General features: G+C 45.5%; 3 protein-coding genes and 1 pseudogene across 3 annotated transcripts; all 4 read left to right on the top strand.

Moving 5' to 3' along the window:
* The first annotated feature begins 18,903 nt into the window (after positions 1-18,903).
* On the top strand, positions 18,904-24,161 carry LOC143776995 (E3 ubiquitin/ISG15 ligase TRIM25-like; annotated as a pseudogene).
* A 6,615-nt stretch (positions 24,162-30,776) lies between these two features.
* Positions 30,777-33,848, top strand: LOC143777017 (E3 ubiquitin/ISG15 ligase TRIM25-like). Its single transcript, XM_077266908.1, has one exon. The coding sequence runs from the start codon at positions 30,801-30,803 to the stop codon at positions 32,421-32,423; it is 1,623 nt and encodes a 540-aa protein (XP_077123023.1). The 5' UTR covers positions 30,777-30,800; the 3' UTR covers positions 32,424-33,848.
* Positions 33,849-50,561: 16,713 nt separating this feature from the next.
* LOC143777015 (E3 ubiquitin/ISG15 ligase TRIM25-like) lies at positions 50,562-54,865 on the top strand. The gene has a single exon (XM_077266906.1). It carries the CDS (start codon positions 50,737-50,739, stop codon positions 51,961-51,963), a length of 1,227 nt encoding a protein of 408 aa, XP_077123021.1. The 5' UTR covers positions 50,562-50,736; the 3' UTR covers positions 51,964-54,865.
* Positions 54,866-59,563: 4,698 nt separating this feature from the next.
* On the top strand, positions 59,564-64,754 carry LOC143777010 (E3 ubiquitin-protein ligase TRIM39-like). The gene has a single exon (XM_077266898.1). It carries the CDS (start codon positions 59,822-59,824, stop codon positions 61,433-61,435), a length of 1,614 nt encoding a protein of 537 aa, XP_077123013.1. The 5' UTR covers positions 59,564-59,821; the 3' UTR covers positions 61,436-64,754.
* Positions 64,755-72,089: the final 7,335 nt, after the last annotated feature.

The following is a 72,089-nucleotide window of genomic DNA, read 5'->3' as shown; positions in this document are numbered from 1 at the left end:
TGGGTGTTCAATCGGCCTCTATAAACGATTCATGGTGGCAGCTAGTAGTTCATTTTGTTATTGTGGAGTTGGCAGTGTCCATACCGGGGTATGTATATACAGTATATTCCATGCGTTGGAGTCAGAGGTGTATATACCATACGCTCAATAAACAGCCATGTAGTGGAAGCAGCCGCGGCCTCAACCATCACTAGTTAGCAAATTGTGTAATAATCCTGGTGATTGGAGGCAGTGGTGTTGCATTTCCCTGACAAACTGAGGGTAGTGGTGGGATCTGTGTAATCTATCTGCTGCACATTCCTGACATATATAGAAAAATAAGTCACCTATAGGGATCAAAACATACCATATATGTACTAATAAAGTGCATGTGCAAATTAATTCCTGCCATGAAGAAATAAAAAAATACATTTGCACTGGGAGCAAAACAAATACAAAAGCAACATGGCTGACATACACTGTCTGAGGAAGAAGGGAGGAGTTACTGACATCAGAGCTGGGCTACAGGGAGAGAGACAGGACAACCTCCTAAAAGGCAAACCTGATTACAAGGCAGTATGAAAACAACAGTACAATGATAACAATTCTCTATAATTCCCAAGTCGTCGGACATGACATCGAACTATGAACTGTTTGTTACATCTTTTTACTAGACTTTTTAATTAAACCAGTGATGAACAGCGAAATTCATCCCTGACATCCGATCTTTTACGTCTCAAACTCGGGTAGAAATGGAAATTATTATCACTGTAATTCAAAGTACGCAACTTCCTCACAACATGGCAGAAGTTGTATCTTACACCAATGGTGCATCGAGGGATTATTCTCTTGATAAAGATTGCAGGAAATATTGGGGCAGAAGTTGGGGATGTTGGTTTTATTATGTATTTCTGAACATATCTGGATCATGGGAATCGCTGCACTTTGTATCAGGATTTTTGATAGTAGACACAGTTATAAAGGCGTATGTGCAAAATAGATCTACCAGGTGGCCTCCTAAGGATTCATTGCTAAGAACGTAACTTACAGGAGCGGGAGGGGAACAAACTTAATCAGATGTGATCATTTCAGCTTCCACATTTAATGTACATATCTCAGTGTTAGCGATTGCTCACAAATAATGTATAACACGGCTCTCCAATATTTTATCAGATAGCACTCAGACCAATGTTATGCTATGGCGCTGTCCAGATCTGTGCTTTTTTCAAATCGGATGACACTCACCCATACAAGTCTGTGGATGAGTGTGAAACATTGGACTGCACTCAGATGACATCCGAGTGCAGTCTAGTGTCCGTGGACTCAAACAATGGAGAAGATGGAGAAATTATGTTTTCCATCTTCTCACCTGTGCTGTGATTCTCACATCGAAGATAATCAGATCACAATAAGGTGACACTCGGCTCAAACTCGGAGCAAAGTTTGATTAAGGTGTCATTACCACAATCGATCCCAACACTCATGTGGCCTTATACGAATACCTTCCCGCTACATGTTTGCCGTTTAATAACCTGTTTAATCAGGACGATCTGGCTTTAAATGTCACTCATGATCTGTAATCCGTTGTTCAGTCCACATTGGCTGCCATTGTTCTTGGCAGAGTAAGATATATTTACACAGGAGGATGTGCTGCTGAGACCCGTGATCTTTTGTGCAGCACTTTGTGCATTCATGGAATGATACTTCGCCTGTTTACACTGCAAGATTATTGTGAAACATTTGTTCTCTATAATCACCCTGGATTTAACCCTTCATGTGTAACACTATCTGCCAGCGTATCTAAGGCTGGTTTCACAACGAAGAAAGGAGCTATGAAAATGAGACTGTGCCACTGATGATAGAAAATGGTGTCAGATGGATCCACTAACTACAATGGTGTACATTTGGACTCAGATAAAGTGTCAAATACTTTCATGCTGCTCTAATTTATTCACTAAAATGACAAAAAGTCTTATGGAAACCAAAAAGACCAGATTATAGTAAATGGCGTCCGTCTGACACTATTTGTATTTGTTGGGGGAAGATTCTGCAGCGCCCCAGAGTCCTGGTCGTTGCAGTACTGTGGCTCCGCCACTAAGGGGAGCCATGGTGCGTTCGATGGCACTGAAGGAGTTCCTCTGAACAGGTATCACAGACACCAATATGTTTCACAGCAGGGCCTCCGGGGGGAGCTAAGGGTGCTATTCATTAGGCCACTCCCCACCATAGTGGGTAAACTGGGGGTCAGGCAGGAAGTTAGACAGAACGCTGACTGGATTGAACGAAGCAACACCTAGTGAGAGAGGGTGTTGTGGAGGAAGAGACAGTAGGGTCTCTGCCAGGGGTGGGATCCTGGCAGAGGCTTGGCATTGGAAAGAACGTAACGGGACCTGCTCAGCATAGCGGCGGTGCCCAAGAAAGGACTAGAAGCGAGATAGATTGTGCTGAGTGAGAAACGAGATCAAGCAGAAGGAGAATACCAGCAGGGGTTTTGTTGAAAGAGGCAGCACCTTGCTGAGGCGCATTACCGGTGGCCGGAACGCCGAGGGAGTGGAATATTATACAGCTTTAAGCCATACTCCAAACAGCGGCAGGACAGTCAGTCTCAGGCGGGCTGTCTACCACATATCACCTATGAAGTCTTGGGGGGCAATTGCGGGAGAGGGGCGTCTCTAGGGTCCCGGAAGAACTCCAGGCCTACCTGACAAACGGGTGCCGTTCTTACTGTAACATCAGGAAGGGACGGAAGATTAGCAGAAGACCAGTTAATCGAGTTGTGAGGGAACTTAAGAAACAGACACAACAGTTGTGGGGTACTTTCCGTGAGCACAGCAGGGAAGGACTACAACACACAGCGCTAAGAAGGAAGGCACTGATTTCCACCTGTGAAGAGAACTCTGGAGGTGCCATTGGACCGGCCGGACTTGCGCAGCCTGGTGAACCGTGTTCTGGACTGAGGACTCAGAGATCTCCAGTAAAGAGGTAAAGAGACTGCAACCTGGTGTCCTCGTTATTTACCGCAACCTGCACCCCACGACTGCACCGCTACCCCACCATTATCACCACTTATTTCACCGGACGTCCCCCACTGACGGACAGGGCCACGGACCGGGTCTAGCCACCGTGACAACCCCAGGACTGAGACCTAGAGGCCCGGCTCCGGGTACCCCTCGGCCCTGCGGCGGTGTGGGGGCGCTCCAAACTTGGCGTCACGAACAGGATCTACTTAAGCCTGAAGAATCAGGTCATGTGTGCCTTGGAACTGTAATTTGTTGTGTTTGAACTGTACTTTATTGAAAAGACTGTGCTGCGCCAGTTGCCGCCAAAATCCGCCGCCATTGCAGCGCTGAGGAGAGCGCAGGGAGAGAAGAGGGGCGTGAAGTGGGCGTAGGCAAGCTGGAGAGCGCGAACAGCAATGGCCGCCCAGTCTAAGTATTTCTGTGCCCTGAGGACGTGCCCGTCAACAGCCGAGGTCCGCCTCCTGATCCTGGTTGGAGGGTGGAGACCATGGGGACGGGGCCGCCCACAAAAGAGACCGCGAAAAGAGGACATTGGAGGACAAATAAAGATGGCGACACCAGGAGTACCACGCGGAGCTGACCCGGCCCGGCTTGAGGCTGCACAACCCGGGACAGCCTCAGAAACACCAACGCTGCAGGGTCTGACCCTCGCAGGGCCACCGATGGGTCGGCCCCCTTTGCCGCTGTCTGCGGAATGTGCGGCTGCAGCCGAGGCTCGACAGCTAGCCCGCCGGCTGAGGGCCGATGCCCGCGTACTTTCACGGCTGGGCCAGCCCACGGAGATCCATCTGGCCCCCGTGTCCCCTGTCACTACCCACCCGACCGTGGTTGGAGGTACGTCACAGACGCCGGACTTAAAGATTCTACCCGATGCTGAACATCTGCGGCGGTTGATGGCCGCATGGAGGAGCCGACCCCAGCCTGCGGAACAGATTGATGTGATTAGCGCTCCGGAAATCCCGCCCTCACACTGGGGTGTAGTAGTGGCCTTTAACCCCCAGTGTGGAAGGGGAGTGATCCAAGAGATCGGGGAACCGGTGCAAGTCCGCGTAGACCGGGAGGAGGTAGAACCTTGCTGCGGGAGGTTCGATCGCGACCTGGAACCAGGCGATGCGGTGACATATACCCGATGGAGGAGGGCTACGGGAGAAGCTGGCTGGATGGCACGAGGCGTGCAGCGGTGCACTGCCTTCCAGGCTGCTGCTGAAGCACCGGGAAAAGGTGACCCCGAGGGGAAGACAGCGGAGCCCGGCCCTGCGGAACCGCAAGCAGTCCAATCTCACCGTGCCCCGGAGGGACGTGTACACCTGCCGACAAGAAGGATCTCCCGGCGAGGGATTTTATCACTGTTGGGACCGGAACGGCGTCCTGGCTCACCAGTGCGATCTGTTGGCCTGGTGAGGCCGGACAGGAGACCACCTTCCGCTTCACAACAGTAAAGTATCACTGCTCTTTTATGAAAAATGTAAATAGTTACTGTTTGTTCTTTTGTTCCTGTTGCTGCTAAACCCGTCCAGGGTAAACTTTAAAAGGTGACCCCTTTGTTGACCCGGGGTCACTATTGTTGTTTTTCTTGAAGTTTTGCACAGAGTTACACAAACTGCGAAATCATGGACTGTGCATGATTCAAACTTTCCTGTAAATAGTTTGCACCTTCTTAAAGGTGCTTCCTACTGGTTTTAGTTAAAGACACTTTGCGAAGATGCCATTCCGGAACCTTTGCATGAACTGGTAGGCTGAGAAGACGAGCTACCTCAGAAAGACTTGATCCCCTCTTAAAGGGGATGTGTGGAATTGAACTTGAAAAGTGATACTGTTTCCGAACAGTAATGTTATGATGATGCTCTGAAAGAAATGTAACCGTTTTACATGAAAAGTTATATGTGTTTAATATGTTTGAAATGTGAAACTTGAATAATGTTCTTCAAAAGGAAAGATGCAGAAAGCCTGTTGAGGTAGACTAGAGTTCTGCATAGCTAGAAACGTAAGAAAGTAATGATGAAGGTGAGGATAGAAGGTAAACCCTGCGTCCCCATAGAAAGGTACTTGTTACTAAGGACAGAAAGTGAACCCGTAGGGGTTAGAGAGTGAGTCCTTATAGGAGCCAAGCCGAGTGGGCTCCATGTTCTCAAACTGAAAGGAATGTTATGTCTATACTATGTATAGTAGCGAAAGGCAGTAGGCCCTGGCTGAACGGGGCGGTCCTGTAAAAGAAAGGAGAGGCAGTAGGTCTGGTGCCATAGGGACAGGCGGTCCTGCAGGTTCAAAAGTAGGAGAATGTGAAGTTACCTTGCCCTGTAATGTGATTATAGGAAGGCCTTTGGTAAACTAAGAGTGTATGTTTCTTAAAGGCAATGTTAATTTATTGGTCCAGAGTTTGCACTAAGTAGAATACCCGGTTGGGTAGCAGGAGTTATGTATAGCCTGTAATTTACAATGTTGACTATGTTTGTAACGTTAAAGTGTCCTCACCTCCCATAAAGGGAAGCCTGTTCAAGTATACTTATTGTTTTGCACTCAACAAAATTGTATGTCTTTTTGCTAATCTGTATTGTTGTTTTTCTTCCCAGTCCCGGAGTACTGTGTTTAACCAGGGGGGAGTGCAGCGCCCCAGAGTCCTGGTCGTTGCAGTACTGTGGCTCCGCCACTAAGGGGAGCCATGGTGCGTTCGATGGCACTGAAGGAGTTCCTCTGAACAGGTATCACAGACACCAATATGTTTCACAGCAGGGCCTCCGGGGGGAGCTAAGGGTGCTATTCATTAGGCCACTCCCCACCATAGTGGGTAAACTGGGGGTCAGGCAGGAAGTTAGACAGAACGCTGACTGGATTGAACGAAGCAACACCTAGTGAGAGAGGGTGTTGTGGAGGAAGAGACAGTAGGGTCTCTGCCAGGGGTGGGATCCTGGCAGAGGCTTGGCATTGGAAAGAACGTAACGGGACCGTGCCTGCTCAGCATAGCGGCGGTGCCCAAGAAAGGACTAGAAGCGAGATAGATTGTGCTGAGTGAGAAACGAGATCAAGCAGAAGGAGAATACCAGCAGGGGTTTTGTTGAAAGAGGCAGCACCTTGCTGAGGCGCATTACCGGTGGCCGGAACGCCGAGGGAGTGGAATATTATACAGCTTTAAGCCATACTCCAAACAGCGGCAGGACAGTCAGTCTCAGGCGGGCTGTCTACCACATATCACCTATGAAGTCTTGGGGGGCAATTGCGGGAGAGGGGCGTCTCTAGGGTCCCGGAAGAACTCCAGGCCTACCTGACAAACGGGTGCCGTTCTTACTGTAACATCAGGAAGGGACGGAAGATTAGCAGAAGACCAGTTAATCGAGTTGTGAGGGAACTTAAGAAACAGACACAACAGTTGTGGGGTACTTTCCGTGAGCACAGCAGGGAAGGACTACAACACACAGCGCTGTTGTGAAATTGGATTTTGGGCTCCCCCGGTGGCCACTGGTGGAATTGAACTGGTGTGCATCATCCCCTCTGTTCACCTGCTTCCATCTGGATGTGGGAGTCGCTATTTAACCTTGCTCCTCTGTCACTTCCATGCCGGTCAACATTGTAATCAGAAGCCTTTCTGTGCATGTTCCTGCTGCTAGACAACTCCCAGATAAGTTGGACTTTAGTCCTCGTTTGTTTTTGCATTTTGTTCCAGTTCACAGCTGTAGTTTCGTTTCTGTGTCTGGAAAGCTCTTGTGATCTGAAATTGCCACTCTGATGTTATGAGTTAATACTAGAGTCTTAAAGTAATTTCAGGATGGTATTTTGATAGGGTTTTCAGCTGACCATGAAAGTGCCCTTTCTGTCTTCCTGCTATCTAGTAAGCGGACCTCAATTTTGCTAAACCTATTTTCATACTACGTTTGTCATTTCATCTAAAATCACCGCCAATATATGTGGGGGCCTCTGTCTGCCTATCGGGGAAATTTCTCTAGAGGTGAGCCAGGACTATATTTTCCTCTGCCAGGATTAGTTAGTCCTCCGGCCGGCGCTGGGCGTCTAGGCAACGCTACCCGGCTACTGTTAGTTGTGCGGCAGGTTTAGTTCATGGTCAGTTTAGTTTCCATCCTTCCAAGAGCTAGTACTTATGTTTGCTGGGCTATGTTCTCTTGCCATTGAGAACCATAACAGTTTGACCGGCCCAAAAAGGGTTAAATTAATTGACAGAGAAAGGAGAGAAAAGAGAAGTCTGCTGAAGATTTTTTTTTTTTTTTTTTTTCCCTTCCCTTCAGTTCTGAGTGTGCTTGTAATTGAATCTCTTGCAAGTCTGCCTATATTGCAGCCTTTCTCTCTCTCTCTCTCCTTCTAATCCTGGAATGGCTCTGTGTTCACCTGTTTAAAATGGATATTCAGAGTTTAGCTGCAGGTTTGAATAATCTCACCACGAAAGTTCAAAATTTACAAGATTTTGTTGTTCATGTTCCTATATCTGAACCTAGAATTCCTTTGCCTGAATTTTTCTCGGGGAATAGATCTTGCTTTCAAAATTTCAAAAATAATTGCAAGTTGTTTTTGTCCCTGAAATCTCGCTCTGCTGGAGATCCTGCTCAGCAGGTCAGGATTGTGATTTCCTTGCTCCGGGGCGACCCTCAGGATTGGGCTTTTGCATTGGCTCCAGGGGATCCTGCGTTGCTCAATGTGGATGCGTTTTTTCTGGCCTTGGGGTTGCTTTATGAGGAACCTCAGTTAGAGCTTCAGGCGGAAAAGGCCTTGATGTCCCTATCTCAGGGGCAAGACGAAGCTGAAATATACTGCCAGAAATTCCGTAAATGGGCTGTGCTTACTCAGTGGAATGAGTGCGCCCTGGCGGCGAATTTCAGAGAGGGTCTCTCTGATGCCATTAAGGATGTTATGGTGGGGTTCCCTGTGCCTGCGGGTCTGAATGAGTCCATGACAATGGCTATCCAGATCGATAGGCGTCTGCGGGAGCGCAAACCTGTGCACCATTTGGCGGTGTCTACTGAGAAGACGCCAGAGAATATGCAATGTGATAGAATTCTGTCCAGAAGTGAACGGCAGAATTTAAAGGGAACCTGTCACCACGTTTTTGGAAGATGGGATAAAAATAGCGTTAAATAGGGGCAGAGGTGGGCGTTACATTAGTGTGTGTGTTATGCGTTTATTACCCACCTAAGTTGCCGAAATAACTTTGCAAAGTCTCCGTTTTCGCCTGTCAATCAGGCTGGTCAGGTCACATGGGCGTGGTGTCTTCACCCAGATTTGGCGTAGTTTTCCGTTGGTGGCGTAGTGGTGTGCGCATGCCCAAAGTCCGGAATCCTCTTCCAGGGGATTTAAAATAGCGCGCTGTTCGTTATTGCATTGGTGATCGGTGGGCGCGGCCATCTTCCTTTGGCCGCGCGTGCGCAGAAGCGGCGCTCTGCTGGCCGCGGCTTCAGGAAAATGGCCGCGGGATGCCGCGCGTGCGCAGATGGATATCGCGGCGGCCATTTTCCTGAAGCCGCGGCCAGCAGAGCGCCGCTTCTGCGCACGCGCGGCCAAAGGAAGATGGCCGCGCCCACCGATCACCAATGCAATAACGAACACCGCGCTATTTTAAATCCCCTGGAAGAGGATTCCGGACTTTGGGCATGCGCACACCACTACGCCACCAACGGAAAACTACGCCAAATCTGGGGGAAGACAACGCCCATGCGACCTGACCAGCCTGATTGACAGGCGAAAACGGAGACTTTGCAAAGTTATTTCGGCAACTTAGGTGGGTAATAAACGCATAACACACACACTAATGTAACGCCCACCTCTGCCCCTATTTAACGCTATTTTTATCCCATCTTCCAAAAACGTGGTGACAGGTTCCCTTTAAGACGAAAAAATGGGTTGTGCTTCTATTGCGGTGATTCAACTCATGTTATATCAGCATGCTCTAAGCGTACTAAGAAGCTTGATAAGTCTGTTTCAATTGGCACTTTACAGTCTAAGTTTATTCTATCTGTGACCCTGATTTGTTCTTTATCATCTATTACCGCGGATGCCTATGTCGACTCTGGCGCCGCTTTGAGTCTTATGGATTGGTCCTTTGCCAAACGCTGTGGGTATGATTTGGAGCCTCTTGAAACTCCTATACCCCTGAAGGGGATTGACTCCACCCTATTGGCTAGTAATAAACCACAATACTGGACACAAGTAACTATGCGGATTAATCCGGATCATCAGGAGATTATTCGCTTTCTTGTGCTGTATAACCTACATGATGTGTTGGTGCTTGGATTGCCATGGCTGCAATCTCATAACCCAGTCCTTGACTGGAAAGCTATGTCTGTGTTAAGCTGGGGATGTAAGGGGACGCATGGGGACGTACCTGTGGTTTCCATTTCATCATCTATTCCCTCTGAGATTCCTGAATTCTTGACTGAATATCGTGACGTTTTTGAAGAACCTAAGCTTGGTTCATTACCTCCGCACCGGGAGTGCGATTGTGCCATAGATTTGATTCCGGGTAGTAAATACCCTAAGGGTCGTTTATTTAATCTGTCTGTGCCTGAACATGCTGCTATGCGAGAATATATAAAGGAGTCCTTGGAAAAGGGACATATTCGTCCTTCGTCATCTCCCTTAGGAGCCGGTTTTTTCTTTGTGGCTAAGAAAGATGGCTCTTTGAGACCGTGTATTGATTATCGGCTTTTGAATAAAATCACGGTTAAATATCAATATCCGTTGCCACTGCTGACTGATTTGTTTGCTCGCATAAAGGGGGCCAAGTGGTTCTCTAAGATAGATCTCCGTGGGGCGTATAATTTGGTGCGAATTAAGCAGGGGGATGAGTGGAAGACCGCATTTAATACGCCCGAGGGCCACTTTGAGTATTTGGTGATGCCTTTTGGTCTTTCAAATGCCCCTTCAGTCTTTCAGTCCTTTATGCATGACATTTTCCGTGATTATTTGGATAAATTTATGATTGTGTATCTGGATGATATTTTGATTTTTTCGGATGACTGGGACTCTCATGTCCAGCAGGTCAGGAGGGTTTTTCAGGTTTTGCGGTCTAATTCCTTGTGTGTGAAGGGTTCTAAGTGCATTTTTGGGGTTCAAAAGATTTCCTTTTTGGGATATATTTTTTCCCCCTCTTCCATCGAGATGGATCCTGTCAAGGTTCAGGCTATTTGTGATTGGACGCAACCCTCTTCTCTTAAGAGTCTTCAGAAATTTTTGGGCTTTGCTAACTTTTATCGTCGATTTATTGCTGGTTTTTCTGATGTTGTTAAACCATTGACTGATTTGACTAAGAAGGGTGCTGATGTTGCTGATTGGTCCCCTGCTTCTGTGGAGGCCTTTCGGGAGCTTAAGCGCCGCTTTTCTTCCGCCCCTGTGTTGCGTCAGCCTGATGTTGCTCTTCCTTTTCAGGTTGAGGTCGACGCTTCTGAAATCGGAGCTGGGGCAGTTTTGTCGCAGAGAAGTTCCGATTGTTCCGTGATGAGACCTTGTGCCTTTTTCTCGCATAAATTTTCGCCCGCCGAGCGGAATTATGATGTTGGGAATCGGGAGCTTTTGGCCATGAAGTGGGCTTTTGAGGAGTGGCGTCATTGGCTTGAGGGGGCTAGACATCAGGTGGTGGTATTGACTGACCACAAAAATCTAATTTATCTTGAGTCCGCCAGACGCCTGAATCCTAGACAGGCGCGCTGGTCGTTGTTTTTCTCTCGGTTTAATTTTGTGGTGTCCTACCTGCCGGGTTCTAAGAATGTTAAGGCGGATGCCCTTTCTAGGAGTTTTGAGCCTGACTCCCCTGGTAACTCTGAACCTACAGGTATCCTTAAGGATGGAGTGATATTGTCTGCCGTTTCTCCAGACCTGCGGCGGGCCTTGCAGGAGTTTCAGGCGGATAGACCTGATCGTTGCCCACCTGGTAGACTGTTTGTTCCTGATGATTGGACCAGTAAAGTCATTTCTGAGGTTCATTCTTCTGCGTTGACAGGTCATCCTGGAATCTTTGGTACCAGGGATTTGGTGGCAAGGTCCTTCTGGTGGCCTTCCCTGTCTCGAGATGTGCGAGGCTTTGTGCAGTCTTGTGACGTTTGTGCTCGGGCCAAGCCTTGTTGTTCTCGGGCTAGTGGATTGTTGTTGCCCTTGCCTATCCCGAAGAGGCCCTGGACGCACATCTCGATGGATTTTATTTCGGATCTTCCTGTTTCTCAGAAGATGTCTGTCATCTGGGTGGTGTGTGACCGTTTCTCTAAGATGGTCCATTTGGTTCCCCTGCCTAAGTTGCCTTCTTCTTCTGAGTTGGTTCCTCTGTTTTTTCAAAATGTGGTCCGTTTGCATGGTATTCCGGAGAATATCGTTTCTGACAGAGGATCCCAATTCGTGTCTAGATTTTGGCGAGCATTCTGTGCTAGGATGGGCATAGATTTGTCTTTCTCGTCTGCTTTCCATCCTCAGACTAATGGCCAGACCGAGCGGACGAATCAGACCTTGGAGACATATTTGAGGTGTTTTGTGTCTGCAGATCAGGATGATTGGGTTGCTTTTTTGCCTTTAGCGGAGTTTGCCCTCAATAATCGGGCCAGCTCTGCCACCTTGGTGTCTCCTTTTTTCTGTAATTCGGGGTTTCATCCTCGATTTTCTTCTGGTCAGGTGGAATCTTCGGATTGTCCTGGAGTGGATGCTGTGGTGGAGAGGTTGCATCAGATTTGGGGGCAGGTAGTGGACAATTTGAAGTTGTCCCAGGAGAAGACTCAGCTTTTTGCCAACCGCCGGCGTCGGGTTGGTCCTCGGCTTTGTGTTGGGGACTTGGTGTGGTTGTCTTCTCGTTTTGTCCCTATGAGGGTTTCTTCTCCTAAGTTTAAGCCTCGGTTCATCGGCACGTACAAGATATTGGAGATTCTTAACCCTGTGTCCTTCCGTTTGGACCTCCCTGCATCTTTTTCTATTCATAATGTTTTTCATCGGTCATTGTTGCGCAGGTATGAGGTACCGGTTGTGCCTTCCGTTGAGCCTCCTGCTCCGGTGTTGGTTGAGGGCGAGTTGGAGTACGTGGTGGAAAAAATCTTGGACTCCCGTGTTTCCAGACGGAAACTCCAGTATCTGGTCAAATGGAAGGGATACGGTCAGGAGGATAATTCTTGGGTGACTGCCTCTGATGTTCATGCCTCCGATCTGGTCCGTGCCTTTCATAGGGCTCATCCTGATCGCCCTGGTGGTTCTGGTGAGGGTTCGGTGCCCCCTCCTTGAGGGGGGGGTACTGTTGTGAAATTGGATTTTGGGCTCCCCCGGTGGCCACTGGTGGAATTGAACTGGTGTGCATCATCCCCTCTGTTCACCTGCTTCCATCTGGATGTGGGAGTCGCTATTTAACCTTGCTCCTCTGTCACTTCCATGCCGGTCAACATTGTAATCAGAAGCCTTTCTGTGCATGTTCCTGCTGCTAGACAACTCCCAGATAAGTTGGACTTTAGTCCTCGTTTGTTTTTGCATTTTGTTCCAGTTCACAGCTGTAGTTTCGTTTCTGTGTCTGGAAAGCTCTTGTGATCTGAAATTGCCACTCTGATGTTATGAGTTAATACTAGAGTCTTAAAGTAATTTCAGGATGGTATTTTGATAGGGTTTTCAGCTGACCATGAAAGTGCCCTTTCTGTCTTCCTGCTATCTAGTAAGCGGACCTCAATTTTGCTAAACCTATTTTCATACTACGTTTGTCATTTCATCTAAAATCACCGCCAATATATGTGGGGGCCTCTGTCTGCCTATCGGGGAAATTTCTCTAGAGGTGAGCCAGGACTATATTTTCCTCTGCCAGGATTAGTTAGTCCTCCGGCCGGCGCTGGGCGTCTAGGGATAAAAAACGTAGGCAACGCTACCCGGCTACTGTTAGTTGTGCGGCAGGTTTAGTTCATGGTCAGTTTAGTTTCCATCCTTCCAAGAGCTAGTACTTATGTTTGCTGGGCTATGTTCTCTTGCCATTGAGAACCATAACACAGCGCTAAGAAGGAAGGCACTGATTTCCACCTGTGAAGAGAACTCTGGAGGTGCCATTGGACCGGCCGGACTTGCGCAGCCTGGTGAACCGTGTTCTGGACTGAGGACTCAGAGATCTCCAGTAAAGAGGTAAAGAGACTGCAACCTGGTGTCCTCGTTATTTACCGCGACCTGCACCCCACGACTGCACCGCTACCCCACCATTATCACCACTTATTTCACCGGACGTCCCCCACTGACGGAGAGGGCCACGGACCGGGTCTAGCCACCGTGACAACCCCAGGACTGAGACCTAGAGGTCCGGCTCCGGGTACCCCTCGGCCCTGCGGCGGTGTGGGGGCGCTCCAATTCCATCTTGCAACTGAGGATCAAACTTAAGTGTGAATCTAGTAAAACCTGTAATTTGTAAGGTATCCAGGGTTCTGCTGTCCTCACTAGCTCTCATGTATCAGCACAGCTTCATTCCTGGACTGATTTCTCCTTCAGCACTCTAATCTTAGCATCATTAACAATGTAAATCTACGATAATTCAGCCTGTCCTTCGGAAGCCCAGAAGAGTCTCCAAAACGTCCTTGTTTGAACTTGATATTACTGAGTCTCCCTATTGTGATCCAGTTGCCGTATTATCAGCAAGTATGGCATTGAAGGGGGTTCATACCGAGAAATAGTGAGAGCAGAGCTTGGTTTGGAGGCAGCCAGGAGGATTTTCATGCTAAACTAATGTAATTCTGTAGTTCATAGGATGTTCTCAACAACAGAGGAGACCGACATCTTGGCCACACAGGGAAACGTATGGAATTGGTGGTCAGACTGGATCACATGAACAAGCTGCAAGTAATGTATGGATATAACTGAGCTGGGATGAAATAGATTACATAGCGTTATATGTCTATGTATAAATTGCTGGTGGGATTCTTTAAGGATGCAGCGATATTTTGGGTACATTGTGTTGTGGCTGTACTTGGGTTCTCATTGAAGTAAATGTAATCTAAGCCGGAGGACCAGGAACCGATCATTACTCACTATATGGAGCTCTACTGTCCCAGCTCTGAATACTGTGACCTTCCAGAGTCCTTAGCTCCAGGTATCACCTATACAGTAGAGGAGCTTTGTGTCACCCACTGACTGATCCAATTTTCTTGACCTCATGGACATCCCCTTCAATTTATCCTGCAGGTCTGCTGCCCAAAGTTTCTGCTTTACAAATTCGCTCCATTGGAAAAATTCTGTGGTAGCACTATAGGAACAAAGGGGAATCAATAGGACATACCTCCCAACTTTTGAAGATGGGAAAGAGGGACAAAGTTTGCGGTGCGCTTTGCGCGCCGCGGCAAATTTTAGGCCACGCCTCTGACCACACCCATTCATAATTAGTCACACCCATATCCACATCCCAACCACACCCATTTAGCACTGCCGATCACAGTTTCATATACAATAATTATAAACAAAAAAATATGGCCACACAGTGCCCCATACTGTATAATGGCCACACATGATGCTCCATACTGTACGATGACCACACATGACGCTCCATAATATATAATGACCACACATGACGCTCCATAATATATAATGAACACACATGACGCTCCATACTGTATAATGAACACACATGATGCTCCATACTGTATGACCGCACATGATGCTCCATAGTGTATAATGACCGCACATGATGCTCCAGACTGTATAATGACCGCACATGATGCTCCATACTGTATAATGAACACACATGATGCTCCATACTGTATGACCGCACATGATGCTCCATAGTGTATAATGACCGCACATGATGCTCCATACTGTATGACCGCACATGATGCTCCATACTGTATAATGACCGCACATGATGCTCCATACTGTATGACCGCAAATGATGCTCCATACTGTATAATGACCGCACATGATGCTCCAGACTGTATAATGACCGCACATGATGCTCCAGACTGTATAATGACCGCACATGATGCTCCAGACTGTATAATGACCGCACATGATGCTCCAGACTGTATAATGACCGCACATGATGCTCCAGACTGTATAATGACCGCACATGATGCTCCATACTGTATGACCGCAAATGATGCTCCAGACTGTATAATGACCGCACATGATGCTCCAGACTGTATAATGACCGCACATGATGCTCCAGACTGTATAATGACCGCACATGATGCTCCAGACTGTATAATGACCGCACATGATGCTCCAGACTGTATAATGACCGCACATGATGCTCCAGACTGTATAATGACCGCACATGATGCTCCATACTGTATAATGACCGCACATGATGCTCCAGACTGTATAATGACCGCACATGATGCTCCAGACTGTATAATGACCGCACATGATGCTCCATACTGTATAATGGCCGCACATGATGCTCCATACTGTATAATGGCCGCACATGATGCTCCATACTGTATAATGACCGCACATGATGCTCCATACTGTATAATGGCCACACATGATGCTCCATACTGTATAATGACCGCACATGATGCTCCATACTGTATAATGACCGCACATGATGCTCCATACTGTCTAATGGCCGCACATGATGCTCCATACTGTCTAATGACCGCACATGATGCTCCATACTGTATAATGACCGCACATGATGCTCCATATTGTATAATGACCACACATGATGCTCCATACTGTATAATGACCGCACATGATGCTCCATACTGTATAATGGCCACACATGATGCTCCATACTGTATAATGACCGCACATGATGCTCCATACTGTATAATGACCGCACATGATGCTCCATACTGTATAATGGCCGCACATGATGCTCCATACTGTCTAATGACCGCACATGATGCTCCATACTGTATAATGACCGCACATGATGCTCCATATTGTATAATGACCACACATGATGCTCCATACTGTATAATGACATACAGGCACGCAGCTCACACACAGGCACGCAGCTCACACGCACGCAGCTCACACACGCACGCAGCTCACACACGCACGCAGCTCACAAACACATGCAGCTTTGACACAAATGCATCACACACGCAGCCATCACACACACACGCAGCCATCACACACACACACGCAGCCATCACACACACACACACACGCAGCCATCACACACACACACACGCAGCCATCACACACACACACGCAGCCATCACACACACACACGCAGCCATCACACACACACACGCAGCCATCACACACACACACGCAGCCATCACACACACACACACACAGCCATCACACACACACACACACAGCCATCACACACACACACACAGCCATCACACACACACACGCAGCCATCACACACACACAGCCATCACACACACACAGCCATCACACACACACAGCCATCACACACACACACACAGCCATCACACACACGCAGCCATCACACACACACACACACACGCAGCCATCACACACACACGCAGCCATCACACACACACGCAGCCATCACACACACACGCAGCCATCACACACACACGCAGCCATCACACACACACGCAGCCATCACACACACACGCAGCCATCACACACACACACGCAGACATCACACACACACACGCAGCCATCACACACACACACGCAGCCATCACACACACACACGCAGCCATCACACACACACACACACAGCCATCACACACATGCAGCCATCACACACACACACGCAGCCATCACGCACACACACGCAGTCATCACACACACGCAGCCATCACACACACACACAGCCATCACACACACACACAGCCATCACACACACACAGCCATCACACACACACAGCCATCACACACACACAGCCATGACACACACACACAGCCATCACACACACACAGCCATCACACACACACACGCAGCCATCACACACACACACACGCAGCCATCACACACACACACACGCAGCCATCACACACACACACGCAGCCATCACACACACGCAGCCATTACACACATCACACACACACACAATCTCCTCTGTGATGCAGGGGCGGCTGATGTCCATGTGCAGCTCTCTGCTGAAGTCTTCAGTCTCCTGCTCACAGCTCTGCACTATCCCGGCACCTCCCCCGTCTCTCCTTCTCTGCCGGGATAGCAGCTAAGAGCAGAAGCCGGAGCTCCGTGCACACACAGCCAGAGGTAGTGAATCGCTGACCTTTCTTCTTGATTGCTGCAGGCTCTCTCCTTCAGCGTGGCAGCGCCGCACAGGGGGCGGGAGGGGGGGGGGGTGTTGCGCGGGCGGTCAGGAGGCAGCTTTTATAAAAAAAAAAAAAAAAAACAGGCTGGCTCTCTCTACGTCCCGGAAGTGGGCGGGGCTTCACCGGCGGCCGCAAATTCGGGATTTTAAATGCCCGAAGCGGGACAGCGGGACCCCGGTGCCAAAGCGGGACTGTCCCGCTGAAATCGGGACGGTTGGGAGGTATGATAGGATAATCTATCGTCACTGTAGGAAGCAGAATCTTTATAACACAAAACATCTGAAGACATGATCATTTGTAGGTTACTTTTGAGATTGAGTGTGACACCCATAGGCCCTCCAGGTGACCTAACACGACATATGGACAGTGGTAGACTTTATTAGATAAACCCTTAAATATTATATCTCAGTCACTGAATTAGTGATCAGTAAGCTCCTATATGTAAAATAAACAAATATTGCACACGCGCTACCTCATACAATGGGATGAAAGCCCTCAGCTGCAGGAGACAAGACAGGGAGGTGCCACCGCTGTCAATGAATAGCCTAGAATGATGATAACAACAAATGAATCCGCGCTGGAAGGGCACAAAAGATAAAGTAATAGAAGTGAAAGACTACCGCGATGATATAACACACAAAACCGCATGTGATAAGTTCGCCTGCACACCCCACCACAGCGGAACAACCCCACTCCAACCAGAACAAACCGGAGCACTGACAATGCCGCTCACAGTAGAGGACTCACCGTCAGGAGATGTAGCGCTATGGAGCGTGGTGAGTACGGACAGGTCGGAGAAGGAGGATCTGGCGTGTGGAACACTAGCGGGAGGGCAGGCGGGCAAAAGTCGGCTTTTGGTCTCTGTGCTGCCCCGTACTACCTGTGTGACGTCACACGCTGAGCCTCGTGCCAGCTATTCTCTCTTCCTGCTCGTATCCAGGGACGCCACCGGCCGGGGCTTTCCCTGGCTCTACGCAGCTTCTGCAATTGCTGGCCTGCATTGCGGTCCACCACCTCTGCCCGCCTGCCCTCCCGCTAGTGTTCCACACGCCAGATCCTCCTTCTCCGACCTGTCCGTACTCACCATGCTCCATAGCGCTACATCTCCTGACGGTGAGTCCTCTACTGTGAGCGGCATTGTCAGTGCTCCGGTTTGTTCTGGTTGGAGTGGGGTTGTTCCGCTGTGGTGGGGTGTGCAGGCAAACTTATCACATGTGGTTTTGTGTGTTATATCATCGCGGTAGTCTTTCACTTCTATTACTTTATCTTTTGTGCCCTTCCAGCGTGGATTCATTTGTTGTTATCATCATTCTAAGCTCCTATATGTCCCTCAGGTGATGACATTGAAACCCAAGTAGGGCTCTTCAAGACTTCCGTGATCTCGGATCACAATGCATGGGCTGGCCGCGCATCTCCCGACCCCAAGACTGACAGCCTCATAGAAATATATGAACCTGTCACGCTCGGGGTTGGGAGACGAATGGCCAATCCGTACATTGTGATCCGAGATCGGACCGATGATCATGGAAGTCTGAAAAAGCCCTAACAGACAAAGGAGAATATAGCAACAAACGGCGCAGATTTATTGCTTTGGCAGAAACAGGAAATAGAAGAAGTCACAATTCAGCACGGGCTGCAGTAATGACTCAAGAAAAAACACAAATAAAAAATCTTTATAGCACAAAAACCTGAGTGATAGTGACAAAACCGACCTTAAGTAGGTATTTGCTGAAATCATCACTAAACCTGTAGATACAGCCAGAAGGACAAGTTCAGGCCCTCACTTTCTAGTAATTGTGGGTCACACCCACTGGGTGTTAACGGGAGAATTTTACTTTCATTTCTTCCTTCTGCTTTCAGCGATGGCGTCTGCTGGTCTCAGAAAGGAGCTGGAATGTTCCATCTGTCTGACTCTGTATACAGATCCTGTAACCCTGAGATGTGGACACAACTTCTGCCGGGACTGTATTGATCGGGTCCTGAATACACGGGACGGGTCTGGAGATTATTCCTGTACTGAATGTAGAGAAAAGTTTCAGGGGCGACCAGCACTGATAAGGAACATAACTCTGAGTAATGTCCTGGAGAATTTCCGGTCTACTGAGCCACATCAGGAGGAGATCACCGGGATCTGCTGCACTTAAGGTACCGTCACATTAAGCGACGCTGCAGCGATAGCGACAACGATGCCGATCGCTGCAGCGTCGCTGTTTGATCGCTGGAGAGCTGTCACACAGACCGCTCTCCAGCGACCAACGATGCCGAGGTCCCCGGGTAACCAGGGTAAACATCGGGTTGCTAAGCGCAGGGGCGCGCTTAGTAACCCGATGTTTACCCTGGTTACCAGCGTAAAAGTAAAAAAAACAAACAGTACATGCTCACCTGCGCGTCCCCCAGCCTCTGCTTCCTGACACTGACTGAGCTCCGGCCCTAACAGCACAGCGGTGACGTCACCGCTGCGCTTTCACTTTCACTTCAGGGCCGGAGCTCAGTCAGTGTCAGGAAGCAGAGGCCGGGGGACGCGCAGGTGAGCATGTACTGTTTGTTTTTTTTACTTTTACGCTGGTAACCAGGGAAAACATCGGGTTACTAAGCGCGGCCCTGCGCTTGGTAACCCGATGTTTACCCTGGTTACCAGTGTAAAACATCGCTGGTATCGTTGCTTTTGGTGTCAAACACAACGATACACAGCGATCGGACGACCAAATAAAGTTCTGGACTTTATTCAGCGACCAGCGACATCACAGCAGGATCCTGATCGCTGCTGCGTGTCAAACTAAACGATATCGCTAGCCAGGACGCTGCAACGTCACGGATCGCTAGCGATATCGTTTAGTGTGACGGTACCTTTACTGTTTTCACTCTCCTGTACCTGCTGTGAAATCCTGTCTATACTGTGAGGCTTCTCTGTGTGAGAAACACCTAAAACTTCACAGTAAATCACCAGAACACGTCCTCACTGATCCCAGCACTTCTCTGGAGAACAGGAAATGTTCTGCCCATAAGAAGATCCTGGAATATTACTGCACTGAGGACTCTACTTGTATCTGTGTGTCCTGCAGTTTGGTTGGAGAACATCGGGGACACCGGGTGGAGACACTGGATGAGGCCTCTGAGAAGAAGAAGATGAAACTGAGAAATGTTCTCCAGAAACTGATCACAAAGAGAGACAAGACTGAGGAAAGAGTCCGGAGTCTGGAGGAGCAGAGGAGAAAAGTTAAAGAAAAATCATCTGGAGAAGCCAAAAGAGTCACTGCCCTGTTTATAAACATCAGAAGACGGGTGGACGACCTGGAGAAGAAGGCCCTGAGTGAGATCTCCAGGCGGGAAAAGCAGATGTCCCTGTCTGATGTGATCCAGAAGCTGGAAATAAAGAAGGACGAGCTGTCCAGGAAGATGAGACACATTGAGGAGCTGTGTAACATGACGGATCCACTGACTGCCTTACAGGAACCAGACACAGGTGACTTGTGTGATCCTGAGGAGGAGGGAGGTGATAAGGCCACAGGAGGACATGATGGAGGAGATGAAGACAGATGGGGACATGATGGAGGTGATCGGGGTGCGGAGCTGATCTCACACATATCACACACATTATCTGATATTATAAGAGATATAAATGTGATCTTTCATGTGGCGGATCCTGCAGACATATTACTGGATGTAAACACGGCCGCTAATAATCTCCTTATATCAGACGACCTGAAAACTGCGACCTGGACAAGACTAAGACAGAATCGTCCAGAAACAGCAGAGAGATTCCAGTATAATCAGGTGATGAGCGGGAGGAGATTTACCTCAGGACGACATTACTGGGATGTGGAGATCAGTAGGTCAGAGTGGTGGAGTGTGGGGATGTGTTACCCCAGTATAGACAGGAGGGGGCGGAAGTTATACATTGGAGATAATAACAAGTCCTGGTGTTTACATAAAGGGCGGGTGAATAATAATCAGTATTCAGTGATGCATGGCAGTAAAGTGATCCCGTTACCTCACCAGATCTCCAGTGATCGGGTCAGGATATGTCTGGATTATGAGGCCGGGCAGTTGTCCTTTTATGAGCTGTGTGACCCCATCAGACACTTACACACCTTCACTGCCACCTTCTCCGAGCCCCTTCATGCTGTGTTATGTGTATTAAATGGTTCTATAAAGATATCATGGAGGAGCTGTGAGGAAACATCGCCGTAGAACAAATCTACCCAGCGACAGATTACATCACGGGGATTAGAATATGATTGGTGAAGCAATCGGCCAATAGGATGCACCGTTTGGAGGGCTATATCTAGTGTCTGTAGATAAATATTACGGGGTCGTCTCCTTTTAGTAAGGCTTTGTGCACACGCTGCGGATTTTGCTGCGGATCTGCAGCTGCGGGTTCGCAGCAGCTTTCCATGCATTTACAGTACAATGTAAACCTATGGAAAACGCATTCCGCAGTGCCCATGCTGCGGAAAAAAACATGCGGAAACGCTGCGGGTTACATTCCGCAGCATGTCAATTCTTTGTGCGGATTCCGCAGCAGTTTACACCTGCATGGTGTAAAACTGAAGGTGGAATTCGCACAAAACCCACATAAAATCTGCAGTAAATCCACAGTAAATGCGCACATACCCTAAATGTTCAGCCCCGGATACAGTTTGGTATAGATTGCGGCTCTGCTCTCCGTCCTCGGTATCGGTGCTGAGTCTGTAGTGCTGCTTCCGATGTCCGGTATAGGATGCAGCACTGACGTCATGTTGACAGCACAACAACCAATCAGTGAGCTCAGAATGTCTGAGGGAGGCATGCTATCCACACGGGCAGAGCCGTTGAGCTCACTGATTGGCTGCTGCACTTTCGAAGTCACGTCAGGGCTTTAGCCAATACCGGACATCAGAATCAGCACCGGGAGCTCAGCGCTGGAACCGCGGACGGTGAGGACGGCCCAGTTTGCTGTTTTATGACAAATTTCCACCAAAGTTAAACTTTTTATCAAGGAGGACAACATCTTTATATGGGTTCTATAATCTCCTGTCTTCAGTAGCGTACCTCTCCTCGGCCTCGTAATTTCCTTGTTGCCAGGGACTGTGATCTTTTTAAGATTCACAGTACAGACCAGCGTTCTAACATGTAGAGTCAGCTTTGCTTTTAGGAAGAAGCACTGACGTTTTCCAGATGCAGCGACCCCTCAGCTTCAGAGAAGCACTTACAAGCTCTAAAGCCGGGAGATTGAAAGAAAACGCTACTTTCCTGGGAAACTGCACTGCAGAGGTGGCCGATAACCTAGGCAACAATCTGTACACTGCAGCTTTACAGAATGGAGAGGAGTTTTCATAAGAGGTAAATTACAAAGTGACTGTTTTTACGAGCCCTTTGCAATTTTATCGATTTAATAAGATGAATCAGGTTTATTAACCTTTGTCATGGAAGAAAATATTTATACATGTGTTAGTGGTTTCCTTGAGTTGCACTGCAGTCTTCATTCTTTCATCCATCCCAGACCTACTGATAAGACAACCTGATCCTAGTTTCAGACATTTCTCCAGTGGTCGTGTCCCTCCCAGTAATACAGGTTGGATGTGAGGTCAGTGTGTCCTAGACGCTGCTGTCTTCTCCAGGTCTCGTGTATCAGCACAGCTTCATTCCTGGAATGATTTTCCTTCTGTAAAAAATCTACAACAGATACAAATTATTTCTCCGGCCCATGATAGATTTCTGTGAGGAGAACTTCTTATGCCAAGACGGGTTTGACTTTCCCCTACTGCAAGTTGTCAGTGTGTTCTCTCCTCTTTCTGCTCGCTGATGCTTTACCAGATTTACATACTCCTTCCCTCTGTGCCTTCCTCACTCTTTACACTTTGATACCATAGGTCCTGTGTGATCTGCACTTCCTGAAATTCTATTTTTTTCCATCCCCCACCTCCTATACCCTCTGATCGGCCATGTACAATCTCCTCTCCGCACCTGCTGCTATCTCTAACACTGAGAGGAGGTCGGAGAAGAGCAGAGAACAAAGTGCTGTCATCCAAGTCTTAGGCTACGTGAAAGCTTCAGACTTTACTGCAGAAAACATTTCTAACGAAGACTAATTAGACAATTTATATTGTATTTAGGAACAAATAATCAACTACATAATAATAGTGTAAAGGTGTCCATAACGTAACTTTTTATTTTTGTCTTACGGTGGCTTCATTTTTGTTTGCTCAATTTTGTGGTAAATATAATGTACTGCTTAATGTTAATAATTTTGGGGCGGAGGATGGTAAAAATGATATTCTGTTGTTCTCACTTATATGTCGACCAGATAAATATAAATAAAAGGGACAGGATTTTTAGTAAGAGCTAAATTAAATGTTGATTATTTTTATAAGCATTTTGCAATTTTAAATCTTCATGAACTTGAGACAACCATTTTAACGAAAGGAAGATAAACCCATGAACCATTTATATGTGCACATAGCCCTGTGAAAGCTGAACTCATATTTACCTTTATATTTCGTTTCATAAATCCTGAGAATTCCACATTTTTATGTAAGTGAAGTGTTAAGTGCTATGGGTGGCAGAATGCACTTAACAAAACTCCACCTCCTCGAGTTATTAACATTCTTGGCTCCTCCTACCCTGTTTATTGACAGGGAATCACACGCCTGAAAGGTTTATATGTGTGACCGATCTTCATCGATAATCACCTCTGTGATTCTAGTACAAGGCTGGAAAAGATCACCATGTTGTGAACAGTTATATTGTTATTATGTGATAATAAAAGTTTTTATTATCGTCTCATTTAGACTCTAATTAGTTTTTTCGAACCCGAATGTAACTGTTGTAAAAAAAAATCTCCCCAGAAGCCGTCACTGCTCTTCCCATACACATCAGCCCGCATGATCGTCTATGCAAAAAACCTTGTTGGGTGACATTGCTGCTGTAGGCGGAACAGAGTCGTGATACAACATGTTTATACAAATGTCTTATGAATGTTTGACCTGTATTTAATCTATAATGTGATGCTGGAGCCGTTCTCCTTACATAATGCAGATTGCAATAGATATACAGTTAGGTCCATATATATTTGGACAGAGTCAACATTTTTCTAATTTTGGTTATAGACATTACCACAATGAATTTTAAACAAAACAATTCAGATGCAGTTGAAGTTCAGACTTTCAGCTTTCATTTGAGGGTATCCACATTAAAATTGGATGAAGGGTTTAGGAGTTTCAGCTCCTTAACATGTGCCACCCTGTTTTTAAAGGGACCAAAAGTAATTGGACAGATTCAATAATTTTAAATAAAATGTTCATTTTTAGTACTTGGTTGAAAACCCTTTGTTGGCAATGACTGCCTGAAGTCTTGAACTCATGGACATCACCAGACGCTGTGTTTTCTCCTTTTTGATGCTCTGCCAGGCCTTCACTGCAGTGGTTTGCAGTTGCTGTTTGTTTGCGGGCCTTTCTGTCTGAAGTTTAGTCTTTCACAAGTGAAATGCATGCTCAATTGGGTTGAGATCAGGTGACTGACTTGGCCATTCAAGAATATTCCACTTCTTTGCTTTAATAAACTCCTAGGTTGCTTTGGCTTTATGTTTTGGGTCATTGTCCATCTGTAGTATGAAACGACGACCAATCAGTTTGGCTGCATTTGGCTGGATCTGAGCACACAGTACGGCTCTTAATACCTCAGAATTCATTCGGCTGCTTCTGTCCTGTGTCACATCATCAATAAACACTAGTGACCCAGTGCCACTGGCAGCCATGCATGCCCAAGCCATCACACTGCCTCCGCCGTGGTTTACAGATGATGTGGTATGCTTTGGATCATGAGCTGTACCGCGCCTTCGCCATACTTTTCTCTTTCCATCATTCTGGTAGAGGTTGATCTTGGTTTCATCTGTCCAAAGAATGTTCTTCTAGAACTGTGCTGGCTTTTTTAGATGTTTTTTAGCAAAGTCCAGTCTAGCCTTTTTCTTCTTGATGCTTATGAGTGGCTTGCACCGTGCAGTGAACCCTCTGTATTTACTTTCATGCAGTCTTCTCTTTATGGTAGATTTGGATATTGATACGCCGACCTCCTGGAGAGTGTTGTTCACTTGGTTGGCTGTTGTGAAGGGGTTTCTCTTCACCATGGAGATTATTCTGCGGTCATCCACCACTGTTGTCTTCCGTGGGCGCCCAGGTCTTTTTGCATTGATGAGTTCACCAGTGCTTTCTTTCTTTCTCAGGATGTACCAAACTGTAGATTTTGCCACTCCTAATATTGTAGCATTTTCTCAGATGTTTTTTTTCTGTTTTCGCAGCTTAAGGATGGCTTGTTTCACCTGCACGGAGAGCTCCTTTGACCGCATGTTTACTTCACAGCAAAACCTTCCAAATGCAAGCACCACACCTCAAATCAACTCCAGGCCTTTTATCTGCTTAATTGAGAATGACATAACGAAGGGATTGCCCACAACCGTCCATGAAATAGCCTTGGAGTCAATTGTCCAATTACTTTTGGTCCCTTTAAAAACAGGGTGGCACATGTTAAGGAGCTGAAACTCCTAAACCCTTCATCCAATTTTAATGTGGATACCCTCAAATGAAAGCTGAAAGTCTAAACTTCAACTGCATCTGAATTGTTTTGTTTAAAATTCATTGTGGTAATGTCTATAACCAAAATTAGAAAAATTTTGTCTCTGTCCAAATATATATGGACCTAACTGTATGTGTAGTATATAGTTATAGAGAAAAATTAAAATCCATAAAGATGTCTTCAGAGACGGAACATATCATCCTCACATTAAACATATGAGATTCATTATAACTGGGGAAGTGAGAAAGACCTGACACTTCCATTGTAGTATGGACCTCCTACTGTGAATAGGTAATTACAGTACGGATCTGAAGAGCCTTTCCTGCAACATCAGGTTTAGTATTTCTCTTTCATCATTCCTTTTTATGTTATGTAATGGTATATGCAGTATTGTTTTGTTCCCATTTTGTAACATCTTTATTTTTTTAGAAACACTGCCTACCTTTCCAAATTAAATATATAAAATGTAATAGCTCTGTTCCTCTTGCTCTGTAAACCGCACCCCTGAAGCCATACACCACCTGTAATGGGTGTCCAATCGGCCTCTATAAACGATTAATGGTGGCAGCTAGTAGTTCATTTTGTTATTGTGGAGTTGGCAGTGTCCATACCGGGGTATGTATATACAGTATATTCCATGCGTTGGAGTCAGAGGTGTATATACCGTATGCTCACTGTGAGTTCCCCAATAACCAGCCATGTAGTGGAAGCAGCCGCAACCTCATCCATCACTAGTTAGTAAATTGTGTAATAATCCTGGTGATTGGAGGCAGTGGAGTTGCGTCTCCCTGACAAACTGAGGGTAGTGGTGAGATCTGCATGACTTATCTGCTGCACATCCCTGACACATATATAAAAATAAGTCACCTATAGGAATCATAACATATCATATATGTACTAATAAAATGCATGTGCAAATTAATTCCTGCCATGAAGAAATAAAAACATACATTTGCACTGGGAGAAAAACAAATACAAAAGCAACATGGCTGACATACACTATCTGAGGAAGAAGGGAGGAGTTACTGACATCAGAGCTGGGCTACAGGGAGAGAGACAGGACAACCTCCTAAAAGGCAAACCTGATTACAAGGCAGTATGAAAACAACAGTACAATGATAACAATTCTCTATAATTCCCAAGTCGTCAGACATGACACCGAACTATGAACTGTTTGTTACATCTTTTTACTAGACTTTTTAATTAAACCAGTGATGAACAGCGAAATTCATCCCTGACATCCGATCTTTTACTTCTCAAACTCGGGTAGAAATGGAAATTAATATCACTGTAATTTAAAGTACGCAACTTCCTCACAACATGGCAGAAGTAGTAGCTGACACCAATGGTGCATCGAGGGATTATTCTCTTGATAAAGATTGCAGGAAATGTTGGGGCAGAAGTTGGGGGTGTTGGTTTTATTATGTATTTCTGAACATATCTGGATCATGGGAATCGCTGCACTTTGTTTCAGGATTTTTGATAGCAGACACAGTTATAAAGGCGTATGTGCAAAATAGATCTACCAGGTGGCCTCCTAGGGATTTATTGCTAAGAACGTAACTTACAGGAGCGGGAGGGGAACAAACTTAATCAGATGTGATCATTTCAGCTTCCTCATTTAATGTACATATCTCAGTGTTAGCGATCGCTCAGAAATAACGTATAACACGGCTCTCCAATATTTTATCAGATAGCACTCAGACCAATGTTATGCTATGGCGCTGTCCAGATCTGTGCTTTTTTCAAATCGGATGACACTCACCCATACAAGTCTGTGGATGAGTGTGAAACATTGGACTGCACTCAGATGACATCTGAGTGCAGTCTAGTGTCCGTGGACTCAAACAATGGAGAAGAGAGAGAAATTATGTTTTCCATCTTCTCACCTGTGCTGTGATTCTCACATCGAAGATAATCAGATCACAATAAGGTGACACTCGGCTCAAACTCGGAGCAAAGTTTGATTAATGTTTCATTACCATAATCGATGCCAACACTTGTGTGGCCTTATATGAATACCGTCCCGCTACTTGTTTGCTGTTTAATAACCTGTTTAATCAGGACGACCCGGCTTTGAATGTCACTCATGATCTGTAATCCGTTGTTCAGTCCACATTGGCTGCCATTGTTCTTGGCAGAGTAAGATATATTTACACAGGAGGATGTGCTGCTGAGACCTGTGATCTTTTGTGCAGCACTTTGTGCATACATGGGGTGATACTCCGCCTGTTTACACTGCAAGATTATTGTGAAACATTTGTCCTCTATAATCACCCTGGATTTAACCCTTCATGTGTAACATTATCTGCTAGCGTATCTAAGGCTGGTTTCACAACGAAGAAAGGAGCTATGAAAATGAGACTGTGCCACTGATGATAGAAAATGGTGTCAGATGGATCCACTAACTACAATGGTGTACATCTGGACTCAGATAAAGTGTCTAATACTTTCATGCTGCTCTAATTTATTCACTAAAATGACAAAAAGTCTTATGGAAACCAAAAAGACCAGATTATAGTAAATGGCGTCCGTCTGACACTATTTGCATCTGTTGGGGGAAGATTCCATCTTGCAACTGAGAATCAAACTTAAGTGTGAATCTAGTAAAATCTGTAATTTGTAAGGTATCCAGGGTTCTGCTGTCCTCACTAGCTCTCATGTATCAGCACAGCTTCATTCCTGGACTGATTTCTCCTTCAGCACTCTATTCTTAGCATCATTAACAATGTAATTGTATGATAATTCAGCCTGCCCTTCGGAAGCCCAGAAGAGTCTCCAAAACGTCCTTGTTTGAACTTGATATTACTGAGTCTCCCTATTGTGATCCAGTTCCCGTATTATCATCAATTATGGCATTGAAGGGGGTTCATACCGAGAAATAGTGAGAGCAGAGCTTGGTTTGGAGGCAGCCAGGAGGATTTTCATGCTAAACTAATGTAATTCTGTAGTTCATTGGATGTTCTCAACAACAGAGGAGACCGACATCTTGGCCACACAGGGAAACGTATGGAATTGGTGGTCAGACTGGATCACATGAACAAGATGCCAATAATGTATGGATATAACTGAGCTGGGATGAAATAGATTACACAGCGTTATATGTCTATGTATAAATTGCTGGTGGGATTCTTTAAGGATGCAGCGATATTTTGGGTACATTGTGTTGTGGCTGTACTTGGGTTCTCATTGAAGTAAATGTAATCTAAGCCGGAGGACCAGGAACCGATCATTACTCACTATATGGAGCTCTACTGTCCCAGCTCTGAATACTGTGACCTTCCAGAGTCCTTAGCTCCAGGTATCACCTGTACAGTAGAGGAGCTTTGTGTCACCCACTGACCGATCCAATTTTCTTGACCTCATGGACATCCCCTTCAATTTATCCTGCAGGTCTGCTGCCCAAAGTTTCTGCTTTACAAATTCGCTCCATTGGAAAAATTCTGTGGTGTTAGCACTATAGGAACAAAGGGGAATCAATAGGATAATCTATCGTCACTGTAGGAAGCAGCATCTTTATAACACAAAACATCTGAAGACATGATCATTTGTAGGTTACTTTTGAGATTGAGTGTGACACCCATAGGCCCTCCAGGTGACCTAACACGACATATGGACAGTGGTAGACTTTATTAGATAAACCCTTAAATATTATATCTCAGTCACTGAATTAGTGATCAGTAAGCTCCTATATGTAAAATAAACAAATATTGCACACGCGCTACCTCATACAATGGGATGAAAGCCCTCAGCTGCAGGAGACAAGACAGGGAGGTGCCACCGCTGTCAATGAATAGCCTAGAATGATGATAACAACAAATGAATCCGCGCTGGAAGGGCACAAAAGATAAAGTAATAGAAGTGAAAGACTACCGCGATGATATAACACACAAAACCGCATGTGATAAGTTCGCCTGCACACCCCACCACAGCGGAACAACCCCACTCCAACCAGAACAAACCGGAGCACTGACAATGCCGCTCACAGTAGAGGACTCACCGTCAGGAGATGTAGCGCTATGGAGCGTGGTGAGTACGGACAGGTCGGAGAAGGAGGATCTGGCGTGTGGAACACTAGCGGGAGGGCAGGCGGGCAAAAGTCGGCTTTTGGTCTCTGTGCTGCCCCGTACTACCTGTGTGACGTCACACGCTGAGCCTCGTGCCAGCTATTCTCTCTTCCTGCTCGTATCCAGGGACGCCACCGGCCGGGGCTTTCCCTGGCTCTACGCAGCTTCTGCAATTGCTGGCCTGCATTGCGGTCCACCACCTCTGCCCGCCTGCCCTCCCGCTAGTGTTCCACACGCCAGATCCTCCTTCTCCGACCTGTCCGTACTCACCATGCTCCATAGCGCTACATCTCCTGACGGTGAGTCCTCTACTGTGAGCGGCATTGTCAGTGCTCCGGTTTGTTCTGGTTGGAGTGGGGTTGTTCCGCTGTGGTGGGGTGTGCAGGCGAACTTATCACATGCGGTTTTGTGTGTTATATCATCGCGGTAGTCTTTCACTTCTATTACTTTATCTTTTGTGCCCTTCCAGCGTGGATTCATTTGTTGTTATCATCATTCTAAGCTCCTATATGTCCCTCAGGTGATGACATTGAAACCCAAGTAGGGCTCTTCAAGACTTCCGTGATCTCGGATCACAATGCATGGGCTGGCCGCGCATCTCCCGACCCCAAGACTGACAGCCTCATAGAAATATATGAGCCTGTCACGCTCGGGGTTGGGAGACGCATGGCCACTCCGTACATTGTGATCCGAGATCGGACCGATGATCATGGAAGTCTGAAAAAGCCCTAACAGACAAAGGAGAATATAGCAACAAACGGCGCAGATTTATTGCTTTGGCAGAAACAGGAAATAGAAGAAGTCACAATTCAGCACGGGCTGCAGTAATGACTCAAGAAAAAACACAAATAAAAAATCTTTATAGCACAAAAACTTGAGTGATAGTGACAAAACCGACCTTAAGTAGGTATTTGCTGAAATCATCACTAAACCTGTAGATACAGCCAGAAGGACAAGTTCAGGCCCTCGCTTTCTAGTAATTGTGGGTCACACCCACTGGGTGTTAACGGGAGAATTTTACTTTCATTTCTTCCTTCTGCTTTCAGCGATGGCGTCTGCTGGTCTCAGAAAGGAGCTGGAATGTTCCATCTGTCTGACTCTGTATACAGATCCTGTAACCCTGAGATGTGGACACAACTTCTGCCGGGACTGTATTGATCAAGTCCTGAATACACGGGACGGGTCTGGAGATTATTCCTGTCCTGAATGTAGAGAAAAGTTTCAGGGGCGACCAGCACTGATAAGGAACATAACTCTGAGTAATGTCGTGGAGAATTTCCGGTCTACTGAGCCACATCAGGAGGAGATCACCGGGATCTGCTGCACTTACTGTTTTCACTCTCCTGTACCTGCTGTGAAATCCTGTCTACACTGTGAGGCTTCTCTGTGTGAGAAACACCTAAAACTTCACAGTAAATCACCAGAACACGTCCTCACTGATCCCAGCACTTCTCTGGAGAACAGGAAATGTTCTGCCCATAAGAAGATCCTGGAATATTACTGCACTGAGGACGCTGCTTGTATCTGTGTGTCCTGCAGTTTGGTTGGAGAACATCGGGGACACCGGGTGGAGACACTGGATGAGGCCTCTGAGAAGAAGAAGGTGAAACTGAGAAATGTTCTCCAGAAACTGATCACAAAGAGAGACAAGACTGAGGAAAGAGTCCGGAGTCTGGAGGAGCAGAGGAGAAAAGTTAAAGAAAAATCATCTGGAGAAGCAAAAAGAGTCACTGCCCTGTTTATAAACATCAGAAGACGGGTGGACGACCTGGAGAAGAGGGTCCTGAGTGAGATCTCCAGGCGGGAAGAGCAGATGTCCCTGTCTGATGTGATCCAGAAGCTGGAAATAAAGAAGGACGAGCTGTCCAGGAAGATGAGGCACATTGAGGAGCTGTGTAACATGACGGATCCACTGACTGTCTTACAGGAACCTGACCCCGGTGACTTGTGTGATCCTGAGGAGAAGGAGGGAGGTGATAAGGCCACAGGAGGACATGATGGAGGAGATGAAGACAGATGGGGACATGATGGAGGTGATCGGGGTGCGGAGCTGATCTCACACATATCACACACATTATCTGATATGATAAGAGATATAAATGTGATCTTTCATGTGGCGGATCCTGCAGACATATTACTGGATGTAAACACGGCTGCTAATAATCTTCTTATATCAGACGACCTGAAAACTGCGACCTGGACACTAAGAACACAGAATCGTCCAGAAACAGCAGAGAGATTCCAGAGTTATCAGGTGATGAGCGGGAGGAGATTTACCTCAGGACGACATTACTGGGATGTGGAGATCAGTGGGTCAGAGTGGTGGAGTGTGGGGATGTGTTACCCCAGTATAGACAGGAGGGGGCAGAAGTTATACATTGGAGATAATAACAAGTCCTGGTGTTTACATAAAGGGCGGGTGAATAATAATCAGTATTCAGTGATGCATGGCAGTAAAGTGATCCCGTTACCTCACCAGATCTCCAGTGATAGAGTCAGGATATGTCTGGATTATGAGGCCGGGCAGTTGTCCTTTTATGAGCTGTGTGACCCCATCAGACACTTACACACCTTCACTGCCGCCTTCTCCGAGCCCCTTCATGCTGCATTATGTGTATTAAATGGTTCTATAAAGATATCATGGAGGAGCTGTGAGGAAACATCGCCGTAGAAGAAATCTACCCAGTGACAGATTATATGATTGGTGAAGCAATCAGCCAATAGGATGCACCGTTTGGAGGGCTATATCTAGTGTCTGTAGATAAATATTACGGGGTCGTCTCCTTTTAGTAAAGCTTTATGCACACGTTGCGGATTTTGCTGCGGGTTCGCAGCAGCTTTCCATGCGTGTACAGTACCATGTAAACCTATGGAAAATGCAATCCGTAGTGCCCATGCTGCGGAAAAAAACACGCGGAAACGCAGCAGGTTACATTCCGCAGCATGTCAATTCTTTGTGCGGATTCCCCAGCGGTTTACACCTGCTCCATAATAGGAATCCGCACAAAATCCGCATAAAGTCCGCTGTAAATCCGCAGTAAATTTGCACATACCATAAATGTTCAGCCCCGGATACAGTTTTGTATAGATTGCGGCTCTGCTCACCGTCCTCGGTATCGGTGCTGAGTCTGTAGTGCTGCTTCCGATGTCCGGTATAGGATGCGGCACTGATGTCATGTTGACAGCACAACAACCAATCAGTGAGCTCAGCATGTCTGAGGGAGGCATACTATCCACACGGGCAGAGCCGTTGAGCTCACTGATTGGCTGCTGCACTTTCGAAGTCACGTCAGGGCTTTAGCCAATACCGGACATCAGAATCGGCACCGGGAGCTCAGCGCTGGAACCGCGGACGGTGAGGATGGCCCAGTTTACTGTTTTATGACAAACTGCTGCCAAAGTTAAACTTTTTCTCAAGGAGGACAACATCTTTATATGGATTCTAGAATCTCCTGTCTTCAGGAGCGCACCTCTCCTCGGCCTTGTAATTTCCTTTTTGCCAGGGACAGTGAACTTCTTAAGATTCACAGTACAGGCCAGCGTTCTAACATGTAGAGTCAGCTTTGATTTTTGGAAGAAGCACTGACGTTTTCCAGATGCAGCGACCCCTCAGCTTCAGAGCAGCACTTACAAGCTCTACAGCAGAGAGCTTGCAAGAAAACGCTACTTTCCTGGGAAACTGCACTGCAGAGGTGGCCGATAACCTAGGCAACAATCTGTACACTGCAGCTTTAGGCCGGTTTCACACGTCAGTGGCTCCGGTACGTGAGGTGACAGTTTCCTCATGTACCGGAGACACTGACACACGTAGACCCATAAAAATCAATGCATCTGTTCAGATGTCATTGATTTTTTGCGGACCGTGTCTCCGTGTGCCAAACACGGAGACATGTCAGTGTTCGTGGGAGCGCACGTATTACACGGACCCAATAGAGTCAATGGGTCCGTGTAAAACACGGACCTCACACGGACATTCTCCGTCTGGGGTCCGTGTGCGTGCAGGAGACAGCACTACAGTAAGCACTGTCCCCCCCACATGGTGCTGAAGCCGCGATTCATATGTTCCCTGCAGCAGCGTTTGCTGCAGAGAAAATATGAATAATAGTGTTTAAAACAAAGATCTATGTGTCCGCCGCCCCCCCACCCCCTGTGCGCCCCCCGGCTGTTCAGAAAATACTCACCCTCTCCCTCGTTGGCTGTCGCTCCTTCCTCTCTGCCCCGCGCCTTCTACTGTATGCGTAATAGATTATGGCCGCACACATCTGTGCTAAAATAAGGAACTATGAAATATATGGAATAGGAATAGCATAATGGCTTATGAACTTTATGAACAAACATGAGATTTTAGCACAAGATTTGGCCAAATATTGTGAGCCCATTCACCAACGACAAGGTAATCTCAGATTGAATGGGTAACTACACTGACTGCCTGGTGTGAACACTTACCTTAGAGGGTGAGTATTTTCTGAACAGCGGGGGGGGCGCACAGGGGGTGGGGGGGCTGCGGACACATAGATCTTTATTTTAAACACTATTATTCATATTTTCTCTGCAGCAAACACTGCTGCAGGGAACATATGAATCGCAGGGAACATATGGCCTACGTGAGTTCCCAGGCACACGGACACGGATAACTCCGGTACCGATTTATTCCGGTACCGGAATTATCTGGACGTGTGGGACAGCCCTTACAGAATGGAGAGTTTTCGTAAGAGGTAAATAACAAAGTGTCTTGGTTTTTACGAGCCCTTTGCAATTTTATCGATTTAATAAGATGAATCAAGTTTTTTAAGGGGTCACACCTTTGTCATGGAAGAAAATATTTGTACATGTGTTAGTGGTTTCCTTAAGTTGCACCGCAGTCTTCATTCTTTCATCCATCCCAGACCTCCTGATATGCACTTTACAACCTGATCCTAGTTTCAGACATTTCTCCAGTGGTCGTGTCCCTCCCAGTAATACAGGCTGGATGTGAGGTCAGTGTGTCCTAGACGCTGCTGTCTTCTCCACGTCTCATGTATCAGCACAGCTTCATTCCTGGAATGATTTTCCTTCTGTAAAAAATCTACGACAGATACAAATTATTTCTCCGGCCCATGATAGATTTCTGTGAGGAGAACTTCTTATGCCAAGATGAGTTTGACTTTCCCCTACTGCAAGTTGTCAGTGTGTTCTCTCCTCTTTCTGCTCGCTGACACTTTACCAGATTCATAAACTCCTTCCCTCTGTGCCTTCCTCACTCTTTACACTTTGATACCATAGATCCTGTGTGATCTCCACTTCCTGAAAAATTTTTTTTCCTTCCCCCACCTCCTATATCCTCTGATCGGCCACATACAATCTCCTCTCCACACCTGCTGCTATCTCTAACACTGAGAGGAGGTCGGAGAAGAGCAGAGAACAAAGTGCTGTCATCCAAGTCTTAAGCCCCCGTCACACTAAGCGAGGTCACTAGCGAGATCGCTGCTGAGTCACAAGTTTTGTGACGCAACAGCGACCTCAGCAGCGATCTCGCTATGTGTGACACGTACCAGCGATCAGGCCCCTGCTGTGAGATCGCTGGTCGTGTCGGAATGGCCTGGACCTTTTTTTGGTCGTTGAGGTCCCGCTGACATCGCTGAATCGGTGTGTGTGACACGGATTCAGCGATGTCTTCACTGGTAACCAGGGTAAACATCGGGTTACTAAGCGCAGGGCCGCGCTTAGTAACCCGATGTTTACCCTGGTTACCATCGTAAATGTAAAAAAACCCAAACACTACATACTCACATTCCGGTGTCCGTCAGGTCCCTTGCCGTCTGCTTCCCGAACTGACTGACTGCCGGCCGTAAAGTGAAAGTACAGCACAGCGGTGACGTCACCGCTCTGCTGTTAGGGCCGGCGCTCAGTCAGTGCAGGAAGCGGACGCCGGGGGACGCGAAGGTGAGTATGTACTGTTTGTTTTTTTACATTTTACACTGGTAACCAGGGTAAACATCGGGTTACTAAGCGCGGCCCTGCGCTTAGCAACCCGATGTTTACCCTGGTTACCCGGGGACCTCGGCATCGTTGGTCGCTGGAGAGCGGTCTGTGTGACAGCTCCCCAGCGACCACACAGCGACTAAACAGCGACGCTGCAGCGATCGGCATCGTTGTCTGTATCGCTGCAGCGTCGCTGTGTGTGACGGGGCCTTTAGGCTACGTGAAAGCATCAGACTTTACTGCAGAAAACATTTCTAACGAAGACTAATTAGACAATTTATATTGCATTTAGCAACAAATGATCAACTACATAATAATAGTGTAAAGGTGTCCATAACGTAACCTTTTATTTTTGTCCTACGGTGGCTTCATTTTTTTTTGCTCGATTTTGTGGTAAATAAAATGTACTGCTTAATGTTAATAATTTTAGGGGCGGAGGATGGTAAAAATGATATTCTGTTGTTCTCACTTATATGTCGACCAAATAAAACGGACAGGAGTTTTAGTAAGAGGTAAATTATAAAGTTGATTATTTTTATAAGCATTTTGCAATTTTAGCTATTCATGAACTTGAGACAACCATTTTAACTAAAGGAAGATAAACCCATGAACCATTTATATGTGCACATAGCCCTGTGAAAGCTGAACTCATATTTACCTTTATATTGTCAATCCGTATCATATATCCTGAGAATTCCACGTTTTCGTGTAAGTGAAGTGTTAAGTGCTATGGGCGGCAGAATGCACTTAACAAAACTCCGCCTCCTCGAGTTATTAACATTCTTGGCTCCTCCTTCCCTCTGTTTATTGACAGAGAATCACACACCTGTGCAGATCAGACTGAAAGGTCTATATGTGACCAATCTTCATCGATAACCACCTCTGTGATTCCAGTATGAGTCTGGAAAAGATCACCATGTTGTGAACAGTTATATTGTTATTATGTGATAATATAAGTTTTTATTATCGTCTCATATAGACCCTAATTAGTTTTTTCGAACCAGAATGTAACTGTTGTAAAAAAAAAATCTCCCCAGAAGCCGTCACTGCTCTTCCCATACACATCAGCCCGCATGATCGTCTATGCAAAAAACCTTGTTGGGTAACATTGTTGCTGTAGGCAGAACAGAGTCGTGATACAACATGTTTATACAAATGTCTTATGAATGTTTGACCTGTATTTAATCTATAATGTGATGCTGGAGCCGTTCTCCTTACATAATGCAGATTGCAATAGATATAGGTGTACTGTATGGTTATAAAGAAAAAATAAAATCAATAAAGACATCTCATCCTCACATTATACATATGGGATTCATTATAACTGGAGAAGTGAGAAAGACCTGACACTTCCATTGTGGTATGGACCTCCTACTGTGAACAGGTAATTACAGTACGGATCTGAAGAGCCTTTCCTGCTACATCAGGTTTAGTATTTCTCTTTCATCATTCCTTTTTATGTTAGGTAATGGTATATGCAGTATTGTTTTGTTCCCATTTTGTAACATCTTTGTTTTTTTAGAAACATTGCCTACCTTTCCGAATTAAATATATAAAATGTAATAGCTCTGTTCCTCTTGCTCTGTAAACCGCACCCCTGAAGCCATACACCACCTTTATTGGGTGTTCAATCGGCCTCTATAAACGATTCATGGTGGCAGCTAGTAGTTCATTTTGTTATTGTGGAGTTGGCAGTGTCCATCCTGGGGTATGTATATACAGTATATTCCATGCGTTGGAGTCAGAGGTGTATATACCATACGCTCAATAAACAGCCATGTAGTGGAAGCAGCCGCGGCCTCAACCATCACTAGTTAGCAAATTGTGTAATAATCCTGGTGATTGGAGGCAGTGGTGTTGCGTTTCCCTGACAAACTGAGGGTAGTGGTGGGATCTGCGTGATCTATCTGCTGCACATCCCTGACATGTATAGAAAAATAAGTCACCTATAGGGATCAAAGCATACCATATATGTACTAATAAAGTGCATGTGCAAATTAATTCCTGCCATGAAGAAATAAAAAAATACATTTGCACTGGGAGCAAAACAAATACAAAAGCAACATGGCTGACATACACTATCTGAGGAAGAAGGGAGGAGTTACTGACATCAGAGCTGGGCTACAGGGAGAGAGACAGGACAACCTTCTAAAAGGCAAACCTGATTACAAGGCAGTATGAAAACAACAGATCAATGATAACAATTCTCTATAATTCCCAAGTCGTCGGACATGACATCGAACTATGAACTGTTTGTTACATCTTTTTACTAGACTTTTTAATTAAACCAGTGATAAACAGCGAAAATCATCCCTGACATCCGATCTTTTACTTCTCAAACTCGGGTAGAAATGGAAATGAATATCACTGTAATTTAAAGTACGCAACTTCCTCACAACATGGCAGAAGTAGTAGCTGACACCAATGGTGCATCAAGGGATTATTCTCTTGATAAAGATAGCAGGAAATATTGGGGCAGAAGTTGGGGATGTTGGTTTTATTATGTATTTCTGAACATATCTGGATCATGGGAATCGCTGCACTTTGTATTTTTGATAGCAGACACAGTTATAAAGGCGTATGTGCAAAATAGATCTACCAGGTGGCCTCCTAAGGATTGATTGCTAAGAATGTAACTTACAGGAGCGGGAGGGGAACATACTTAATCAGATGTGATCATTTCAGCTTCCACATTTAATGTACATATCTCAGTGTTAGCGATTGCTCACAAATAACGTATAACACGGCTCTCCAATATTTTATCGGATAGCACTCGGACCAATGTTATGCTATGGCGCTGTCCAGATCTGTGCTTTTTTCAAATCGGATGACACTCACCCATACAAGTCTGTGGATGAGTGTGAAACATTGGACTGCACTCAGATGACATCCGAGTGCAGTCTAGTGTCCATGGACTCAAACAATGGAGAAGATGGAGAAATTATGTTTTCCATCTTCTCACCTGTGCTGTGATTCTCACATTGAAGATAATCAGATCACAATAAGGTGACACTCGGCTAAAACTCAGAGCAAAGTTTGATTAATGTTTCATTACCATAATCGATCCCAACACTTGTGTGGCCTTATATGAATACCGTCCCGCTACATGTTTGCTGTTTAATAACCTGTTTAATCAGGATGATCTGGCTTTGAATGTCACTCATGATCTGTAATCCGTTGTTCAGTCAGCATTAAGTGCAGGGCCGCGCTTAGTAACCCGATATTTACCCTGGTTACCATTGTAAAAGTTAAAAAAAACCAAAACACTACATACTCACATTCTGATGTCTGTCACGTCCCCCGGCATCCGCAGGGTTAAAACTGCTTTCGGCAGGAGCGCTTGCTAATGCACGCGCTGCTGCCGAGAGCTTCCTGCACTGACTGTGTCAGCGCCGGCCGTAAAGCAGAGCACAGCGGTGACGTCACCGCTGTGCTCTGCCGGCACTGACACATTCAGTGCAGGAAAGCTCTCGGCAGCAGCGCAGCATTAGCAAGCGCTCCTGCCGAAAGCAGTTTTAACCCTGTGGACGGCGGGGGACGTGACAGACATCAGAATGTGAGTATGTAGTGTTTTGGATCGCTGTCGTTCTCGTTGGAAAGTTGCTCAGTGTGAAGGTACCTTAAATCTGCCAAGAACAATGGCAGCCAATGCCGACTGAACAACAACTGCACTTAGTAACCCGATGTTTACCCTGGTTACCCGGGTGCTGCAGGGGGACTTCGGCATTGTTGAAGACAGTTTCAACGCTGCCGAAGTCCTTCCCCTGATCGTTGGTCGCTGGAGAGAGCTGTCTGTGTGACAGCTCCCCAGTGACCACACAACGACTTAAGGTACCGTCACATTAAGCGACGCTGCAGCGATAGCGACAACGATGCCGATCGCTGCAGCGTCGCTGTTTGATCGCTGGAGAGCTGTCATACAGACCGCTCTCCAGCGACCAACGATGCCGAGGTCCCCGGGTAACCAGTGTAAACATCGGGTTGCTAAGCGCAGGGCCGCGCTTAGTAACCCGATGTTTACCCTGGTTACCAGCGTAAAAGTAAAAAAAACAAACAGTACATACTCACCTGCGCGTCCCCCAGCTTCTGCTTCCTGACACTGACTGAGCTCCGGCCCTAACAGCACAGCGGCTTTCACTTTCACTTTAGGGCCGGCGCTCAGTCAGTGTCAGGAAGCAGAGGCTGGGGGAGGTATGACGCTGGGTGAGTATGTACTGTTTGTTTTTTTTACTTTTACGCTGGTATCCAGGGTAAACATAGGGTTACTAAGCGCGGCCCTGCGCTTGGTAACCCGATGTTTACCCTGGTTACCAGTGTAAAACATCGCTGGTATCGTTGCTTTTGGTGTCAAACACAACGATACACAGCGATCGGACGACCAAATAAAGTTCTGGACTTTATTCAGCGACCAGCGACATCACAGCAGGATCCTGATCGCTGCTGCGTGTCAAACTAAACGATATCGCTAGCGAGGACGCTGCAACGTCACGGATCGCTAGCGATATTGTTTAGTGTGACGGTACCTTTACCAACGATCACGGCCAGGTCGTATCGCTGGTCTTGATCGTTGGTAAGTCGTTTAGTGTAACGGTACCTTAAGATATATTTACACAGGAGGATGTGCTGCTGAGAACAGTGAGTTTTTGTTCAGCACTTTGTGCATTTATGGGGTGATACTCCGCCTGTTTACACTGCAAGATTATTGTGAAACATTTGTCCTCTATAATCACCCTGGATTTAACCCTTCATGTGTAACACTATCTGCCAGCGTCTCTGAGGGCTGTCCCACACGTCCAGATAATTCCGGTACCGGAAAAAATCGGTATTGGAGTTATCCGTGTCCATGTGCCCGTGAGCTCACGTAGGCCATATGTGCGGGACACGTGTGCCGCCCGTGTGGCGAGTGGGTACCACACAGAGCGTGCAGGAGACAGCGCTAAAGTTTAGCGCTGTCCCCTGCATCGTGCTGAAGCCGCGATTCATATCTTCTCTGCAGCAGCGTTTGCTGCATAGAAGATATGAATAATAGTGTTTAAATGAAAGATCTATGTGTCCGCCGCCCCCCCCCCCCTTGCGCCCCCCCCCCCGCTGTTCAGAAAATACTCACCCGCTTCCCTTGTTGGCTGTCGCTCCTTCCTGGTCTGGCCGTGGCTTCCACTGTATGCGGTCATGTGGGGCCGCCGATTACAGTCATGACTAGGCGGCTCCACCTCCCATAGGGGCGGAGCCGACTATTCATGATTGTAAATGAGCGGCCCCACGTGACCGCATACAGTAGAAGGCGCGGGGAAGAGAGGAAGCAGCGACAGCCAACGTGGGAGTGGGTGAGTATTTTCTGAACAGCGGGGGGGCGCACAGGGGGTGGGGGGGCGGCGGACACATAGATCTTTCATTTAAACGCTATTATTCATATCTTCTATGCAGCAAAAGCTGCTGCACAGAAGATATGAATCGCGGCTTCAGCACCATGTGGGGGGGACAGCGCTTACTGTAGCGCTGTCTCCGGCACACCACACAGAGACCGTCCGTGTGCGGTCCGTGTTTTACACGGACCCATTGACTTTAATGGGTCCGTGTAATACGTGCGCTCCCACGAACACTGACATGTCTCCGTGTTTGGCACACGGAGACACGGTCCGCAAAAAATCAATGACATCTGCACAGATGCATTGATTTTAATGGGTCTACGTGTGTCAGTGGCTCCGGTACGTGAGGAAACTGTCACCTCACGTACCGGAGACACTGACGTGTGAAACCGGCCTAAGGATGTTTTCACAACGAAGAAAGGAGCTATGAAAATGAGACTGTTCCACTGATTACAGACTAAAATGGTGTCAGATGGATCCACTAACTACAATGGTGTACATTTGGATGCAGATAAAGTGTCTAATACTTTCATGCTGCTTTAATTTATTCACTAAAATGACAAAAACTCTTATGGAAACCAAAAAGACCAGATTATAGTAAATGGCGTCCGTCTGACACTATTGTTGGGGGAAGATTCCATCTTCCATTCCATGAGAATCAAACTTAAGTGTGAATCTAGTAAAATCTGTAATTTGTAAGGTATCCAGGGTTCTGCTGTCGTCACTAGCTCTCATGTATCAGCACAGCTTCATTCCTGGACTGATTTCTCCTTCGGCACTCTAATCTTAGCATCATTAACAATGTAAATGTATGATAATTCAGCCTGCCCTTCGGAAGCCCAGAAGAGTCTCCAAAATGTCCTTGTTGGAACTTGATATTACTGAGTCTCCCTATTGTGATCCAGTTCCCGTATTATCAGCAAGTATGGCATTGAAGGGGGTTCATACCGAGAAATAGTGAGAGCAGAGCTTGGTTTGGAGGCAGCCAGGAGGATTTTCATGCTAAACTTAACACCGCAACTAGAAGTAGCCGGAGGACTAATTAACCCTATAGATAGAAAAGGGAAAGCTATCTCGCCTCAGAGAAAATTCCCAAAGGATAGGCAGCCCCCCACAAATATTGACTGTGAGAGGAGAGGAAAAAACATACACAGGCTGAAAACAGGATTTAGCAAAGGAGGCCAATCTAGCTAAAATGGGAAAGATAGGACAGAGAACTATGCGGTCAGTATTAAAATACTAAGAAATATCCACCACAGAAAATACAAAAACTCCACATCTAACTAAAGACATGGAGGGTATACAGTTAGGTCCATATATATTTGGACAGAGACAACATTTTTCTAATTTTGGTTATAGACTTTACCACAATGAATTTTAAACAAAACAATTCAGATGTAGTTGAAGTTCAGACTTTCAGCTTTCATTTGAGGGTATCCACATTAAAATTGGATGAAGGGTTTAGGAGTTTCAGATCCTTAACATGTACTACCCTGTTTTTAAAGGGACCAAAAGTAATTGGACAGAATCAATAATTTTAAATAAAATGTTCATTTCTAGTACTTGGTTGAAAACCCTTTGTTGGCAATGACTGCCTGAAGTCTTGAACTCATGGACATCACCAGACACTGTGTTGCCTCCTTTTTGATGCTCTGCCAGGCCTTCACTGCGGTGGTTTTCAGTTGCTGTTTGTTTGTGGGCCTTTCTGTCTGAAGTTTAGTATTTAACAAGTGAAATGCATGCTCAGTTGGGTTGAGATCAGGTGACTGACTTGGCCATTCAAAATATTCCACTTATTTGCTTTAATAAACTCCTGGGTTGCTTTGGTTTTATGTTTAGGGTCATTGTCCATCTGCAGTATGAAACGATGACCAATCAGTTTTGCTGCATTTGGCTGGATCTGAGCACACAGTATGGCGGCTCTGAAGACCTCAGAATTCATTCCTGTGTCACATCATCAATAAACACTAGTGACCCAGTGCCACTGGCATCCATGCATGCCCAAGCCATCACACTGCCCCCGCCGTGTTTTACAGATGATGTGCTATGCTTTGGATCATGAGCTGTACCACGCCTTTGCCATACTTTTCTCTTTCCATCATTCTGGTAGAGGTTGATCTTGGTTTCATCTGTCCAAAGAATGTTCTTCCAGAACTGTGTTGGCTTTTTTAGATGTTTTTTAGCAAAGTCCAGTCTAGACTTTTTATTCTTGATGCTTATGGGTGGCTTGCACCGTGCAGTGAACCCTCTGTCTTTACTTTCATGCAGTCTTCTCTTTATGGTAGATTTGGATATTGATACGCCGACCTCCTGGAGAGTGTTGGTCACTTGGTTGGCTGTTGTGAAGGGGTTTCTCTTCACCATGGAGATTATTCTGCGATCATCCACCACTGTTGTCTTCCGTGGGCGCCCAGGTCTTTTTGCATTGATGAGTTCACCAGTGCTTTCTTTCTTTCTCAGGATGTACCAAACTGTAGATTTTGCCACTCCTAATATTGTAGCAATTCCTCAGATGGGATTTTTCTGTTTTCGCAGCTTAAGGATGGCTTGTTTCACCTGCATGGAGCGCTCCTTTGACCGCATGTATACGTCACAGCAAAACCTTCCAAATGCAAGTACCACACGTCAAATCAACTCCAGGCCTTTTATCTGCTTAATTGAGAATGACATAACGAAGGGATTGCCCACACCTGTCCATGAAATAGCCTTGGAGTCAATTGTCCAATTACTTTTGGTCCCTTTAAAAACAGGGTGGCACATGTTAAGGAGCTGAAACTCCTAAACCCTTCATCCAATTGTAATGTGGATACCCTCAAATGAAAGCTGAAAGTCTGAACTTCAACTGCATCTGAATTGTTTTGTTTAAAATTCATTGTGGTAATGTCTATAACCAAAATTATAAAAATGTTGTCTCTGTCCAAATATATATGGACCTAACTGTATCTGCCTCTCCAGAGATTCCAGCTTGACTGCATAAATCCTTACACAGATTAAGCTGAACAAGAAAAAACATGAAATGCACGGAACAATAAGGCCCACAAAAATGTGGGCTGCAAAACAAGCAGGACTTATCTTGGTGAAAAGACCAGGAAGCAGGAGAGACCATGAAGAGATGTGAATCCTCCAGAAACAATGGCCAACTGGCACTCACTAAAGGGTGAAGCCAGACTAAATAGCCCAGTCCAGAGTGAACACACCTGATAACTGCTGTGAAGGACAGACAGCAGCGCTACCACTTATAACCACCGGAGGGAGTCCAAGAACAGAATTCACAACAGTACCCCCCCCTTGAGGAGGGGTCACCGAACCCTCACCAGAGCCCCCAGGCCGATCAGGACGAGCCAAATGGAAGGCACGAACCAAATCGTCAGCATGAACATCAGAGGCAACAACCCAAGAATTATCCTCCTGGCCATAACCCTTCCACTTGACAAGATACTGAAGCCTCCGCCTTGAAAAACGAGAATCCAATATCTTATCAACAACATACTCCAACTCTCCATCAATCAACACCGGGGCAGGAGGATCAACAGAGGGAACGACGGGTACCACATATTTCCGCAACAAAGATCTATGAAAAACATTGTGGATGGAAAAAGAGGCTGGAAGGGCCAAACGAAAAGACACTGGATTGATAATCTCAGAAATCCTATAAGGACCAATAAACCGAGGCTTGAACTTAGGGGAAGAAACCTTCATAGGAACATGACGGGAAGACAACCAGACCAAATCCCCAACCCGAAGCCGGGAACCCACACGCCGCCGATGGTTAGCAAAACGCTGAGCCTCCTCCTGAGACAACACCAACTTGTCCACAACATGAGTCCAAATTTGCTGCAACCTGTCAAACACAGAGTCCACCCCAGGACAATCAGAAGGCTCAACCTGCCCTGAAGAAAAACGACGATGAAACCCAGAATTACAAAAGAAAGGTGAAACCAAGGTAGCAGAACTAGCCCGATTATTAAGGGCAAACTCGGCCAATGGCAAGAAAGCCACCCAATCATCCTGATCGGCAGACACAAAGCATCTCAAATAAGTTTCCAAAGTCTGGTTAGTTCTCTCGGTTTGGCCATTTGTCTGAGGATGAAATGCGGAAGAAAAAGACAAATCAATGCCCAGCCTAGCACAATAGGCCCGCCAAAACCTGGAAACAAACTGGGAACCTCTGTCGGATACAATATTCTCCGGAATGCCATGCAAACGAACCATATGCTGAAAGAACAACGGAACCAACTCAGAAGAGGAAGGCAATTTAGGCAAAGGTACCAAATGAACCATCTTAGAAAACCGGTCACAAACCACCCAGATAAGCGACATCCTCTGGGAAACCGGAAGATCCGAAATAAAATCCATAGAAATATGCGTCCAAGGCCTCTCAGGGACCGGCAAAGGCAAAAGCAACCCACTAGCGCGTGAGCAGCAAGGTTTAGCCCGCGCACGAGTCCCACAGGACTGCACAAAGGAACGCACATCCTGTGACAAAGAAGGCCACCAAAATGACCTACTAACCAAATCTCTGGTACCAAAAATCCCAGGATGACCAGCCAACACAGAACAGTGAACCTCAGAAATCACTTTGTTAGTCCATCTATCAGGAACAAACAGTTTCCCCACTGGACAGCGGTCAGGTTTATCAGCCTGAAATTCCTGAAGAACCCGTCGTAAATCAGGGGAGATGGCAGAAAGAATCACCCCCTCCTTCAGAATACCGACCGGCTCAAGGACCCTAGGGGAATCAGGCAAAAAACTCCTAGAGAGGGCATCAGCCTTAACATTCTTAGAACCCGGAAGATACGAGACAACAAAATCAAAACGGGAGAAAAACAGGGACCATCGGGCCTGTCTAGGATTCAGCCGTTTGGCAGACTCGAGGTAAATCAGATTCTTATGATCGGTCAAGACCACAACACGGTGCTTAGCCCCCTCAAGCCAATGTCGCCACTCCTCAAATGCCCACTTCATAGCCAACAACTCACGATTACCGACATCATAATTGCGTTCCGCAGGCGAAAACTTTCGAGAGAAGAAGGCACACGGTTTCATCACGGAACCATCAGAATTCCTCTGAGACAAAACGGCCCCTGCCCCAATCTCAGAAGCGTCAACCTCAACCTGAAAAGGAAGAGAAACATCCGGCTGACGCAACACAGGGGCAGAAGTAAATCGGCGTTTAAGCTCCTGAAAGGCAGAAACAGCCGCAGAGGACCAATTCGTCACATCAGCGCCTTTCTTCGTCAAATCGGTCAGAGGTTTAACCACACTGGAGAAGTTGGCAATGAAACGGCGATAAAAATTAGCAAAGCCCAAAAATTTCTGAAGGCTCTTCACGGATGTGGGCTGGATCCAATCATGAATGGCCTGAACCTTAACCGGATCCATTTCCATAGACGAGGGAGAAAAAATGAAGCCCAAAAAAGAAACCTTCTGTACTCCAAAGAGGCACTTAGACCCCTTCACAAACAAGGCATTATCACGAAGGATTTGAAATACCATCCTGACTTGTTTCACATGAGACTCCCAATCATCCGAAAAAATCAAAATATCATCCAAATATACAATCATGAATTTATCAAGATAATTCCGAAATATATCATGCATGAAGGACTGAAACACAGATGGAGCATTAGAGAGTCCGAATGGCATCACATGATATTCAAAATGGCCTTCGGTCGTATTAAATGCAGTTTTCCATTCGTCGCCCTGCTTAATACGAACAAGATTATATGCCCCTCGAAGGTCAATCTTAGTAAACCAACTAGCCCCCTTAATCCTGGCAAACAAATCAGAGAGCAAAGGCAAAGGGTATTGGAATTTGACCGTGATCTTATTCAAGAGGCGATAATCAATACAGGGTCTCAAGGAACCATCCTTTTTGGCAACAAAAAAGAAACCTGCTCCCAATGGAGAAGAAGATGGCCGAATATGCCCCTTCTCCAAAGACTCCTTAACATAACTCCGCATGGCGGCATGTTCTGACACAGACAGGTTGAAAGGTCGGCCCTTAGGGAACTTACAGCCTGGAATCAAGTCAATAGCACAATCACAGTCCCTATGCGGTGGAAGGGAACTGGACTTGGGCTCATCAAAAACATCCTGGAAATCTGACAAAAACTCAGGAACTTCAGAAGAGGGGGAGGAGGAAATTGACATCAAAGAAACGTCATCATGAACCCCCTGACAACCCCAACTAGTCACAGACATAGATTTCCAATCCAACACCGGATTATGCACCTGTAACCATGGAAACCCCAGCACAATAGCATCATGCAGATTATGCAACACCAGAAAACGACAATCTTCCTGATGGGCTGGCGCCATGCACATGGTTAGCTGTGTCCAAAACTGAGGTTTATTTTTAGCCAATGGTGTAGCATCAATGCCCCTCAAAGGGATAGGACTCTGCAAAGGCTGTAAGGGAAACCCACAACATCTGGCAAATTCTAAGTCCATTAAATTTAAAGCGGCGCCTGAATCCACAAATGCCATGACAGAAAATGACGATAATGAGCAGATCAGGGTCACAGATAACAGAAATTTAGGTTGTACAGTACTGATGGTAATGGAACTAGCGATTCTCTTGGCACGCTTAGGGCAATCAGAAATAACATGAGCAGAATCGCCGCAGTAAAAACACAACCTATTCTGACGTCTGAATCCTTGTCGTTCAGCTCTAGACACAATCCTATCACATTGCATAGGCTCAGGACTCCGCTCGGAAGACAATGCCATAGTGTGCACAGCTCTGCGCTCACGCAAGCGCCGATCAATTTGAATGGCCAGAGACATAGAATCACTCAGACCAGCAGGCCAGACCACCATAACATCTTTAACGGATTCAGAAAGACCCTTTCTGAAAATTGCCGCCAAAGCATCCTCATTCCATTTAGTCAACACAGACCATTTTCTAAATTTCTGGCAATATGATTCTGCCGCTTCTTGACCCTGACACAGGGCCAACAAGGTTTTCTCAGCATGATCTACAGAGTTAGGTTCATCATACAGTCCGTCAATTAATAACTTGTAAATCACAATATGTGGTTTATTTAATTACATGTCCATGCCATTTCTTTTATATAGGTAAGACCATCCGCCCATTGTTTCATAGATTCAGAGAACACTATAATTCTGTCTCTTCTGGTAAGGGCTGTCCTCGTTTCATAAAACATATACGCGATACACATAGCGCAAATCCAAACGTATTACGTTTTGCGGGTTTGGAAATTGTAAAAAACCCCCAAAATGGAGGTGATCGCGGAAAAATACTGCTGCAACATGAGGCGAGGTGGATAATTGAATCTAATGCGCAGGGCGCTATCGGATTAAATGACAAATTGGATATGTCTATTTTCCTCTAAAAGCCATGATTTTTGTACCTTCTATATGCAAATGTAAATGTATTTCCTCATTTTGTTTATTTTGCTTATCGGCATAATTTGGTGTGTATGTCCAAATGTGTTTTTAATGATTTCACCTGTTTGTATAAAGTCGTTTAGTTCCCTATATAGGACATGACGCTTTTAATTCACGCACCTGGACCCGTTGAAGCGCGCAGGCGCGAAACGGCCGTCGTCCTCTTGCCTCCTCTTGCACTCCTCTTCCTACCAGCCGCCTCTCCATTTTATGTCTGTGAGTATATGCTCTGAATAAAGGACATTTTTTGTACAGCATTTTCGGGTGAGTGCCACTTCTGTTTTCTTATTCCTCGGATGTTCATCATACAATAACCCAAGCGCCTGAAAAAAGGTGTCTACATTAAACAACGCTGGATTCCCAGGTTCCAGGACAAATGCCCAATCCTGGGGGTCGCCACGCAACAGAGATATGACAATTTTAACCTGCTGGATGGGATCACCAGAGGAACGGAGCTTCAGAGCAAAAAACAGTTTACAGTTATTTTTAAAGCTCAGAAATTTTGACCTGTCCCCAAAAAACAGATCAGGAGTTGGAATTCTAGGCTCTAAAACCGGAGTCTGAACGATATAATCAGAAATACCCTGCACTCTAGCAGCAAGTTGATCCACACGAGAAGCAAGTCCCTGAACATCCATGTCAGCGCCAAACTCCTGAGCCACCCAGAGGTAAAGAGGGAAAAAAAAACACAACAGAGTACAGAAAAATAATGGCTCAGCACTTTCTTTCCCTTCTTCTGAGATGCGGTTAACTCATTGTTGGCCAGTTGTACTGTTATGAACTGGTGGCCTAGGAGCAGCATGAGACGTACTCTGGAGAAGGTGGTATCTATACTGACCGCGGACCCTGAACTTAACACCGCAACAAGAAGTAGCCGTGGGATGTACCTACTGATCCTAGACACCTCGACACAGCCGGAGGACTAATTAACCCTATAGATAGAAAAGGGAAAGCTATCTCGCCTCAGAGAAAATTCCCAAAGGATAGGCAGCCCCCCACAAATATTGACTGTGAGAGGAGAGGAAAAAACATACACAGGCTGAAAACAGGATTTAGCAAAGGAGGTCAATCTAGCTAAAATAGGAAAGATAGGACAGAGAACTATACGGTCAGTATTAAAATACTAAGAAATATCCACCACAGAAAATACAAAAACTCCACATCTAACTAAAGACATGGAGGGTATATCTGCCTCTCCAGAGATTCCAGCTTGACTGCATAAATCCTTACACAGATTAAGCTGAACAAGAAAAAACATGAAATGCACGGAACAATAAGGCCCACAAAAATGTGGGCTGCAAAACAAGCAGGACTTATCTTGGTGAAAAGACCAGGAAGCAGGAGAGACCATGAAGAGATGTGAATCCTCCAGAAACAATGGCCAACTGGCACTCACTAAATGGTGAAGCCAGACTAAATAGCCCAGTCCAGAGTGAACACACCTGATAACTGCTGTGAAGGACAGACAGCAGTGCTACCACTTATAACCACCGGAGGGAGCCCAAGAACAGAATTCACAACAAGAAGCAATAGGATAATCTATCGTCACTGTAGGAAGCAGCACAAAACATTACTTTTGAGATTGCGTGTGACACCCATAGGCCCTTCAGGTGACCTAACACGACATATGGACAGTGGTAGACTTTATTAGATAAACCCTTAAATATACCTCAGTCACTGAATTAGTGATCGGTAAGCTCCTATATGTCCCTCAGGTGATGACACTGAAACCCAAGTAGGGCTCTTCAAGACTTCCATGATCTCGGATCACAATGCATGGGCTGGCCGCGCATCTCCCGACCCAAAGACTGACAGCCTCATAGAAATATATGAACCTGTCACGCTCGGGGTTGGGAGACGCATGGCCACTCTGTACATTGTGATCTGAGATCGGACCGATAATCACGGACATCTGAAAAAGCCCTAACAGACAAAGGAAAATATAGCAACAAACGGCGCAGATTTATTGCTTTGGCAGAAACAGGAAATAGAAGAAGTCACAATTCAGCACGAGCTGCAGTAATGACTCAAGAAAAAACAAAAAATGAAAAAGCTTTATAGCACAAAAACCTGAGTGATAGTGACAAAACCGACCTTAAGGAGGTATTTGCTGAAATCGTCACTAAACCTGTAGATACAGCCAGAAGGACAAGTTCAGGCCCTCGCTTTCTAGTAATTGTGGGTCACACCCACTGGGTGTTTACGGGAGAATTTTACTTTCATTTCTTCCTTCTGCCTTCCGCGATGGCGTCTGCTGGTCTCAGAAAGGAGCTGGAATGTTCCATCTGTCTGAACCTGTATACAGACCCTGTAACCCTGAGATGTGGACACAACTTCTGCCGGGTCTGTATTGATCAAGTCCTGAATACTGGAGTTTATTCCTGTCCTGAATGTAGAGAAGAGTTTCAGGGGCGACCAGCACTGATAAGGAACATAACTCTGAGTAATGTCGTGGAGAATTTCCGGTCTACTGAGCCACATCGGGAGGAGATCACCGGGATCTGCTGCACTTACTGTTTTCACTCTCCTGTACCGGCTGTGAAATCCTGTCTGATGTGTGAGGCTTCTCTCTGTGATAATCACCTAAAACTTCACAGTAAAGGAGCAGAACACGTCCTCACTGATCCCAGCACTTCTCTGGAGACCAGGAAATGTTCTGTCCATAAGGAACTCCTGAAGTATTACTGCACTGAGGACGCTGCTTGTATCTGTGTGTCCTGCAGTTTGGCCGGAGAACATCGAGGACACCGGGTGGAAATGCTGGATGAGGCTTCAGAGAAGAAGAAGGAGAAAATGAGAAATGTTCTGCAGAATCTTAACACAAAGAGAGAGAAGACTGAGGAAAGAGTCCGGAGTCTGGAGGAGCAGAGGAGAAAAGTTAAAGAAAAATCATCTGGAGAAGCCAAAAGAGTCACTGCCCTGTTTATAGACATCAGGAGACGGGTGGACGACCTGGAGAAGAGGATCCTGAGTGACATCTCCAGGCGGGAAGAGCAGGTGTCACTTTCACTGTCTGATGTGATCCAGAATCGGGAAATAAAGATGGACGAGATGTCCAGGAAGATGAGGCACATTGAGGAGCTGTGTAACATGACGGATCCACTGACTGTCTTACAGGAACCAGACACCGGTGACTTGTGTGATCCTGAGGAGGAGGGAGGTGATGAGGACACAGGAGGACATGATGGAAGTGATCGGTGTGAGGAGCTGATCTCACACATATCACACACATTATCTGCTATGATAAGAGATATAAATGTGATCTTCTCTGTGCAGGATCCTGCAGACATATTACTGGATGTAAACACAGCTGCTAATAATCTCCTTATATCAGGCGACCTGAAAGCTGAGACCAGGACACAAATAACAGTGAATCGTCCAGAAACAGCAGAGAGATTCCAGTATAATCAGGTGATGGGCAGGAGGAGATTAATCTCAGTACGACATAAGGCCGGGTTCACATTTCGTTAACAGCAGCCCGTTCAACACATACGTTAACAGGCTGCTGTTAACCCAAGTGCCGGTATGGCAGCTCGCTAGCGCAGATAGAGAATCTGGTAGCTCTATCTGCGCTAGCGGTGACGGACCCGGAAACGCTGCAGCCCGCGTCTCGTGGTCCGTCACTCAATGACGGCACATCGCTAGCGCACGCCCATTGTGGGCGTGCGCTAGCGATGCGTCCGACATTGGAGTCAATGGCGACGTTAACAAACTACGTTACACCGCGTTATGCCGCGGTGTAACGTAGTCCGTCTAACGGACGCCCATAACGCAGTGTGAACCCAGCCTTACTGGGATGTGGAGATCAGTAGATCAGAGTGGTGGAGTGTGGGGATGTGTTACCCCAGTATAGACAGGAGGGGGCAGCAGTTATACAGTGGAGATAATAACAAGTCCTGGGGTTTATATGGAGGGCGGGCGTATAATAATAATCAGTATTCAGTGATACATGACAATAATAAATAAAGATATCCTGTTACCTCACCAGATCTCCAGTGATGGAGTCAGGATATGTCTGGATTATGTCCTTTCATGAACTGTGTGACCCCATCAGACACTTACACACCTTCACTGCCTTCTTCTCCGAGCCTATACAGGTTACATCACAGGGATTAGAATATGATTGGTGAAGCAATCAGCCAACAGGATGCACCGGTTGGAGGGGTATATCTAATGTCTGTAGATAAATATTACGGGGTCGTCTCCTTTTAGTAAATGTTCAGCCCCGGATCCAGTTTGGTATAGATTGCGGCTCTGCTCACCGTCCTCGGTATCGGTGCTGAGTCTGTAGAGCTGCTTCCGATGTCCGGTATAGGATGCGGCACTGACGTCATGTTGACAGCACAACAACCAATCAGTGAGCTCAGCATGTCTGAGGGAGGCATGCTATCCACACGGGCAGAGCCCTTGAGCTCACTGATTGGCTGCTGCACTTTCGAAGTCACGTCAGGGCTTTAGCCAATACCGGACATCAGAATCAGCACCGGAAGCTCAACGCTGGAACCGAGGACGGTGAGGACGGCCCAGTTTACTGTTTTATGACAAATTTCCGCCAAAGTTAAACTTTTTCTCAAGGAGCGCAACATCTTTATATGGATTCTATAATCTCCTATCTTCAGTAGCGCACCTCTCCTCGGCCTTGTAATTTCCTTCTTGCGAGGGACTGTGATCTTCTTAAGATTCACAGTACGGACCACCGTTCTAACATGTAGAGTCAGCTTTGCTTTTAGGAAGAACCGCTGATGTTTACCAGATGCAGCGACCCATCAGCTTCAGAGCAGCACTTACAAGCTCTAAAGCCGGGAGATTGCAAGAAAACGCTACTTTCCTGGGAAACTGCACTGCAGAGGTGGCCGATAACCTAGGTAACAATCTGTACACTGCAGCTTTACAGAATGGAGAGGAGTTTTCATAAGAGGTAAATTACAGAGTGTCTTGGTTTTTACGAGCCCTTTGCAATTTTGTCGATTTAATAAGATGAATCAAGTTTATTAACCTTTGTCATGGAAGAAAATATTTCTACGTGTTAGTGGTTTCCTTGAGTTGCACTGCAGTCTTCATTCTTTCATCCATCCCAGACCTCCTGATAAGAAAACCTGATCCTAGTTTCAGACATTTCTCCAGTGGTCGTGTCCCTCCCAGTAATACAGGCTGGATGTGAGGTCAGTGTGTCCTAGATGCTGCTGTCTCCTCCAGGTCTCATGTATCAGCACAGCTTCATTCCTGGAATGATTTTCCTTCTGTAAAAAATCTACAACAGATACAAATTATTTCTCCGGCTCATGATAGATTTCTGTGAGGAGAACTTCTTATGCCAAGATGAGTTTGACTTTCCCCTACTGCAAGTTGTCAGTGTGTTCTCTCCTCTTTCTGTTCGCTGATACTTTACCAGATTCATAAACTCCTTCCCTCTGTGCCTTCCTCACTCTTTACACTTTGATACCATAGATCCTGCGTGATCTGCACTTCCTGAAATTCTATTTTTTTCCTTCCCCCACCTCCTATACCCTCTGATCGGCCACGTAGAATCTCCTCTCCGCACCTGCTGCTATCTCTAACACTGAGAGGAGGTCGGAGAAGAGCAGAGAACAAAGTGCTGTCATCCAAGTCTTAGGTTGCGTAAAAGCATCAGACTTTACTGCAGAAAATATATCTAACGAAGACTAATGAGGCAATTTATATTGCACTTAGGAACAAATTATCAACTACATAATAATAGTGTAAAGGTGTCCATAACGTAACTTTTTATTTTTGTCTAACGGTGGCTTCATTTTTGTTTGCTCGATTTTGTGGTAAATATAATGTACTGCTTAATGTTAATAATTTTAGGGGTGGAGGATGGTAAAAATGATATTCTGTTGTTCTCACTTATATGCCGAAAAAATAAAACGGACAGGATTTTTAGTAAGAGGTAAATTATAAAGTTGATTATTTTTATAAGCATTTTGCAATTTTAGCTATTCATGAACTTGATACAACCACTTTAACTAAAGGAAATCTGTCAGGAAGATAAACCCATGAACCATTTATATGTGCACATAGCCCTGTGAAAGCTGAACTCATATTTACCTTTATATTGTCAATCCGTTTCATAAATCCTGAGAATTCCACGTTTTTATGTAAGTGAGGTGTTAAGTGCTATGGGCGGCAGAATGCACTCAACAAAACTCCGCCTCCTCGAGTTATTAACATTCTTTGCGCCTCCTTCCCTCTGTTTATTGAGAGGGAATCACACGCCTGAAAGGTTTATATGTGTGACCGATCTTCATCGATAATCACCTTTGTGATTCCAGTACAAGGCTGGAAAAGATCACCATGTTGTGAACAGTTATATTGTTATTATGTGATAATAAAAGTTTTTATTATCGTCTCATTTAGACTCTAATTAGTTTTTTCGAACCTGAATGTAACTGTTGTAAAAAATCTCTCCAGAAGCCGTCACTGCTCTTCCCATACACATCAGCCCGCATGATCGTCTATGCAAAAAACCTCGTTGGGTGACATTGTTGCTGTAGGCAGAACAGAGTCGTGATACAACATGTTTATACAAATGTCGTATGAATGTTTGACCTGTATTTAATCTATAATGTGATGCTGGAGCCGTTCTCCTTACATAATGCAGATTGCAATAGATATAGGTGTACTGTATGGTTATAAAGAAAAAATAAAATCAATAAAGACATCTCATCCTCACATTATACATATGGGATTCATTATAACTGGAGAAGTGATAAGGCGCTGACACTACAACCTACATTGAAGTAGAACCTCACTATGAGCATATGGGATTCATTATAACTGGGGAAGTGAGAAAGACCTGACACTTCCATTGTAGTATGGACCTCCTACTGTGAATAGGTAATTACAGTACGGATCTGAAGAGCCTTTCCTGCAAGATCAGGTTTAGTATTTCTCTTTCATCATTCCTTTTTATGTTAGGTAATGGTATATGCAGTATTGTTTTGTTCCCATTTTGTAACATCTTTGTTTTTTTAGAAACACTGCCTACCTTTCCGAATTAAATATATAAAATGTAATAGCTCTGTTCCTCTTGCTCTGTAAACCGCAACCCTGAAGCCGTACACCACCTTTAATGGGTGTCCAATCGGCCTGTATAAATGATTCATGGTGGCAGCTAGTAGTTCATTTTGTTATTGTAGAGTTGGCAGTGTCCATGTATATACAGTATATTCCATGCGTTGGAGTCAGAGGTGCATATACCATACGCTCAATAACCAGCCATGTAGTGGAAGCAGCCGCGGCCTCAACCATCACTAGTTAGCAAATTGTGTAATAATCCTGGTGATTGGAGGCAGTGGTGTTGCGTTTCCCTGACAAACTGAGGGTAGTGGTGGGATCTGCGTGATCTATCTGCTGCACATTCCTGACATATATAGAAAAATAAGTCACCTATAGGGATCGATGCATACCATATATGTACTAATAAAGTGCATGTGCAAATTAATTCCTGCCATGAAGAAATAAAAAAATACATTTGCACTGGGAGAAAAACAAATACAAAAGCAACATGGCTGACATACACTATCTGAGGAAGAAGGGAGGAGTTACTGACATCAGAGCTGGGCTACAGGGAGAGAGACAGGACAACCTTCTAAAAGGCAAACCGGATTACAAGGCAGTATGAAAACAACAGTACAATGATAACAATTCTCTATAATTCCCAAGTCGTCGGACATGACATCGAACTATGAACTGTTTGTTACATCTTTTTACTAGACTTTTTAATTAAACCAGTGATAAACAGCGAAAATCATCCCTGACATCCGATCTTTTACTTCTCAAACTCGGGTAGAAATGGAAATTAATATCACTGTAATTTAAAGTACGCAACTTCCTCACAACATGGCAGAAGTTGTATCTTACACCAATGGTGCATCGAGGGATTATTCTCTTGATAAAGATTGCAGGAAATATTGGGGCACAAGTTGGGGATGTTGGTTTTATTACGTATTTCTGAACATATCTGGATCATGGGAATCGCTGCACTTTGTATCAGGATTTTTGATAGCAGACACAGTTATAAAGGCGTATGTGCAAAATAGATCTACCAGGTGGCCTCCTAGGGATTCATTGCTAAGAACGTAACTTACAGGAGCGGGAGGGGAACATACTTAATCAGATGTGATCATTTCAGCTTCCACATTTAATGTACATATCTCAGTGTTAGCGATTGCTCACAAATAACGTATAACACGGCTCTCCAATATTTTATCAGATAGCACTCAGACCAATGTTATGCTATGGCGCTGTCCAGATCTGTGCTTTTTTCAAATCGGATGACACTCACCCATACAAGTCTGTGGATGAGTGTGAAACATTGGACTGCACTCAGATGACATCCGAGTGCAGTCTATTGTCCGTGGACTCAAACAATGGAGAAGATGGAGAAATTATGTTTTCCATCTTCTCACCTGTGCTGTGATTCTCACATCGAAGATAATCAGATCACAATAAGGTGACACTCGGCTCAAACTCGGAGCAAAGTTTGATTAATATTTAATTACCATAATCAATCCCAACACTCATGTGGCCTTATACGAATACCGTCCCGCTACATGTTTGCTGTTTAATAACCTGTTTAATCAGGACGACCCGGCTTTGAATGTCACTCATGATCTGTAATCCGTTGTTCAGTCCGCATTGGCTGCCATTGTTCTTGGCAGAGTAAGATATATTTACACAGGAGGATGTGCTGCTGAGAACCTTGATCTTTTGTGCAGCACGTTTTGCATTCATGGGGTGATACTCCGCCTGTTTACACTGCAAGATTATTGTGAAACATTTGTCCTCTATAATCACCCTGGATTTAACACTTCATGTGTAACATTATCTGCCAGCGTATCTAAAGGTACCTTCACACTAAGCAGGGCCGCGCTTAGTAACCCGATGTTTACCCTGGTTACCAGTGTAAAATGTAAAAAACAAACAGGACATACTCACCTTCGCGTCCCCCGGCGTCCGCTTCCTGCACTGACTGTGAGTGCCGGCCCTAACAGCAGAGCGGTGACGTCACCGCTGTGCTGTGCTTTCACTTTACGGCCGGCACTCAGTCAGTGCAGGAAGCGGACGTCGGGGGACGCGAAGGTGAGTATGTACTGTTTGTTTTTTTACATTTTACACTGGTAACCAGGGTAAACATCGGGTTACTAAGCGCGGTCCTGCGCTTAGTAACCCGATATTTACCCTGGTTACCATTGTAAAACATCGCTGGTATCGTTGCTTTTGCTGTCAAACACGACGATACACGGCGATCTGACGACCAAATAAAGTTCTGAACTTTAACCAACGACCAACGATATCACAGCAGGACCCTGATCGCTGCTGCGTGTCAAACACAACGATATCACTAGCCAGGACGCTGCAACGTCACGGATCGCTAGCGATATCGTTTAGTGTGAAGGTACCCTAAGGCTGGTTTCACAACGAAGAAAGGAGCTATGAAAATGAGACTTTTTCCACTGATTACAGACTAAAATGTTGTCAGATGGATCCACTAACTACAATGGTGTACGTTTGGATGCAGATAAAGTGTCTAATACTTTCATGCTGCTTTAACTTATTCACTAAAATGACAAATACTCTTATGGAAACCAAAAAGACCAGATTATAGTAAATGGCGTCCGTCTGACACTATTTGCATCTGTTGGGGGAAGATTCCATCTTGCAACTGAGGATCAAACTTAAGTGTGAATCTAGTAAAACCCGTAATTTGTAAGGTATCCAGGGTTCTGCTGTCGTCACTAGCTCTCATGTATCAGCACAGCTTCATTCCTGGACTGATTTCTCCTTCAGCACTCTATTCTTAGCATCATTAACAATGTAAATGAATGATAATTCAGCCTGCCCTTCGGAAGCCCAGAAGAGTCTCCAAAATGTCTTTGTTGGAACTTGACATTACTGAGTCTCCCTATTGTGATCCAGTTCCCGTATTATCATCAATTATGGCATTGAAGGGGGTTCATACCGAGAAACAGTGAGAGCAGAGCTTGGTTTGGAGGCAGCCAGGAGGATTTTCATGCTAAACTAATGTAATTCTGTAGTTCATTGGATGTTCTCAACAACAGAGGAGACCGACATCTTGGCCACACAGGGAAACGTATGGAATTGGTGGTCAGACTGGATCACATGAACACGATGCCAATAATGTATGGATATAACTGAGCTGGGATGAAACAGATTACACAGCGTTATATGTCTATGTATAAATTGCTGGTGGGATTCTTTAAGGATGCAGCGATATTTTGGGTACATTGTGTTGTGGCTGTACTTGGGTTCTCATTGAAGTAAATGTAACCTAAGCCGGAGGACCAGGAACCGATCATTACTCACTTTATGGAGCTCTGAATACTGTGAACTTCCAGAGTCCTTAGCTATGGTTATCACGTGTACGGTAGAGGAGCTTGGTGTCACACACCGACCAATCCGATTTTCATGACCTCATCGACATCCCCTTCAATTTATCCTGCAGGTCTGCTGCCCAAAGTTTCAGCTTTACAAATTCGCTCCATAGGAAAAATTCTGTGGTGTTAGCACTATAGGAACATAGGGGAAGCAATAGGATAATCTATCGTCACTGTATGAAGCAGAATCTTTATAACACAAAACGTCTGAAGTTATGATCATTTGTAGGTTACTTTTGAGATTGCGTGTGACACCCATAGGCCCTCCAGGTGACCTAACACGACATATGGACAGTGGTAGACTTTATTAGATAAACCCTTAAATATTATACCTCAGTCACTGAATTAGTGATCAGTAAGCTCCTATATTTCCCTCAGGTGATGACATTGAAACCCAAGTAGGGCTCTTCAAGACTTCAGTGATCTCGGATCACAATGCATGGGCTGGCCGCGCATCTCCCGACCCAAAGATTGACAGCCTCATAGAAATATATGAGCCTGTCACGCTCGGGGTTGGGAGACGAATGGCCACTCCGTACATTGTGATCTGAGATCGGACCGATGATCACGGATGTCTGTAAAAGCCCTAACAGACAAAGGAAAATATAGCAACAAACGACGCAGATTTATTGCTTTGGCAGAAACAGGAAATAGAAGAAGTGACAATTCAGCACGGGCTGCAGTAATGACTCAAAAAAAAACCACAAATTGAAAAATCTTTATAGCACAAAAACCTGAGTGATAGTGACAAAACCGACCTTAAGTAGGTATTTGCTGAAATCGTCACTAAACCTGTAGATACAGCCAGAAGGACAAGTTCAGGCCCTCGCTTTCTAGTAATTGTGGGTCACACCCACTGGGTGTTTACGGGAGAATTTTACTTTCATTTCTTCCTTCTGCCTTCAGTGATGGCGTCTGCTGGTCTCAGAAAAGAGCTGGAATGTTCCATCTGTCTGACCCTGTATACAGATCCTGTAACCCTGAGATGTGGACACAACTTCTGCCGGGTCTGTATTGATCGGGTCCTGAATACACGGGACGGATCTGGAGTTTATTCCTGTCCTGAATGTAGAGAAAAGTTTCGGAGGCGACCAGCACTGATAAGGAACATAACTCTGAGTAATGTCGTGGAGAATTTCCTGTCTACTGAGCCACATCAGGAGGAGATCACCGGGATCTGCTGCACTTACTGCATTCACTCTCCTGTACCTGCTGTTAGATCCTGTCTACACTGTGAGGCTTCTCTGTGTGATAATCATCTGAGGGTTCACAGCAAAGGACCAGAACACGTCCTCACTGATCCCAGCACTTCTATGGAGACCAGGAAATGTTCTGTCCATAAGAAGATCCTGGAATATTACTGCACTGAGGACGCTGTTTGTATCTGTGTGTCCTGCAGTTTGGCCGGAGAACATCGGGGACACCGGGTGGAAATGCTGGAGGAGGCCTCAGAGAAGAAGAAGGAGAAAATGAGAAATGTTCTGCAGAATCTGAACACAAAGAGAAAGAAGACCGAGGAAAGAGTCCGGAGTCTGGAGGAGCAAAGGAGAAAAGTTAAAGAAAAATCATCTGGAGAAGACAAAAGAGTCACTGCCCTGTTTATAGACATCAGGAGATGGGTGGACGACCTGGAGAAGAAGGTCCTGAGTGACATCTCCAGGCGGGAAGAACAGATGTCCCTGTCTGATGTGATCCAGAAGCTGGAAATAAAGAAGGACGAGCTGTCCAGGAAGATGAGGCACATTGAGGAGCTGTGTAACATGATGGATCCACTGACTGTCTTACAGGATCCAGACACCGGTGACTTGTGTGATCCTGAGGAGGAGGGAGATGATGAGGACACATGGGGACATGATGGAGGTGATCGTGGTGCAGAGCTGATCTCACACATATCACACACATTATCTGCTATGATAAGAGATATAAATGTGATCTTCCATGTTCAGGATCCTGCAGACATATTACTGGATGTAAACACGGCTGCTAATAATCTCCTTATATCAGACGACCTGAAATCTGCGACCTGGACAGAAATAAGACAGAATCGTCCAGAAACAGCAGAGAGATTCCAGGGTTATCAGGTGATGAGCGGGAGGAGATTTACCTCAGGACAACATTACTGGGATGTGGAGGGCAGTAGGTCAGAGTGGTGGAGTGTAGGGATGTGTTACCCCAGTATAGACAGGAGGGGGCGTCAGTCATACATTGGATGTAATAACAAGTCCTGGGGTTTATATGGAGGACTGGAGTGTAATAATCAGTATTCAGTGATGCATGACAGTAAAGTGATCCCGTTACCTCACCAGATCTCCAGTGATCGGGTCAGGATATGTCTGGATTATGAGGCCGGGCAGTTGTCCTTTTATGAGCTGTGTGACCCCATCAGACACTTACACACCTTCACTGCCGCCTTCTCCGAGCCCCTTCATGCTGTGTTATGTGTATTAAATGGTTCTATAAAGATATCAGGAGCAGCTGTGAGGAAACATCATCCTAGTAGAAATCTACCCAGCGACAGATGACATTACAGGGATTAGAATATGATTGGTGAAGCAATCGGCCAATAGGATGCATCGGTTGGAGGGGTATATCTAGTGTCTGTAGATAAATATTACGGGGTCGTCTCCTTTTAGTAAATGTTCAGCCCCGGATACAGTTTGGTATAGATTGCGGCTCTGCTCACCGTCCTCGGTATCGGTGCTGAGTCTGTAGTGCTGCTTCCGATGTCCGGTATAGGATGCGGCACTGACGTCATGTTGACAGCACAACAACCAATCAGTGAGCTCAGCATGTCTGAGGGAGGCATGCTATCCACACGGGCAGAGCCGTTGAGCTCACTGATTGGCTGCTGCACTTTCGAAGTCACGTCAGGGCTTTAGCCAATACCGGACATCAGAATCAGCACCGGGAGCTCAGCGCTGGAACCGCGGACGGTGAGGACGGCCCAGTTTACTGTTTTATGACAAACTGTTGCCAAAGTTAAACTTTTTCTGAAGGGGAACAACATCTTTATATGGGTCCTATAATCTCCTGTCTTCAGTAGCGCACCTCTCCTCGGCCTCGTAATTTCCTTCTTGCCAGGGACTGTGATCTTCTTAAGATTCACAGTATGGACCAGCGTTGTAACATGTAGAGTCAGCTTTGTCTTTAGGATTTAGGATGAAGCACTGACGTTTACCAGATGCAGCGACCCCTCAGCTTCAGAGCAGCACTTACAAGCTCTAAAGCCGGGAGATTGCAAGAAAATGCTACATTCCTGGGAAACTGCACTGCAGAGGTGGCCGATAACCTAGGCAACAATCTGTACACTGCAGCTTTACAGAATGGAGAGGAGTTTTCATAAGAGGGAAATAAGAAGTTGGCTTGGTTCTTATGAGCCCTTTGCAATTTTGTAGATTTAATAAGATGAATCAAGTTTATTAAGGGGTCACACCTTTATCCTGGAAGAAAATATTTGTACATGTGTTAGTGGTTTCCTTGAGTTTCACTGCAGTCTTCTTTCTTTCATCCATCCCAGACCTCCTGATATGCACTTTACAACCTGATCCTAGTTTCAGACATTTCTCCAGTGGTCGTGTCCCTCCCAGTAATACAGGCTGGATGTGAGGTCAGTGTGTCCTAGACGCTGCTGTCTTCTCCAAGTCTCATGTATCAGCACAGCTTCATTCCTGGAATGATTTTCCCTTCTGTAAAAAATCTACGACAGATGCAAATTATTTCTCTGGCCCATGATAGATCTCTGTGAGGGGAAATTCTTATGCCAAGACGGGTTTGATTTTCCCCTACTGCAAGTCGTCAGTGTGTTCTCTCCTCTTTCTGTTCGCCGATGCTTTACCAGATTCATAAACTCCTTCCCTCTGTGCCTTCCTCACTCTTTACACTTTGATACCATAGGTCCTGTGTGATCTCCACTTCCTGTAAATCTGTTTTTTTTCCATCCCCCACCACCTATACCCTCTGATCGGCCATGTACAATCTCCTCTCCGCACCTGCTGCTATCTCTAACACTGAGAGGAGGTCGGAGAAGAGCAGAGAACAAAGTGCTGTCATCCAATTCTTAGGCTACGTTCACATTAGCGTTGTGCGACGCAGCGTCGGGTGCCGCTGCGTCGCCGCATGCGTCATGCACCCCTATATTTAACATGGGGGTGCATGGACATGTGTTGCATTTGCGTTTTGTGACGCCTGCGTCGCTGTGGCGCATGCGTCAGGGCGCACAGGACGCAGCAAGTTGCATTTTTTGTGCGTCCAAAATCAAGCAAAAAAAGGACGCATGCGTCACAAAACAATGCGTTGTGCATGCGTTCACATTTGAATTGTGCGTTGCGTCGCCGACGCTGTGGTGCACAACGCAAATGTGAACGTAGCCTTAGGCTACGTGAAAGCTTCAGACTTTACTGCAGAAAACATTTCTAATGAAGACTAATTAGACAATTTATATTGCGTTTAGGAACAAATGATCAACTACATAATAATAGTGTAAGGGTATGTGCACACGTCAGGATTTTTTGCAGACATTTTCCTGACAAAAACCGGACATTTCTGCCAGAAATCCGCATGTGTTTTTGACGCGTTTTTGATGCGTTTTTGGTGCGTTTTTTGTGCGCTTTTTTCCAAATGCATAGAATAGCGGGAAAAATGCAGAAAATCCGCAAAATTAATGAACATGCTGCTTTTTTTACCGCGATGCATTTTTTCGCGGAAAAAAACGCATCATGTGCACAAAACATGCAGAATGCATTCTAAATGATAGGATGCATAATGTATGCATTTTTAATGAGCTTTAATAGTGTTTTTATCGTGAAAAACGCAAAAAAACGCAAAAAAACCTGAACGTGTGCACATACCCTCAAAGTGTCCATAACGTAACCTTTTATTTTTGTCTTACGGTGGCTTCATTTTTGTTTGCTCGATTTTGTGGTAAATATAATGTACTGCTTAATTTTATTCATTTTGGGAGCGGAGGATGGTAAAAAAATAAAATCTGTTGTTCTCACGTATATGTCGACCAGGATTTTTAGTAAGAGGTAAATTATAAAGTTGATTATTTTTATAAACATTTTGCAATTTTACCTATTCATGAACTTGAGAGAACCACTTTAACTAAAGGAAATCTGTCAGGAAGATAAACCCATGAACCATTTATATGTGCACATAGCCCTGTGAAAGCTGAACTCATATTTACCGTTATATTGTCAATCCGTTTCATAACTCCTAAGAATTTCAATTTTTTATGTAAGTGAGGTGTTAAGTGCTATGGGCGGCAGAATGCACTTAACAAAACTCCTCGAGTTATTAACATTCTTGGCTCCTCCTTCCCTCTGTTTATTGAGAGGGAATCACATGCCTGATAGGTTTATATGTGTGACCGATCTTAATCAATAACCACCTCTGTGATTATAGTACAAGGATGGAAAAGATCACCATGTTGTGAATAGTTATATTGTTATTATGTGATAATATAAGTTTTTATTATCGTCTCATTTAGACCCTAATTAGTTTTTTCAATCCTGAATGTAACTGTTGTAAAAAAAAATCTCCCCAGAAGCCGTCACTGCTCTTCCCATACACATCAGCTCGCATGATCATCTATGCAAAAAACCTTGTTGGGTGACATTGTTGCTGTAGGCAGAACAGAGTCGTGATACAACATGTTTATACAAATGTTATATGAATGTTTAACCTGTATTTAATCTACAATGTGATGCTGGAACCGTTCTCCTTACATAATGCAGATTGCAATAGATATAGGTGTACTGTATAGTTATAGAGAAAAATTAAAATCCATAGAGACGTCTTCAGAGAGGGAACATATCATCCTCACATTAAACATATGAGATTCATTATAACTGGGGAAGTGAGAAAGACCTGACGCTTCCATTGTAGTATGGACCTCCTACTGTGAATAGGTAATTACAGTACGGATCTGAAGAGCCTTTCCTGCAACATCAGGTATACTATTTTTCTTTCATCGTTCCTTTTTATGTTATGTAATGCTGTATGCTGTATTGTTTTGTTCCCATTTTGTAACATCTTTGTTTTTTATAAACACTGCCTACCTTTGCAAATTAAATATATAAAATGTAATAGCTCTGTTCCTCTTGCTCTGTAAACCGCACCACTAAAGCCATACGCCACCTTTAAAGGGTGTCCAATCGGCCTCTATAGACGATTCATGGTGGTAGTTCATTTTGTTATTGTGGAGTTGGCACTGTCCATACCGGGGTATGTATATACAGTATATTCCATGCGTTGGAGTCAGATGTGTATATATCATATGTTCACTGTGAGTTCCCCAATAACCAGCCATGTAGTAGAAGCAGCCGCAGCCTCGACCATCACTGGTTAGTAGATTGCGTAATAATCCTGGTGATTGGAGGCAATGGAGTTGCGTCTCCCTGACAAACTGAGGGTAGTGGTGGGATCTGCGTGATCTATCTGCTGCACATCCCTGACATGTATAGATAAATAAGTCACCTATAGGGATCGATGCATACCATATATGTACTAATAAAGTGCATGTGCAAATGAATTCCTGCCATGTGAGTATTGTGTGTGTGTGATGTATGTACTAGTGTGTGTGATGGATGGGTGGATGGACTGCGTGCTCTTCTGGGGGCTGGTACATCGATGACATTTTCCTGATCTGTTAGTATTCCATAGAGAAATTACAAAATGTATCTTCTTTCTTAACTGGAATGATGAAAATATTCACCCTACATATCATTTTGATTCCCAATCCATTGATTTTTGGATATAACAATCAGGAGACACTCCACCAATATATTACAGTCGGACATCTACAGAAAACCTACCTCAGTAAATGCATTATGGCACCTCTTCTCATCTCATCCAATGTCTTTAATGTGATCCATACATATTGGCCAATTCTCACTCCTTTGGCGATTGTGTTTGATGGACGTGGACTTTGAGATTCATGAAAAAAATCTGAAAAGCAAGATTCCATGAACGTGATTAAAGCCTTAGGTCTATAATAAGGACTTACCGTAGAGCTAAGAATCCATCCAGACAATTATTACACTCTACCCATGTACCTTCTCCCTCAAACCAAATACATTTCATCACCAATTATTATTCACAAACACCTATGATGAGACTTGTCTGGAAAAATCTTGACCTATCGTTTTGGCAGATTCTACTCTGTCCCAATACTTAACAGAAACACCGAGCATCAAGTATCGTCGTTCTAAAAATGAGGTAGATGTGTAAGCAGATGACCAAGAGCAACACACAGACAAGGATAAGGCAGAACCAATTAAACTGTTTAAAAGCGCAGTAATGACATCATGAAATATACAATATAAGATATACAAGGAATCCTCAGGTTCACTCTAAATATTATAACAGTCTCTTGTTATATAATCTTATATCTTTCTAATAAAGGTAATAATCCCAGTCCTATGAGAGTTATTGTTCTGTTTCTTCCTCTATCACTGAGCCTAGTGGGGGTCTCTGGTTTTTCTTGCTAGGCCGCACATCCTTCTGACAAAGTCTAACAAGGCTTGCTGGGCCTTCATTTCAACTGGCCCCCGTCCTGTCTGTTGCACTATCTCAGGCCAACCCTTGTACCATATGTCAGTGATGGAAGCAACTCACACCTCCCGTTCACCACCACAGGCGTCCACCCCCGAGCGGAGTGTCCTCATGGTTCTTTGGTGCTTAACCAGTGACTGATGTCATACCAGTTGGGACAAAGGCTAGGCCTGAGCTTTTAACTGGCGTGATCTGGGCTCTGGATCTTTATCGGTGCATGTCTGGTGTTCGGGCCTTGATCGGCGGCATATTGATTCCAAAATGTGTTTAGCGCCGTCTGAGTTTTGCTTCCAGGCACGCCACAACCCTCTGATTCAAATTTCCTGGCATCCTGGCCTCCACGTCATCCTCGACACACGTCCTGACCATCCCTTTTCTTGGTGCCAAGTCTCCTCCCGTTTTGGCGCTCTGGCGTCTTATACAAAGGAACTGCGTCATCAAGGTCACCTGACCCAGTGCTCCATTTAAATTCGTCCCTCCATAAACTTTCCCTCTTCTAGTTGGTTCCACAAGAACCCGTTTAGACAGTAGATGGCAGTTCTCATGTACAAATAGCACACAGTGCTGGGGTTCCTCATCCTTTATGTCACATCCTCTTACAGACGCTTATCGTAGCTTCAAACTTCATCAGTTCAGGTATAATTTCCATTCTCATCTGACTGTGTCTGGGCATACTATATGATGCCTTGTCCCTTGACAACATTTGTACCACTTTAGGCACAATACATACAAAGCAGGGAATCCATTTGCACATGCACTTTATTAAAACATATACGGTATATTACGCCTCAGTCCCTATAGTTGACTTATTTATCTATACACTACACCTATATCTATTGCACTATAGGGTGAGCAGTCATATTACATTTGTATACATCTTGTACATAAAAATGTATTTGCCACCAATATACTATTGGAATTTACATACGATCTGCGGCTCCTTTTAGCATTCTTGTTGTATACCCGCGGTAGAGTACTTCTTTATTAAAATACACATTTTATTATCACTACTGACCGTAATCTCATTTTTTTCTTCCTTTTTTGTTTTGCTTTTCATATTACCGAGGGTCTTTTTATGTCTGGTCCAGGGCCCATGTGCACACATATACTAGATATATTCACTGATTTATCAACTATATCACTGTCATACACCAATCACATACTGTGCACATTTCTCAATTTCTCTCTCTGTCTTTGATTTTACTTAAAGGGAAGGTGCCGTGACTTTTTTATTTGTATTAATATTTATTGATTTTGTAATCAATTATTTTTAATACAAAATAAAATGTACAACTTTAATCGTTTTATATTAATGTATACTTTAACCTCTGGGAGCTGCCATTTTCATTTGGATGTGTATAATTGGCTAAGCAGGACACTTACGCACCTCAATTTCGGCAGCCCCTGGGCATAAGAGACTGCGATTGAATTGCGACTGCATCTCTTGTTTTGAGGCCGCTTCTCCTGCCTCTAGCTGTGACGTCCGCATGCCCGCTGGACTGTCCACTTCACAGATGTGGGAGGAAATGGTGGCCATTTTGTTGTAGCCCGCAGCATTTGCCGTGGGCTTCATTTTCCTCTGTCATCGCACATAGTTCGCAATAGTGTGATGACCTGACTTGCCAGGGAGAGGATGTGACGAGGATCTGAGGTGAGTATCTGCGGCGACGTGTCGAAGCGGCGATCACAGTCTGTCAGTATTAAAGTAACAGGCTGTGATCACCGCTGACCCATTCGGGGCACAGCAGGGAGATCATAACGCTGCTGTGCTTTGAACACTCTGAACACGACGTTACTGCATGGGGGCGCAGAGATGGTAAGTACAAGTGTTTTTTCTATGTATTGAATATACGGGGCCATATATACCAGGATATGTGGACCATATACCAGGATGGGGGCTATATACCAGGTCTGAGGACCAACTACCAGGATGCAGGGCCATATACCAGGATGGGGGCCATATACCAGGAGAATGGGTGCCTTATACCAGAATGGAGGGCCAAAAACCATGAGGATGGAGGGCCATATACCAGAAGAATGGGTGCCATATATCAGGATGGGGGCCATATACCAGGAGGATGGGTGCCATATGCCAGGATGAAGGACCATATACCAGGATGAAGGGCCATGTACCAGGAGGATAAAGGGTTATGTTACGTACTAGGATTGGTACCATATACCAGGATGGAGGGCCACAAACCAGGAAGATGGAGGGCCATATATACCAGGATGAAGGCCATATATCAGTATGGAGACCATATAAACTAGGAAGGGGGCCATATACCAGGATGAAGGACCATATATCAGGATGGAGAGCCATATACAGAAGGATGGAGGGTCACATACCACGATAACTGCCATATACCAGGATGGAGGGCCATTTACCAGGTGCATGAGGGCCATATACCAGGATGGGGGCCATATACCAGGATGGAGGGCCATATACCAGGATGGGGGCCATATACCAGCATGGAGGGCCATATACCAGGAAAATAGATGCCATATACCAGGATAAGTGCCATATACCAGGATCAGTGCCATATGTCATGAGGTTTGAAGGCCATATACCAGGATGAAGGGCCATATACCAGGAGGATGGAGGGCTATATACCAGTATGAGGGCCATATACCAGGATGCAGTCATATACCAGGATGGAGGACCATATACCAGGAGGATGGAGGGCCATGTACCAGGATGGAGGGCCATATACCAGGAGGATGAACGCCATGTACCAGGATGGGGGCCATATGCCAGGAGGATGGAGGGTCATATACCAGGATGGATGGCCATATACTTGGATGAGGGCTATATACCTGGATGGGGCTATATACCAAGATGGAGGGCAATATACCAGGATGAGGGAGATTTACCAGAATGGAGGGCCATATACCAGGATGGGGAACATATACCAAGAGGATGGAGTGATGTATACCAGGAGGATGGAGCCATATACCAGGATACACTATATGGGGCCATTATACTGTTGGGCACTATATGAAGCCATTTAGAGTGTGTAGCACTATATGGGACCATTACACTATGAGGCACTATATAAGGCCATTATACAAAGGGCTCGGCGACTGATGAGTAGCGTATTTACTGACGTCACATCTGACCAGAGCTGCTGGGTCTTGTGGAGCGCGGTTTTTGAATTGGCTTGATTTCTGATAGACCTCTCTCCATTATTGACCCCAGGGCTTGATTTCTGATAGACCTCTCTCCATTATTGACCCCAGAGCTTGATGTCTGATAGACCCCTTTCCATTACTAAACCCAGGGCTTGATGTCTGATAGATGCATTTCCATTACTAACCCCAGGGCTTGATGTCTGATAGACCCCTCTCCATAACTAGCCCCAGGGATTGATGTCTGATAGATGCCTCTCCATTACTAACCCCAGGGCTTCATGTTTGATAGACACCTTTCCATTACTAACCTCCCTCAGGGCTTGATGTCTAATATGACCTCTCTCCATAACTAACCCCAAGGTTGGATGTCTGATAGACCCTTCTACATTACTAACCCCAGGCCTTGAGGTTGTTAGACATCTCTCCATTACTGACCCCAGGGATGGATGTCTGATAGACATCTCTCCATTACTAACCCCAGGGATGGATGTCTGATAGACATCTCTCCATTACTAACCCCAGGTCTTGATGTCTGATAGACACCTCTCCATTACTAACCACAGGGCTTGATGTCTGATAGACATCTCTCCATTACTAACCCCAGGGCTTGATGTCTCATAGACCCCTCTCCATTACTGAGCCCAGGGCTTGATGTCTGATAGACCCCTCTCCATTACTAAAGGTACCTTCACACTAAACGATATCGCTAGCGATCCGTGACGTTGCAGCGTCCTGGCTAGCGATATCGTTTAGTTTGACAGGCAGCAGCGATCAGGATCCTGCTGTGATATCGCTGGTCGCTGCTGAAAGTTCAGAACTTTATTTGGTCGTCAGACCGGCGTGTATCGTCGTGTTTGACACCAAAAGCAACGATACCAGCGATGTTTTACACTGGTAACCAGGGTAAACATCGGGTTACTAAGCGCAGGGCCGCGCTTAGTAACCTGATGTTTACCCTGGTTACCATCGTAAAAGTAAAAAAAAACAAACAGTACATACTCCATTGAAGGCGCCTCTGTGCGCATGCGCCCTTTGTGCGCTAACGAAAGATGGCATTGTCCGTGGGACTTCATAAAGATGGCGCCAATCTGCGCGTGCGCACTTACTCATTCTGATCCCTGCATTCAGGAAGGTCTCTCTCACATTGCGGCGCGCGTTTAATGACGTCTATGAGGTATTTCCTCTAACGTGCGCCGCATTTGAGTACCGGACTGGATGCAGCTGTGAGCTGTAAGGAGCGTTTGCGCACGCGGTGTACCATTGGTTGACCATGACATATGGGGGCACATTTAAGGAGGTAAGGTAGGCACGGGGTACACACATCCCCTTGAGAAAGCACGTGGGTGGCGAAACGCGCGTCGGGGCGTTCCAGTAGCAACTCTTACAATGGGTAAGCATTGATACAATCATATGTACTTCTATGAGTGTCTATCACATCTGAGCTTTCATCATCTGGGCATGAAATTGTGTACAATGACCTTAAAGGATGAATGTGAGAGCCATAAAAAGGACCTCTTGTTAATATGTTAAATATGCCTCAATAACATAATTTGTTGCTCAAAATGGAATTTAGACTGAGTCTTTTGTTAAATATCCTCACATGGTATAACATGTATAAATAATTGTTTTAATCATTGTTTTCAATAAACTTTATTGATTTTACTCCCTTTGTAATAGTGGTCTGTGGGTACTGGATACTCACCTTTTGGTAATATTTATATATTTGTCCACTATTTTTGCGTATTTGTGGAAAATTATCAGAGAAGCAGGTACAGCAATGCTTCTGGCTGAATTTGGATTTTTTTGCTTTTTGTATCTATATTTTGAGTACATACTCACCATCTGATGTCCGTCAGGTCCCTTGCCATCTGCTTCCCACACTGACTGAGCGCCGTAAAGTGAAAGTGAAAGTACAGCACAGCGGTGACGTCACCGCTGTGCTCTGCTCTCACTGTACGGCGGCATTCAGTCAGAGCAGGAAGCAGACGGCAAGGGACATGACGGACATCAGATGGTGAGTATGTACTGTTTGTTTTTTTTTACTTTTACGATGGTAACCAGGGTAAACATCGGGTTACTAAGCGCGGCCCTGCGCTTAGTAACCCGATGTTTACCCTGGTTACCTGGGGCGTTCGGAGTCGTTGGTCGCTGGAGAGCGGTCTGTGTGACAGCTCTCCAGCGATCAAACAGCGACGCTGCAGCGATCGGCATCGTTGTCGCTATCGCTGCAGCTTCGCTTAATGTGAAGGTACCTTAACCTCAGGTATTGATGTCTAATAGACACCTCTCCATGACTAATTCCAGGGTTTAATGTCTGAAAGAACCCTCTCCATTACTACCTCCAGGGCTTGATGTCTGATAGACCCCTCTCCATAACTAACATATTCTGCAGCGCTTTACAGTTTAACAGTTCATACACAAGTCATAAGTAACTACGTTATAGATAATACAATAATTAAAGCACAATAAGACGACCCTGCTCGTGAGAGCTTA

Source organism: Ranitomeya variabilis, chromosome 5 (assembly GCF_051348905.1).
Source record: "Ranitomeya variabilis isolate aRanVar5 chromosome 5, aRanVar5.hap1, whole genome shotgun sequence".
Taxonomy (NCBI): Eukaryota; Metazoa; Chordata; class Amphibia; order Anura; family Dendrobatidae; genus Ranitomeya; species Ranitomeya variabilis.
The sequence above is the reverse complement of the archived record's forward strand: the minus strand, read 5'-3'. Positions and strand labels throughout refer to the sequence as shown.

Excerpts from the sequence above, each read along its gene's own strand:
- LOC143777017 (XM_077266908.1), top strand. The coding sequence starts at position 30,801 with ATGGCGTCTGCTGGTCTCAGAAAGGAGCTGGAATGTTCCATCTGTCTG.
- LOC143777015 (XM_077266906.1), top strand. The coding sequence starts at position 50,737 with ATGGCGTCTGCTGGTCTCAGAAAGGAGCTGGAATGTTCCATCTGTCTG.
- LOC143777010 (XM_077266898.1), top strand. The coding sequence starts at position 59,822 with ATGGCGTCTGCTGGTCTCAGAAAAGAGCTGGAATGTTCCATCTGTCTG.